At 41.5% G+C, this 72,089-nt stretch overlaps 2 protein-coding genes and 1 long non-coding RNA gene across 3 annotated transcripts; 1 reads left to right on the top strand and 2 right to left on the bottom strand.

Annotated features, from left to right (window-relative positions):
- Positions 1-28,574: 28,574 nt before the first annotated feature.
- Positions 28,575-45,768, bottom strand: LOC147304446 (uncharacterized). The gene is made up of 3 exons (XM_086280978.1): positions 44,878-45,768; positions 39,090-39,162; positions 28,575-28,934 (listed from the first exon to the last, which is right to left on the bottom strand). Exons 1-3 carry the CDS (start codon positions 44,961-44,963, stop codon positions 28,617-28,619), a joined length of 477 nt encoding a protein of 158 aa, XP_086137104.1. The 5' UTR covers positions 44,964-45,768; the 3' UTR covers positions 28,575-28,616.
- Positions 33,477-34,809, bottom strand: LOC147304447 (uncharacterized). The gene is made up of 3 exons (XR_015126976.1): positions 34,611-34,809; positions 33,846-33,927; positions 33,477-33,673 (listed from the first exon to the last, which is right to left on the bottom strand). It is a non-coding gene; the product is annotated as an uncharacterized LOC147304447 (long non-coding RNA).
- A 3,964-nt stretch (positions 45,769-49,732) lies between the features above and the next one.
- LOC147304445 (CMP-N-acetylneuraminate-beta-galactosamide-alpha-2,3-sialyltransferase 1-like) lies at positions 49,733-64,997 on the top strand. Its single transcript, XM_086279826.1, has 6 exons — positions 49,733-50,011; positions 50,215-50,411; positions 50,594-50,761; positions 62,074-62,119; positions 62,231-62,350; positions 64,434-64,997. The coding sequence occupies exons 1-6, from the start codon at positions 49,763-49,765 to the stop codon at positions 64,599-64,601; spliced, it is 948 nt and encodes a 315-aa protein (XP_086135952.1). The 5' UTR covers positions 49,733-49,762; the 3' UTR covers positions 64,602-64,997.
- Positions 64,998-72,089: the final 7,092 nt, after the last annotated feature.

Genomic DNA, 72,089 nt, shown 5'->3' with positions numbered 1-72,089 from the left:
CCAAGTGCGCAACGACGTAATGGGTAATTCACAGAGAAACTCGCGGATTCTTCCACTGACCGCTGCGGCACACCTAGACCAGGGCACACCTCTGCCTACCCTATTCCTGCTTTACAGGTGAAAATAGAGCAAAAGGACCGCTAGTCTTTGACTTTATGTATTTTCTGCTGTGTTTTACTTGCATCTATTTGAAAGACTGAGTGTAAACACAAAAAATATTTTATTTTATGTGCTGGAATGTGCAGAAAATAGGTTTCAATGTTAAACTAATTTCTTCAAGTCAGAGAATGGTGCATATAATTTAATTTTTACTTGATGCATAAAGTTAAAAGATTAAAACTGATAAAACAAGTTAAAAAAAAGAGACTTTTCCATTTGATTACATTTTGTATAATGGATTATGCAGAAAAAGTAGAATTGGGCTGAAAGCTCTATCGCTTTATTACCTATTCAGGTTGTAAATCGTGTTTTTAAAAAGTAACTAAGTAACTAAGTAATTAATTACTTTTGAAAATAAGTAATCAGTAAAGTAACGGGATTACTTTTTTGGGGTAGTAATCACTAATTAGTTACTGATTACTTTTTTCAAGTAACTTGACCAACACTGGTGACATGCTAGTGGTGTAGTAGAATGTTATGTAGAAAGTTCTGTATGAAAGCAAGATGCCCAAGGGCTTAGCATGGTTTTCTTTTGCGTTTGAGTGTGCGTGCTTACAGCAACACCTCAGAGGAGAGAACTTTTTAAATTAGTTAACTGACTTGCAACTTAACTTGTATCACTAGTGATCATTTTGGTGTCATATTTTGACTACAGTAAGAGATCATTTAAATGTTTAGGTTCTTCTTTTCAGTGTATTAGCAACTCGTAAAAAAATTAAAATGCAAAGCCTGTTGCTGTGATGTTCCACCCTGATCTTCATCTGCTGACAGTGCTAGTGTTGGTCTCAGAAACACAGCTAGAACACAGTGTTCTAGTTTGTCAAATGTAATAAGATGAGTAACTATAGTACAAATGCCCATCCGTGCATTTTTCTGGTCTTTGCTGTTTGTTTGGGGGGTTTTTTGTTGTTCTCTCTCTGGTGAGTTAGAAATACTACCTCACCAGGCTTTCACTATGCCTACAGGTTGTCAAGGTACTGAGGAGGACTAATCGCTGAAAAGAGGGATTGAGGTTATGTGCTACAGAGCTGGTTGAGGTGTTTACAGACGTTTTTAATTTGTCCCTCACCCAGTCAGCTGTACCCACATGCTTCAGGTCCACCACCATAGTGCCCCTCCCAAAGATAACTGGTTTGAATGACTATTACCCCATCGCACTCACTCCAACTTTAATGAAGTGTTTTGAGAGCATAGTCATAGTTGTTTTGAGAGCATAGTCATGTCCATGTCCAAATGTGATAATTGCAAATACCTACTGTGTAATTTTCCGAGTCTTTCCAGTTTGGGCATGGTTTCTTTTGTTTTTGTCTTGCTTTGGTACACCTACTCATTTCCGCATTTCAGCTGCAGCATGAAATGCTGTTTCATTCAAAGTATGTTTCAATGTGTTATCATTCTGAGTCAGTGCTTCTCATTACTTAAACCTTTTGACGTCATTCAACAGATCAAAAATATGTAATTCTTGTAGAAGAAGTAAGCACAGAGGTAAGAGGTAAAAAGGGGTGAATCCATTTAAGGTCTTTCAACAAAGCAACACAGGAAATAATGTAACTGTAGTTTTAAAAAATGTATAAACCAGTTCTTCTCTGGATGAAACCTGCATGCTCAACAAGCCCTAACACAGTCCTTATCAGCTTTTGTTTTGTTTTTTACAGTAGTTTTCACTCCCAAAATGTACTGCTGCATGTCTGCCTCTCAGACATTTTTAGATGTGTTCCTTTGATAGTAGAAACTCCCTCATCAAGCTGATTAATTTCGAACCATTAATTTTCATTGCTGCAAGTAGAATATATAGTCATTATTGAAATATTTTGGCAGCTCTTTAAAAAAATGCCTTTCATCAGAGTTTAAACTGTAAATGTCAAAGTTAGAACACAGTGTTCTAGTTTGCCAAATGTAATAACACGAGTGACTATATTACAAATACCCATTCGTGCATTTTCTGGTCTTTCCTGTTTTGTTTTATTTTTTTTGTTGTTCTCTCTCTCTCTCTTTTTTCCATGTGCATGTTCTCACAAAGACTGCTGAACCCTGCCCTTAACTACAACCTTTAAAATCCTCTTTCGGTGTGTGATCTTGAATCAATATGTGTCCTTATTAAAACTGAGGAATTCTGAGATGATGGCTGTCAACTCACAGCCAAAAAAGGTGTGCTACTACTTTGTGGGGGATGAAGCACACAGGTGAATCATGCAAGGACATTTGTTTGCAGCTAAACTCCATGCCAGCTACAGAGCTAACTTGGCAGGGCATTTTAAAGGAGATTGTGCACTTGTAAATGTAACCATGGATACTGACCCTATTATATTACAGGGAGTGCAGAATTATTAGGCAAGTTGTATTTTTGAGGAATAATTTTATTATTGAACAACAACCATGTTCTCAATGAACCCAAAAAACTCATTAATATCAAAGCTGAATGTTTTTGGAAGTAGTTTTTAGTTTGTTTTTAGTTTTAGCTATTTTAGGGGGATATCTGTGTGTGCAGCTGACTATTACTGTGCATAATTATTAGGCAACTTAACAAAAAACAAATATATACCCATTTCAATTATTTATTTTTACCAGTGAAACCAATATAACATCTCCACATTCACAAATATACATTTCTGACATTCAAAAACAAAACAAAAACAAATCAGCGACCAATATAGCCACCTTTCTTTGCAAGGACACTCAAAAGCCTGCCATCCATGGATTCTGTCAGTGTTTTGATCTGTTCACCATCAACATTGCGTGCAGCACCAACCACAGCGTCCCAGACACTGTTCAGAGAGGTGTACTGTTTTCCCTCCTTGTAAATCTCACATTTGATGATGGACCACAGGTTCTCAATGGGGTTCAGATCAGGTGAACAAGGTGGCCATGTCATTAGTTTTTCTTCTTTTATACCCTTTCTTGCCAGCCACGCTGTGGAGTACTTGGACGCGTGTGATGGAGCATTGTCCTGCATGAAAATCATGTTTTTCTTGAAGGATGCAGACTTCTTCCTGTACCACTGCTTGAAGAAGGTGTCTTCCAGAAGCTGGCAGTAGGACTGGGAGTTGAGCTTGACTCCATCCTCAACCCGAAAAGGCCCCACAAGCTCAGCTTTGATGATACCAGCCCAAACCAGTACTCCACCTCCACCTTGCTGGTGTCTGAGTCGCACTGGAGCTCTCTGCCCTTTACCAATCCAGCCACGGGCCCATCCATCTGGCCCATCAAGACTCACTCTCATTTCATCAGTCCATAAAACCTTAGAAAAATCAGTCTTGAGATATTTCTTGGCCCAGTCTTGACGTTTCAGCTTGTGTGTCTTGTTCAGTGGTGGTCGTCTTTCAGGCATGCATGAAGACGATGATGTGGACAAAATACTAATTTGCCTAATAATTCTGCACTCCCTGTATCTTCTAGGTTACTTGGGGGATTCTGTTGGTGTCCTGTAGTGTGATGAGAATATTAGGTAATACATTATACACAGCTGTAACTAAGTGTATTTTCAATGTCGTTTATATCGAATTTACATTGTGATTGTATTTAAAAGTATATTCACTAGAAAAAGTGGTTGGCAAGTCAGGATTTTACAGGAAAAAATAAATAATACCTCACCAGGCCTTCACTATACCTACAGGTTGTCAAAGTACAACAGTGGTGTAAAAGAGCTGCAAACCAAGTATGATACATTCTTGGTCCATCAAATATAGCTGAACAGCACAACAGCAACTGTGCTTTACTTATGGTTAACTTCTGCCACCTGCAGTTTTTATGAGCATTGCATGTGCATTTGGAGCAATGTAAATGTATTTACGTCAAAGAACGTAACTTAGAACTGCAGAAATTCAAAAGCCTTTGTGGACTGGACAGAAGAGAGGCAAATGGGACACCTGAGGGGGGGTTGAACCATATAAGAGAGTGAGTATTAGTGATCAACAATACAGTATCACACCCATTAAGTTTGCTCTTTAGCTAGACTTTAAGTCTAGCTGTAACAGGTCTAAAATTAAGATTTCGACTCACTTTCTATCCTCAGCCTTTGGATGTCAATATCTGTTGATCTGTTGTCGCTATGTTTGAAATCTGCCAATATTTACATTATACCTTGCACTATTTGAACATGTTGTGTTTAAAACTACTCATATAGTAACATATTTAATATACTGTGGTAACCAGGAAAAGGAAACAGCCAAGTTATCATTATCGTCACCAGTGAGTTGTAGAATTAGACTGCTGATTGAATATAAGCACAAACATGACATCTAGTGGTGAACACAGTTACAGTGCATGACGCCATGTACTAAAAGGTCAATTGTCATTAGATCCCTCATGTTGTTTTCCTTACAAACACGCTGATCATTTTTATTCTCTTGTACATGTATGAAATGCTGCAGCAGTGGTCTCAAAAGTAATTCTTTATTTTGATTTTTTTTTTTTAAACAGCAATGTAAATTTTTATGTGAGGAAAAAAAAGGGAGTCTTAAATGTCTTGATGCATGCTCAAGTCTTAAATGTTTTACTGCTCTCTAACATGACAGATAATGAAGTTTTGCCAGAAAAGCACATATACAGTACTAAAATATTGTCCAACACAAGGATGGTGTGACAGAGCAACAATAAGCTGTATGAAAAACTCATGTTTTACAAATCACTGTACCCAATTCATCAGCTGATTTAACTGAGATATAGATATCTATATAGATAGATATCTATATATCTTGTTTGGTTGGTTTTATTAAACCCTGATTCTTTTGTCCCCATGAACAGAACAGAGAAAACCGACTAATAGTGTGTTAAAACATTTATATTTCTTTTTATTCAATCATCTTCCGGAAGAGAGAGACCCCTGTACAGCCCAAACGCCTGTTGCAGGATTTCTAACATTAGAATTATAAACTGTGCCTCATATAGGTTTTATTTTGGTACTCTACACGTCACACAGTTTCAAACATTGCTTATATGGCAAAGCTCCTCTTTTCTGTGTCTTATCTATTAATATGCCTGTGCACTAAAACTTACTGTTTTTCAGTCTGGCTGAGCACTTAGTTTGTGAGTCAAACGTGGCCTTGCTCTACAAGCCTTCATTATTAAAGTACATAAAACAATATAATAAGAAAATAAGGATACTAATGATATTAATTTCATGACAGTTTCAGTTTTTTTGTTTTTTGAGTAGAGATGGTCACTGCCCTCCAAAGTCCTTTTAAGATTGGAGAACAGAAGGTGGACAGATCCATTTTGACTTCTAACAGCATCCTTTCAAAATACAGAGCCAATCAAATCAAATTAAAACAATGATCAAAATGTGTTCTGAAGTGAAATACTGAGCGGTTAGTATTATTGTACTACTAAATCATCCAGTTTCCCCTTTACCTGAAAGAAAGGGCAAATCATAACATACCACTGTGCCACAATAAGCAAAAAAGGTAATGAGTGTGTTTGTGTGTGATTAAGACTAGTTGTGTGTGATACAGCCATTTATCCAGGACCAATTAATACAGGAATAGTATTGCTGATACCAATACCAGTACAAATACTGATACTTTCAACTTATAAAGGCACCTTATGTAGGAGATCGATGTGTCACTTTGTCAAATCTGAACACAATTTAATGACACCTAAATCATTTTGATTTTGACTTTCCAGGTTAATTAGTTAACACAATAAAACACACATGTCAGCTATCTTGCGTTTTGAAACTGTCTTTTTTGAATACCTGTAATATAAATGTGTCTTTGTAGCACTTTGGAACCGTTTCTGTTCATGTTCATGTTTGAGGTATATATATTTTCATCTCCAATAAAATAATGAATTCATTTATTTAACAGAATTCAGTGGGCTGAATATATTATTTGAAGACCTGAATATAGTTTTTAGGTTGTCAGTCTGCTAAAGTAGCAACAATAACACTAACATTGAGTAATACTGAAGAACCGAACATGGGTCAAGACTGAGAAATTACGTTCATCCCTACGTGAGCTACATATTTAATATTCTCATCTCTGAAAGAACTGAGAGACTTGAGTCCCTCTCTGAGCTCTGTCTTGGCCATTTGTGTCTGTCTGACAGATTTCCTTCCTCCCCTCTTCCCCCTTTTTCATAATTTCATGTCTTTATACAAGTTGATGGTGTTGCCACAATAGAAAATGTCCTTTCAGTACACATGACTGGTTGCAGTGTTTTCATTTACAGCTACAAATTTAACATGGAAGCATATATATATATATATATATAACTAATCCTGTCTAATATTGACTGTTTGTGTGCTGACACATCCACACCTTCTCTGTCAACATTCATTTCAACAGAAATTTGACTTGAAGTTCCATCACAGCACATGTGTTACCAATACCCTGACACTGACATGTCAGTCATTATATCTCTCTTCAGTCTCTAAGTTCAAAATGAAAACTCTCACTAGAGGTAATTAATAATTTCAGCTTTCAATGCAAATACTGCACCCTGGTAAAGTCTCCATTATAATGTCAAAGGTAGGCTTTACACTCACCATAGAAAAACTATGCAACCTACCTAAGAATTATCTGTCCTATGCAGCAATCTGATTTCACGTAATAAGAAATCTTGAAATAAGACTTTTTAATCCAGAAAAAAAAATGATTACATTTGAGAATTCAAGAGGGTTAAACAACATTTAAAAAGCTCAATTTTAGATAAAATTACTTAAAATGAATCTATTAAGCCCCCAAAGTAAGGTAAATATACTAAATGTAAGTCCTTTTCTATGTTTTGAATTGTTAATTGTAGAAAATGAATGCACTGCAACAAGAAAATTAGTTCTAATACAATGAAAATCTACTCAAGGTTAGTGAAGTATCATTAAGTTGTTTCTTGATTGGAGTTGGCTATTTCTTGACTTCTACTGAAATCACAACCAGGACAAGAGTGATGGATGGCAACACTGATTACTCTCATGAGAAAAAAACTCTTTTTATCAACTATATAGGGCTGCTGCACAATCCCTAAAAATCTACATTTTCCCCTTAAAAAACACCAGACATTTTTGCCCTTTAACTTATGTTACAGTCATATAGTCACACAATGTTATAAATAATGGCATAAAACCAAAAAAGACTTAAACCTCTAAAGTGTCATTAAGGAACAAATTTGCTTTGTAAGGAGTTATTAGTAAATCACTTTCTCAGGACATTGTTAGGCTAATTAGGAACAAACGTTACACAAAGGTTTATAAGCTACACATGTCTAGCCTTTTTTTGTTGTGTATGTTGTGTATTATACAGATTGTAACCATGTTAATTTCACCACGTTTTTACGGAGTAATTGAAAATGAACACAATTTCATCCTAGATTTTAGACATACAATATTACTGTACATTGATGCAGTTAACTCAAACACATCATACAACACTACAAAAGAGTTTTTATAGAGAATTGGTAAGGTTTTGATGTCAAGATGTCTTGGTTAAATTCTAGGAAAGATCACAGCAAGAGTGATGATCTCAACACAGTGACAACAGTGGACAGAGGTTAAAAGAAATTATGTCAAAGAGGTTCCATGTCTATTACAATGTGATGCAAACAGGGTCCTGCCCAAGTATTAATCCAGTCACTTCATTCTTTTCATTCAACAATAGTTCATAATCTTGTAAGAAATGAAGAGACCAGTTGCTATAGTTTGAGGGGATTTATGTCCAATTCTTGTTTGGATTTTAGCTGCTCTACAGTCATGGGTTTTTGTTGAATTTTTTTGGGAATGTTACGAACAGCTTATTGTTAATTTGGATCTATGAAAACAAAAGGAATTAAAAGAAGAATTCCAAGCAACACTTCTCTGTGACATTTGCAGTGTTTCACTTGAGAGAAAAATAAACATTAAACATAATATGCCTGCTGAACTCCACTGAGTAACATGAGCCAACAGCAAACATTATAATGTGTCTTCATGCAAAAGTATCACATAACATTACGTTTATAACAGTGGTTGTCATTTTCCAAAAAAACAACAAAAATAAATAAATAAATAAAAAGAGCAGAGACCTAACTACTATTTTGTTTAAAATAAATTAATTAATAAATTAAATGTATTTTTCTGAATAGGACAAACCCCTTATGAACCATATAAGTGAAAAAGAAGATTAAGTCTTGAAAGAAGCATTTAATAACAGACAAACAAAAAATATATGACAGATTCCTAAGTATGAATGAGGATATCCAGTTGTTGTTGTTCTGGCAGCATGTAGTGGCTTTAATTAAGCAATTTATGTTTTCCTTTACTTTGTTACATGTTTTATTAGCACATTGCCACACTCATATGCTGCATGCTAACTGTGTTAGCTAGAATTAGCATTTTAACACAGCGCCATATATACAGTAGCTTGATAGTTACATCATGCAAGTTTTTTTGACTCATCTGCCTGTTGTTATTGTTTTGTTTTCATTTTACTGATAATGCACACTGAATTTACATGTTTTTGAATTTATCAAGCAAGAGTATTTGCATGTAGGTAATTTTTTCATTCATTAACTTAAAAAGTATTTTAATCTGCCTCAAGTAGACAGTCCTTTGTGGAATTTCAATACATGTCATTTTGAGGTTGGGTTCTTTTTTTTTTTCATTTTGCAAAAAAAAAATCATCCTTTTTTTCCTTTTTATGTTACTTAATTTTTGGTTACCTAAGACCAGCATCACAATGAAAGTTTAACTGAAGAGCAGTTTTTCAGTTCAAGTATCATAATACAAGACAACACTAACCCCTCTTTTGTACTTATGTGATGTTTGTCCACTCTACTGCATTGGTATGGAGCAAACAATCAATACTTTTTAAAAAATAAATATAATTTTGTTATTGTTTTCCTTTGGGCTTACTCTTAGTTTCCATATTTGCACATTTGGTTCTCATTTGAATAGTACACCACCAGAGGTGGGTAGTAACGAGTTACATTTACTCCGTTACATTTACTTGAGTAACTTTTTGAAAAAAATGTACTTTTAAAGTACCTTTTTTGTACGATACTTTTTACTGTTACTTGAGTACATTTTTGAAGAAGAAACGGTACTTTTACTCCGCTACATTTGCAAAATTCGACTCATTACTTTTTAAAAAATAATTAGTTTAACACATTAGATATCATGCTGCCAGTGAAGTTTCTGATAACGTTTTTACCAATCAGATGTGGCCATGCAGTCACATGACCAGTTTGAAACTGGCGGGCAGAGCCGCCCAAGCCTTTCAAAGTAGTGGACACATGTAAAGAAGAAACACATGAAAACATGACAGAGCCTATTGTCTACGCTAGAGCTGAAGAGGATGAACACCCTTGGCCTCATATACAAAGAATGTTTTGCATAAAAGCAGTACAAAAGAACAGCTATGTCTTCAGTGTCAGTGTCTTCAGTGAGAGCCAAAACAAACCAACTTTTCCGCGTGAAAAAACGTGTAACCTGAGGAAACGGTAAGTTTTCTCTAAATATCTTTTTAGCTGTGGTTAGCTGGATGTCAGTCTCATGTTACAGTAGACTTGCAGCTCAAGCTGTTAAAGGGACGAGCCAAGGGCGTAGATTTGGCATGGACGGAAGGGACACGTCCCCACCAATATCCAGCGGTTATTGAATTGTCCCCACCAATAATTTGATCTCTTCGACTAAAGAAAAACAATCTTTATAGCACCCAGCGGTGGAGAAAGAGTTAAATTACGTCCTCTACTGGAGTCCTACATCATGTGACAAATATGGCCAATGTGATTGGCTGAGCCTTTCAGTGAGCTCTGTTTAGTTTTAGCAGCGGCAAACATGCGCTGCGAGGCCCTGCAAGGAAGAGAGGAGGACGGCAGCAAAGAGGAAGAACCTGGATATAAGAAAGTGTTTTTCAAAGAAACCTGTCAGTCACTTAAAGCCAAGTTCACTCGTGAAATGTGTCCGTCATAATAACGTTACAGGCTATGCTAGGCTTTGGCCCACATCAGTCTAAGTATGTAACCATGAATAACGTGTTTTGGAAACTAACTGCACAACAGGCGGCACTATTAGTTCTCTCAGTCTCAGAGCAGCATTTCTAATTTTGATTGAAACTGTCAGAGAAAACAGCAGCCTTGAGCAGGCCAGGATATTAGTTTACAGAGGCTGTTAAAATTATATGTCTAAGGTTAAATGTTGGTGACACAATAATTTCATCCTAATGGCACTGACATATTCATAGGGTTAATTTTTGAGACAAAATATCATGAGGTAGTCAGATTTTGCAAATATTCCACCTTGTAGTGCAGTTTGCACAGTTTTAAAATGCACTCACGCTACAAACATTACTGATGAGTCAAGATCTGCCCAATTTGACAGAAACACTGAAGCGGCTCCACATTTTATTCTTATTGTCATGTATGTCCTATTTGTCAGGTGACAGAAGAACCAACACAAAGCTCAGAGAGTAATGGTGACACAAGATCACAGGTGAAATTGGAGGATGACTTGTTGGTTCATGACTGTATTTGAAGCACATGTGTGACTGCATGTATGTGGAATGTCTCACTGGTATTTATCAGGTGACAGAGGCAGCTCTGCCATGTTGTAGCTCAGACGGGAGAAGAGGCGAGCTCACAGGTCACTGACTGATGATTTGGTGCTGTAGATTAACGAGAGAAAAAAGCATGTGTTTGGCTCCTTCACATAGTGGATATTGAGTTGCTGTGTGGGACACCAGTAGTTCATGTCTGTTGCTGTAACAGTAGTTCATGTTTAGAATAAACAAAATCCCAGCTCGGGGCAATAGTGCCTAAAATGTTGCATAATTTTGCTGAGAGATCTTTTACTTTGTGGTCATCTTAGATGAGTAGTTTTATGGACAAAACCCACCAGGTCATTCAGTGTTCCCTTAGTGCCAAAATATAACAGATGTTGGTGCACTATAACTGAACTAATGTTGTTAAGTCCTTAAAGTCATATTCTTTTATTGTCATGACTGTATTTGAAGCTGTTTTTATTTTTATATGATACCTGATTTATATGGAATATGGCTGAAGTAAACTAAAGCCTAAAATACTTAGTCAGTCATTTGTTTAATAGTAATTTAACATTATATAATTAACATGTAAAACTATGAATTGTGATTTTAAATGGTTTAAAAGCAGGTAGAATAGCATAAGTAGGCAAGTATATTTACTTCTTTTTTTTTTTTATGAAGAAGCAAAGACAAAAAGGAAAAAAAAGAAACAGGGCAGGGTTCGGTGGCTGAATCATCCGTCCCCACCAACGGCAAAACCAAATCTACGCCCTTGGGACAAGCTGTCGAGCTTGAGCTGCGAGTCATATTTTCGGTGCTACGTTGTAGTAAGTTTGTGGATGCTTTGTGCAGCTTCGCTGTCCTTTTAACTGCTCGCTGGTTAACTAGCGTGAGCTATAAGCTAACAGCTAGCCTGGTTAATGACGCTAGAGCTCCACGCACATGCAAACAGCTCATCTCTACTGCTTTAACTGTTAAAACAGAAGGCAATACTGAGGGTAACAGGGTTTATTATGTGAAACAGCAGCTTGTTTAGTTTAAACAGTCTGCATTAAGCTGGACAAATACTGTGCGATTTTTTTTTTTCCAGTCGCATTATTCAGCTCCTGCTCAAACTGTACAATTGAATCGCAGGGGTTAGAAGTTCATAGGTGACGATGCAGGGTCTCACAATATACGGCCCGATGCTCTGATGCAACTTGAGTGTTCAAACTGTGTGTCCATAACATGAAGCTTATCATACAAAATCTGTCTCTCGCTCTCCCTCTCTCTGTCTTTCACTCACACAGACACACGCACCACCACCATGAACTTTGCTAAATTACTTATGAAAAACATTGGCCAGGCAGCTGCAATTGAGCAGCAGTGTCCATCCAGCTCTTTTCATGGTTGTTGCAGTCGTGATAATTTTGTGAGGCCACACTGAAAAAAGACTCGGATACGGAAGCGTAGAGCTGCCACCCAGGCAAAAGAAAAATAGAAAAGTGAAAAGTATATTGTTCTAACAATATACTTTTCATGTTTGTACAATATACTATCATGTTAGTACAATATACCTTTCACGTTTGCACAATATAATATCACGTTATTACAATATGCATAATTATCACGTTCGTACAATATAAATATTAAATAGGCTACATCGCAGCTCCAGTCACGGCTTCCATCACTGTCTTTCTCATCTTTTCCCAGAGTAACAGCCAAACAGTAGGATATATTGGCTATCACTGCTTAGCCTTGCACGCGTTCTTATTTTAAACTTAATCTGGAATTCATTGCAAACTGTTTGTGCAGGATATGAATGACAAGATTTTGTTTTTCTACAAGAGTTAGTAAAAAACATCTCCAGTGTCATCAAATCTTCTTGCCAAACATCCGGAGCTTGGCAGTGTATACAGCACTATAATGACCAGACCTAATTCTTTTGAAAACCATACATCAGACAAGACTTAGGCTACGTTGACACTGCAGGTCTTAATGCTCAATTCCGATTTTTTGATCAAATCCGATTTTTTTGTCTGCTTGTTCACACTACAAATCAAATGCGACAGCAAACGCTCTCTAGTGTGAACGCTCAAAGCGGCCCGCATGCGCAAAAGAAGATGTCACACACAACGCGCTCTGTTTAGACCGAGAGCAAACAATATTGTTTGACTGATGGCCCATAACCCTTTAAGACCTACCATAGAACAAAGTCCGCCAGATCTTATATTATATTTTTACATGCTGTAGTGCCATTTTTGGGAGCATTTCAAGTTGCTATACATCAATATAACCATTATAACCCAAATTTTAATAATATGTATGCATTAATTGCATAGTAACTACAAAAAGTGCAATAAACTACAAAAAAAATTGAAAATCGTTTTTATTTTTTTAACATATATTTCTAGTTAAAGAAATTTAAGAGGCTTATCCCTCAAAACTGTAAATACAAAAAAGTTGCACAATTTAGTTGCAGGAAATTTAGTTTGAGTGTCTTCATAGCTTTATTTTTGAAATACACCAAATTTTATATACTGCAGGAAAAACAAAAATAAATATTGTAATGCAAATTTGCAAAAACAGCATATGCATCAAAATTTTGAGTTCTAAGCATCCCAGAAATGATACAGAAAGTCATAAAGTCAGATAACTTTTAAAAACACCAGTATAGGCTTATGAGGCCCTGAAGTAAAAAAAAAAAACTACACTTCCGCGAAAATGAGGTCACTTCCGGTTTTGGGCAGGTAATGGCGGACATGCGATAGTTCGCGCTGACGTCTATTCCTACGTAGGAAGTGTTCTGAACAGCTGATAATATTCCAGAAAGCCTGTTTGTGGAATATTATGTTTTTGTTGCTGTAAGCGCTTTTTATGCAATTTTTGCAAAGCTATATGTGGAAGGAAAAGCTGATGGCATAAGATGTAAGTACAATTCCTCCGGTTTCATATGCAAAAAAAATTATTGCGCTAGCTTACGTGGTTCCAGTTCTACCGGGATTTAAAAATAGTTACGCAAAACAGAGTGTGCCTGCTCTGACCGGCTTTAAAGGGTTAAAATAAAGACTTCGGACTTTACGTTTTTTTGCTTTAAGTTATTTTGTTATTTACATAATAATGTAGATAACCTAATAATTATCCTTATTGCTGTTTCAGAGGAGCGGTGCTTCAAATAATAGTTGCACATTTCTGTCAGAATCTGCAGATTATGCAGTCCAAATAAAATGTTAACGTTTCACTAACAAATACAGTGGATGGTCAGGAACCGTTCGCGATGTCTTCTCGGGCGCTTCTGCGGCGCTGATAATTGGCGTCTGTCTTGTGTCAGTGACATAAAGGACGGATTTAATGCGACATGACCGTTCAAACAGCAGTCGCTTTCTAAAACATCGGATATACATCGGATTCAGTACCACATACGAAAGTGACCCAGATCGGATTTGAAAATATCGCATTTGTGCCGTTCACACTGTCATACCATGATCGGCTATGGGTCGCATAGTGTCAGAAAAATCAGATTTGATGCGCTTTTGCCTGCAGTGTGAACGTAGCCTTAGACTCAGAGCTGGATGAGGCCAGCGGAAATAGCAGCCTAACCAACTAAGATGATGGATCCATGGGGTCAGGAAAGCCAGAAGCAGGGAGCTGGAGAGCTACCTTTCATGTCCATTCACTGGAGGTGTGGATCTATTGCATGGCTTTCCTCACATCAAGAAGCTCTCAAGAAGCTGTCGATCTCAAGAAGCTGTGACAAAACAAATTTCCCACGTGTGGGACTAATAAAGGTTATCTTATCTTATCTTATCTTATCAAATGCAATCAATGCAGCTCTTCATGCATCTGGAGCTTGTGAAGGACTTCTTAGTCAGGCAGGACTCCTGTTCACTGCTAAACAGTTACAGCTTCACAGATAGAGAGCAAACTGCTACTGAAGCTTAACCATCACTTCACTGAGTGAAGAATTGGCACATTTTTGCTAAATATGCAGAAATAGATGCACACCCATACAATTTATGGTAAACTGAGCTGCCTTGTATGTACATTTGTTGAAGTTGCCTCATTCTAATGTTTTCTCTGAGGCTGCTGTGCCATTTGGAGCAAAAATGTATATAAAGTTTACAGCATATCCTGTCACTGGAAATTGTTTGCATTTTTTATACATTTATATTATTTACTGTAGGTATTGGTGAAAAAAAGCTTTATGTTTTGAAAAACTGAAATGTGGAAATTTGAATTGTTGTGCCTTATTTTGTTGATCTTTTTACAACTGTTTACAACTTGCATAGTTCCCATTTCTGTATAGCTGTATTTCTCAGATTTCTGTAAAGTTATTTATTTCATATTCTGTATAGTTTTTCATATTTATATCCTGTTCATATCCTGTACATAGCTTGTACTCACTACAGCCTGTACATACTTATAGTTATAGAATATTCACAACATACTTCATACTGTGTACATTATAACATACCATAATAGACCCATTTCTGTAATATACTCACATATCTATATTATTGCTAATATATATTGTAATATATCTATATCACTAAAGCACTTCTGGATGGATGCAAACTGCATTTCGTTGCCCTGTACCTGTGCATGTCAATGACAATTTTGTTTTGTTTTTGTGCTGTTTGCACTGAAGCACCGCAGCAATTTCCTAATGTTGTAAACCTGCTCAACATTTGGCAATAAACCCCTTTCTGATTCTATTCTACATATATTCCTTTTGAAAATACTAAAATTTGTATATTTTTTTAGTTTTGTTTGTCTGATAGCATTTATTTAAAAAATAAATCAGACATTTCAAAAACTTACTCGCTACTTGAGTAGTCTTTTCACCAAGTCCTTTTTTCTCTTACTTGAGTAACTTTTTTGAAGACTACTTTTCACTTTTACTTGAGTAATAATATTTTAAAGTAATGCTACTCTTACTTGAGTACAATTTTTGGATACTCGACCCACCTCTGTCCACCACACATTGCATCCACAGATTGCATCTTTGCCAAGATGTTTTTCACTGCAATTTCTTTGGTCTCCACCCTTTTATGGAACTGATCTAAATATTCCTTTTTTCATCAAGACTTGAGCACCTGTCACAAATGTCCTAAAGTCATCATCCTTAAAACTCCACCCTTTAGAACAGTGTTCTCAAACTCACGGCCCACATCACCCCTACTTGTGGTCAATACATTTACGTGAAGAAATGTAATCCAACTTGGCCCTTGAAGTTACGATTTTATGTTAGGGAGGATTTGTTTGTTCTTATGTGCAAAATAAAATAATTTCTTTAAAAAGCAAAAAATAATTTCATATGAAAACAATTTGACCAGAGAACACAAACATCTTGAGGGATTGGATGTGTTAGTTCAGTGAGAGAATTATTTGTAAAGAAAACAGTTTTCACTAGCAGTCAAAAACTAATGTGTACACTTACGTCTGCATTTTTATTTTGTTATATAAAAACAAAATTATAGCAGAAGTGCTGCCACGTGTCTGGCCAGAAAGTGAGTACCAATTTGATTATTTGGTAGTTGAATGAAAGGCTTCAGGTAGTTTAAAAAAAAGTTTAAGCTAAAAAAATATGTCAGTGAGATGATAGTGCCATCAGTGGCCCACAGCTCATTTACGATTGAGACCCCTGCTTTAGAACGACACACACACTATATATATATATATCAGTGATTCAGTGAATCGATGTCTCGTTCACTCTTGGCATACAGCTTGATGTCATCCATGTACAGGAGGTGGCTGACAACTGCTCCGTTCCGTAGTCGGTATCCGTAGCCAGTCTTGTTAATGATCTCACTGAGGGGGTTCAGGCCTATGCAGAACAGCAGTGGGGACAGAGCATCTCCTTGGTAGATCCCGCACTTGATGGTGACTTGTGCTATGGGCTTGGAGTTGGCCTCTAGTGTTGTACGCCACATCCCCATTGAGTTCCTGATGAAGGCTCTTAGGGTCCCATTGATCTTGTACAATTCTAGGCATTCCAGTATCCAGCTAGGTGCTGAATCAGAGAGCGAGCGAACAAATCACTCAGGACTCACTAACCCCCTCCCTCCTGTGCTGAATCAAAGAGCGAGCGAACGAATCACTCACTCACCCCCTCCCTCCTGGCTCACAGCTTCTTCTTCTTCTTGGTTGGCCACCAATGTTAAGGCACATTACCGCTCCCTGGCTCACAGCGCAGTGGACATTTAGATGAGAAAATATATATTCGACACACTTAAGGAAAATACTAATAAAATACAAATAAACAAAATAAATGTTTATTAAGCAATTTTGATGGGAAGTTGCTTAATTAGGGCCCGAGCACCGAGAGTGCGAAGGCCCTATTGTATCTGCTCCGTTTCTTATTATTATTATTATTATTATTATTATTATTAGGGCCCGAGCACCGAGAGTGCGAAGGCCCTATTGTATCTGCTCCGTTTCTTATTATTAGGGCCCGAGCACCGAGAGTGCGAAGGCCCTATTGTATCTGCTCCGTTTCTTCTTATTATTATTATTATTATTATTATTATTCAGGCGAAACAAGGGCCTTTTTGAGGGCCTAAACATGCTCAAAAACTCATGAAATTTTGCACACATGCCAGGTCTGGTGAAAAATTTTGTATTTTAATGGTTTTACATATGAGCACTGGGAAATGGCTCTAGAGCGCCACCTATGCCTTGTTAAATGCAGCCCTACGACCACATCGTTTGAGCTACATGTATGAAATTTGGCACACATATGTATCATGCCAAGACGAACAAAAAAGTCTGTGGGCCCATTGACGCAAACCCAACAGGAAGTCCGCCATTTGGAAGAGAAGGTGACATTTTGGCTCTAATTTTGCCATTTCCATGCCTCGAACTTTTGCGAACTCCTCCTTGGGGTTTGATTTCATAACCTTCATATTTGGTCAGTGTCAACTACACCCTTGTGCCATGTTAAATTGCGGAGCTTTTGAGTTTTCACAATACTATGAGGCCGTGGCGCCATGGCGAATTTCGATGACTCGCCATGAAAATCTTATTGCCTCTCATTTTGTCATACATTTTCTGACCTTGACCAAAGTGAACACATATGATAAGGCTCCACCCCTGAACATATTTCAACTGCCATATTTGACACCAGGTACAGCGCCACCTAGTGGGAACAGGAAATGTCATGTTTTACACTTTGGGGTACAGTATTGTGATGGGTGACATCTGCAGCCTCAAATTTCTCCAGGAAAGCCTTAAGGAGTTGGTCTTGGGTTACAGTGAAAACTGTGAGTTTTCACGAAAGGGTGTGACCCCAGCAGCATGGCGAACTTTGATGTCACGCCATGAAGAAACAAATTAGTATAACTCAATGAAATCCAGTCTGATCAGTACCAGACTTTACAGGCATGATGTCAGACCCGCCCTGAACAGATTGATGTGCCCATTGTCGGAAATACGGACAGCGCCACCTAGTGGCAACAGGAAATGTCATGGCTTTAATTTTGTTGTACTGATTTTCACAGGTTCATCGTGGCCACCTCAAAAGCGGTGAATATCAACATCAGTCCCTCGTAATGCTTCAGTGCAAAAATTGTGACTTTAAACTGAACGGCGCACCCTGGTGGTAACGCGGTTCACCATGAAAGATGAAGTGGCTTTTGAGGGGCTTGGAAAGTTTATAGAGGCTTGAAATTTGGCACACACCTCCAAATGGATGAACGCTTTGTTGGCATGTGATCATTTTCATTGAATAGCGCGAAATGGCTCCACAGCGCCCCCTACAATATTTCAAAACATCAGCCCCTGCTCTGTGTTTCATCTATGAGTCTGACACTTGGTAAGCTTGTGTAAGATATCAAGATGTACAAAAAAGTCTCTTGGAGCAATATCCCAAATCCAACAGGAAGTCAGCCATTTTAAAATTAATGTGTAATTTTGATGACATTTTCCCCCCTTTTCAGGCCTCATACTTTGATGAACTCCTCCAAGGGATTTCATCATGTTGAAGCATTCTTCAGTGTGTAGAATCTAAAGACCTTTGTGATGTTAAATTGCGAAGCTTTTTCCGTTCAGGGAAACGGGGTGGTCATGGCGGCACGTAGAGTTTCAATCACTCGCAAAAAGCAGTAATCTGCTGTCACTAAAAAACACAATGTCCAATCTCTCCCAAAGGTCGCAGGTGTGATGAGACTCGAGCTTGGAAATGTTTGTTATGCTATTTGTCAATAATGGTTAGAGCGCCACCTAGTGGCATGACTATAATCCTGGTTGAATAAGATGAAATGTTAGCTGGTGATTAAAAGCATGAAATCCATCAATGTGACATCACATCGGACGTGCCGGTTTGAGGTGTTGGGCGTGGCTCGACGTGCCGGGGGTGCGAGGGCCCTCATAACGCTGCTTGCAGCTTTAATTATTATTATTATTATTATTCAGGCGAAACAAGGGCCTTTTTGAGGGCCTAAACATGCTCAAAAACTCATGAAATTTTGCACACATGCCAGGTCTGGTGAAAAATTTTGTATTTTAATGGTTTTACATATGAGCACTGGGAAATGGCTCTACAGCGCCACCTATGCCTTGTTAAATGCAGCCCTACGACCACATCGTTTGAGCTACATGTATGAAATTTGGCACACATGTGTATCATGCCAAGACGAACAAAAAAGTCTGTGGGCCCATTGACGCAAACCCAACAGGAAGTCCGCCATTTGGAAGAGAAGGTGACATTTTGGCTCTAATTTTGCCATTTCCATGCCTCGAACTTTTGCGAACTCCTCCTTGGGGTTTCATTTCATAACCTTCAAATTTGGACAGTGTCAACTACACCCTTGTGCCATGTTAAATTGCGGAGCTTTTGAGTTTTCACAATACTATGAGGCCGTGGCGCCATGGCGAATTTCGATGACTCGCCATGAAAATCTTATTGCCTCTCATTTTGTCATACATTTTCTGACCTTGACCAAAGTGAACACATATGATAAGGCTCCACCCCTGAACATATTTCAACTGCCATATTTGACACCAGGGACAGCGCCACCTAGTGGGAACAGGAAATGTCATGTTTTACACTTTGGGGTACAGTATAGTGATGGGTGACACCTGCAGCCTCAAATTTCTCCAGGAAAGCCTTAAGGAGTTGGTCTTGGGTTACCGTGAAAACTGTGACTTTTCGCAAAAGGGTGTGACCCCAGCAGCATGGCGAACTTTGATGTCACGCCATGAAGAAACAAATTAGTGTAACTCAATGAAATCCAGTCTGATCAGTACCAGACTTTACAGGCATGATGTCAGACCCGCCCTGAACAGATTGACGTGCCCATTGTCGGAAATACGGACAGCGCCACCTAGTGGCCACAGGAAATGTCATGGCTTTAATTTTGTTGTACTGATTTTCACAGGTTCATCGTGGCCACCTCAAAAGCGGTGAATATCACCATCAGTCCCTCGTGATGCTTCAGTGCAAAAATTGTGACTTTACACTGAACGGCGCACCCTGGTGGCAACGCAGTTCAACATGAAAGATGAAGTGGCTTTTGAGGGGCTTGGAAAGTATATAGAGGCTTTAAATTTAGCACACCCCTCCAAATGGATGAAGGCTTTGTTGTTATGTGATCATTTTTATTGAATAGCGCGAAATGGCTCCACAGCGCCCCCTACAAAATTTCAAAACCACAGCCCCAGCTCTGTGTTTTATGTATGAGTCTGAAACCTGGTAAGCTTATAGGAGATATCAAGATGTACAAAAAAGTCTCTTGGAGCAATATCCAAAATCCAACAGGAAGTCAGCCATTTTAAAATTAATGTGCAATTTTGGCGACATTTTCCCCTCTTTTCAGGCTTCATACTTTGACGAACTCCTCCAAGGGATTTCATCATATTGAACCATTCTCCAGTGTGTGGAATCTAAAGACCTTTGTGATGTTAAATTGCGAAGCTTTTTACGTTCAGCGAAACGGGGTGGTTATGGCGGCACTTAGAGTTTGAATCACTCGCCAAAAAGCAGTAATCTGCTGTCACTCAAAAACACAATGTCCAATCTCTCCCAAACGTCTCAGGTGTGATGAGACTGGAGCTCGGAAATGTTTGGTATGCCATTTGTCGGTAATAATTAGAGCGCCACTTAGTGGGACGACTATAATCATGGTTCAATGAGATGAAATGTTAACTGGTGGTTAAATGCATGAATTCCATCAATGTGACATCACATCGGACGTGCTGGTTTTAGGTGTTGGGCGTGGCTCGACGCGCCGGGGGTGCGAGGGCCCTCATAACGCTGCTTGCAGCTTTAATTATTATTATTATTATTCACCCCAAACAAGGGCCTTTTTGAGGGCCTAAACATGCTCAAAAACTCATGAAATTTTGCACACATGCCAGGTCTGGTGAAAAATTTTGTATTTTAATGGTTTTACATATGAGCACTGGGAAATGGCTGTACAGCGCCACCTATGCCTTGTTAAATGCAGCCCTACGACCACATCGTTTCAGCTACATGTATGAAATTTGGCACACATGTGTATCATGCCGAGTCGAACAAAAAAGTCTGTGGGCCCATTGATGCAAACCCAACAGGAAGTCCGCCATTTGGAAGAGAAGGTGACATTTTGGCTCTAATTTTGCCATTTCCATGCCTCGAACTTTTGCGAACTCCTCCTTGGGATTTGGTTGTATAAGCTTCATCTTTGGTCAGTGTCAACTACACACCTGGGCCATGTTAAATTGCGGAGCTTTTGAGTTTTCACAATACTATGAGGCCGTGGCGCCATGGCGAATTTCGATGACTCGCCATGAAAATCTTATTGCCTCTCATTTTGTCATACATTTTCTGACCTTGACCAAAGTGAACACATATGATAAGGCTCCACCCCTGAACATATTTCAACTGCCATATTTGACACCAGGGACAGCGCCACCTAGTGGCAACAGGAAATGTCATGTTTTACACTTTGGGGTACAGTATAGTGATGGGTGACACCTGCAGCCTCAAATTTCTCCAGGAAAGCCTTAAGGAGTTGGTCTTGGGTTACAGTGAAAACTGTGACTTTTCGCAAAAGGGTGTGACCCCAGCAGCATGGCGAACTTTGATGTCACGCCATGAAGAAACAAATTAGTATAACTCAATGAAATCCAGTCTGTTCAGTACCAGACTTTACAGGCATGATGTCAGACCCGCCCTGAACAGATTGATGTGCCCATTGTCGGGAATACGTACAGCGCCACCTAGTGGCAACAGGAAATGTCATGGCTTTAATTTTGTTGTACTGATTTTCACAGGTTCATCGTGGCCACCTCAAAAGCGGTGAATATCAACATCAGTCCCTCGTGATGCTTCAGTGCAAAAATTGTGACTTTAAACTGAACGGCGCACCCTGGTGGCAACGCTGTTCAACATGAAAGATGAAGTGGCTTTTGAGGGGCTTGCAAGTTTATAGAGGCTTGAAATTTGGCCCACACCTCCAAATGGTTGAAGGCTTTGTTGTCATGTGATCATTTTCATTGAATAGCGCGAAATTGCTCCACAGCGCCCCCTACAAAATTTCAAAACAACAGCCCCTGCTCTGTGTTTCATCTATGAGTCTGAAACCTGGTAAGCTTATGGAAAATATCAAGATGTACAAAAAAGTCTCTTGGAGCAATATCCCAAATCCAACAGGAAGTCAGCCATTTTAAAATGAATGTGCAATTTTGGCGACATTTTCCCCTCTTTTCAGGCTTCATACTTTGACGAACTCCTCCAAGGGATTTCATCATATTGAACCATTCTCCAGTGTGTGGAATCTAAAGACCTTTGTGATGTTAAATTGCGAAGCTTTTTACGTTCAAGGAAACGGGGTGGTTATGGCGGCACTTAGAGTTTGAATCACTCGCCAAAAAGCAGTAATCTGCTGTCACTCAAAAACACAATGTCCAATCTCTCCCAAAGGTCGCAGGTGTGATGAGACTTGAGCTTGGAAGTGTTTGTTATGCCATTTGTACATAATGGTTAGAGCGCCACCTAGTGGAACGACTAACTAATCATGAATGAATGAGTTGAAATGTTAGCTGGTGGTTAAATGCATGAATTCCATCAATGTGACATCAGATCGGACGTGCTGGTTTTAGGTGTTGGGCGTGGCTCGACGCGCCGGGGGTGCGAGGGCCCTCATAACGCTGCTTGCAGCTTTAATTATTATTATTATTATTATTATTATTATTATTCACCCCAAACAAGGGCCTTTTTGAGGGCCTAAACATGCTCAAAAACTCATGAAATTTTGCACACATGCCAGGTCTGGTGAAAAATTTTGTATTTTAATGGTTTTACATATGAGCACTGGGAAATGGCTCTACAGCGCCACCTATGCCTTGTTAAATGCAGCCCTACGACCACATGGTTTGAGCTACATGTATGAAATTTGGCACACATGTGTATCATGCCAAGACGAACAAAAAAGTCTGTGGGCCCATTGACGCAAACCCAACAGGAAGTCCGCCATTTGGAAGAGAAGGTGACATTTTGGCTCTAATTTTGCCATTTCCATGCCTCGAACTTTTGCGAACTCCTCCTTGGGGTTTCATTTCATAACCTTCAAATTTGGACAGTGTCAACTACACCCTTGTGCCATGTTAAATTGCGGAGCTTTTGAGTTTTCACAATACTATGAGGCCGTGGCGCCATGGCGAATTTCGATGACTCGCCATGAAAATCTTATTGCCTCTCATTTTGTCATACATTTTCTGACCTTGACCAAAGTGAACACATATGATAAGGCTCCACCCCTGAACATATTTCAACTACCATATTTGACATCAAGGACAGCGCCACCTAGTGGGAACAGGAAATGTCATGTTTTACACTTTGGGGTACAGTATAGTGATGGGTGACATCTGCAGCCTCAAATTTCTCCAGAAAAGCCTTAAGGAGTTGGTCTTGGGTTACAGTGAAAACTGTGACTTTTCGCAAAAGGGTGTGACCCCAGCAGCATGGCGAACTTTGATGTCACGCCATGAAGAAACAAATTAGTATAACTCAATGAAATCCAGTCTGATCAGTACCAGACTTTAAAGGCATGATGTCAGACCCACCCTGAACAGATTGATGTGCCCATTGTCAGGAATATGAAGAGCGCCACCTAGTGGGAACAGGAAATGTCATGTCTTACACTTTGTTGTACTGATTTTCACAGGTTCATAGTGGCCACCTCAAAAGCGGTGAATATCACCATCAGTCCTTGATGATGCTTTAGTGCAAAAATTGTGACTTTAAACTGAACGGCGCACCCTGGTGGCAACGCTGTTCACCATGAAAAATGAAGTGGCTTTTGAGGGGCTTGGAAAGTTTATAGAGGCTTGAAATTTGGCGCACACCTCCATTGTGCTTAAGGCTTTGTTGTTATGTGATCATTTTCATTGAATAGCGCAAAATGGCTCCACAGCGCCCCCTACAAAATTTCAAAACATCAGCCCCAGCTCTGTGTTTTATGTATGAGTCTGAAACCTGGTAAGCTTATAGGAGATATCAAGATGTACAAAAAAGTCTCTTGGAGCAATATCCCAAATCTAACAGGAAGTCAGCCATTTTAAAATTAATGTGTAATTTTTGTGACATTTTCCCCTCTTTCCAGGCACCGTTCTTTGACGAACTCCTCCAAGGGATTTCATCATATTGAACCAATCTCCAGTGTGAGGAATCTAAAGACCTTTGTGATGTTAAATTGCGAAGGTTTTTACGTTCAGGAAACGGGGTGGTCATGGCGGCATGTGGAGTTTCAGTCACTCGCCAAAAAGCAGTAATCTGCTGTCACTCAAAATCAAAATGTCCAATATGTCCCAAAGGTCGCAGGCGTGATGAGACTCGAGCTCGGAAATGTTTGTTATGCCATTTGTCAGTAATGGTTAGAGCGCCACCTAGTGGGACGACTATAATCATGATTGAATGAGATGAAATGTTAGCTGGTGGTTGAATGCATGAATTCCATCAATGTGACATCAGATCGGACATGCTGGTTTTAGGTGTTGGGCGTGGCTCGACGCGCCGGGGGTGCGAGGGCCCTCATAACGCTGCTTGCAGCTTTAATTTTAGAAATGTTTTTGCTCTTTTTTCTCTATAAAATAGTTTTTTGTTTTTTTTAATCATTCATCTTAGCAGTGGGATTTACATGAAAAGGGAAACAAATTAAGTTTGAGTGAAAATCTAAAATTTTTGCACTCTCTGGTCAACTGACTCAGTGAATCAAATGACTCAAAAAATCCGATTCACTTTGGTGAGTGACTCATTAACACTCGATTCAGTAAAAAGAATCAAATTTACCATCACTACTGTAGATAATTACAGGGCTTCACCACAAGGAGGAAGCAGTTCTGAGTATGGCAGGATACTGCAAGTCTTTACCACAAGGTAAAGTTTGTCAGACAAGAAAGAGACTGCAGACTGATCACATCTACAACTACTCTCTCCACTTTCTTTGTGTAAAACAGGTTAGTGTGTTATTATCTCAACACCTTTATAACGACACATAACTCTTTTCTATGTTATTATAATGAAGTTTTTATTTTATCATTATTTCTATTTTATTTTTTCTCAAATGTAGCTCCTAGACACACTTTTTCTGTCCTAATTTGTATCAAAAGTCTTGAATAGATTGACAGATCTAATTTCAATATGATAGAATGATCACTTATATGATTCACTACTATAAATGGGGTGTCGTGTACTCTCATTTTGGGAGATGGCTCAATGTGTTTTTGTTTATTTCTGTTAGTTCTTTTTACATATAATAAGATTAAACAGATGGTTTTAAAAAGATTACAAATTAGGTAATCCCAGTGTTAGCGTTGCTGCACAGATATATTGGTTAAACTGGACCCGAGTTCAGCTGCGAGTTGCAGCATGTTTCAGATGCGACAGATACTTTGAAATCAGACAGATAACATTAACCTCCTAGGACCTGGCGTCCACATATGTGGACATCACATTTTGGGTTGTCTCGACCAGTGCTTCCCAAACTTTTTCCAGCCATGTACCCCTTGAGATCTGTCACCCTCAGCCGCATACCCCCTGCTATGAACGACTCTTAATTAGTGTCTATAAATGCATTGCAATACCGCATGCATAAAAATAAATACTGCAGTCTATTATTTCTCACCACCAAATGAATTTATTAATATATTTTAGTTATGACAAAATTTTAATAACGAACTTTACTACTTAATACTAGCAGTGTATCAAAAGATTTATTAGAATTCACCGTTTTGTCGAGAGCTTAAAGGCCATATATGAACTTTCATTAAACAGAACTTTATTTAATGTGATGGATGTGCTTGAGCAGAGGCACATAGCTCTTCGATGTTTGGCTCAATTTGGGAAAGGCTGAGTCTTGTTTTCCACACAAAGTCTTGCTCTGTGTTTTGTTTTCATGTTTGTTAAAGCAGAAAATTCCCTTTCGCATAAGTATGTGGTGGCGAAAGGCATCAGAGTCTTGGCAGAGCGCTTAGCCAGCGCGGGCTGTTCAGTACGCAGTCCTATCCAGAAATCCGCCAGGGTCTTTTGAGCGTGTTCAACTTTTAGAGATCCATCTGTGGCGATCTCAATTAGGCTCTCCTGATCAGACGGTGATAACGAAGTAGGCACGGCGGTGAACGGGTGACCTATCCAATCATTTGAGCCATTCGTCTCTGGGAAGTATCGGCGTAACTGCACCGCCAGCTCTTGAAGGTGCACGTTACATTCGCGCTTTACACTTTTTAATAGTGTGAGATTATTAGAGCGCAGAAAATCATGCAGCACGGGAAAGACTTCAGTGTTGTTTGTATCGATGCAGTTCTTCCAAAGGTTTAACTTCTTTATCATGGCCTCAACTTTATCTTGAACATTGAATATAGTTGCAGAAACGCCTTGTAATCCGAGATTGAGCTCGTTCAGACGCGAAAATATATCCCACAGATAAGCCAGGCATGTAAGGTACTCTTCATCATGCAAATGTTCAGACAGCTCAAAGGGATGGTTACTGAAGAAAACTTTAAGTTCATCCCTCAGCTCAAAGAAACGGGTCAGCACTTTCCCTCTAGATAGCCAGTGAACCTCTGTGTGAAGTAATAATGTCTCATGCTCGCTGCCCATCTCATTGCACAACGCAGCAAATAAGCGGGAGTCCAGCGGCCTGGCTTTCACAAAGTTAACCATTTTTACGCTCGTGTCCAAAACATGTTTCAAACGGACAGGTATTCCCTTTGCAGCAAGAGCCTCTCGGTGGATGCTGCAGTGTACCCAAGAAGCATTTGGCGTGACTGCTTGCACACGCGAAACCACACCTCCGTGTCTCCCAGTCATGACCCGTGCGCCATCAGTACAGATGCCAACACATCTGTCCCACACGAGTCCATGTGTGTTCATGAATGTGTCCAGCTTTTTAAAAAAAAAAAAATAATAATAATAATCTGCGGCAGTTGTCCTTTTTTCCAGCGGTTTACAGAACAGCATGTCCTCCTTGATGGTTCCTCTATGAATGTAGCGCACATATACAAGGAGATGCGCCAGGCCAGCCACATCCATGGATTCATCTAGCTATATTGCATAAAATTCACTGTGGCGTATGCGCAGAAGTAGCTGCTGTAAAACATTTTCTGACATTGCATTGATGCGCCGTGAGTGAGACAGTATTGTTTGATGATGGAATGTAGTGGTGTGCGATATTCACTCAAAAAAATAAAACATTAGATTTACTTAAAAAAGTTATGTCAAGTGGTTCCACACAACTGCTTTAAGTAAGTTTTAAGAAATGTTGTTACTTAGTTTGAACTCAATACTGTTAAGTTAGATTTACGTAAGTGTATTGGCTAAATGTAACTTAATTGCAATGCTTAGCTGATACTTATCTTTGTTGCTTTAAGCCTACATAACTTGTTTAGGCAATATCTTTGTAATACTGTTACTTAGCTGGTACATAACTTTTCTGCTTTAGAAGGACATAACCTGGTTAGGTAGTATCTTTGTAAAACTGTTATGTAGCTGCTACATAACTTTGTTGCTTTTGAATTATATAAAATTGTTAAGTAATTTCTATTCAATACAATTACAAATAAATCATTTACACTGGTTACTTCCATACAAAATAGCAAAGTTTCTTAAAAGTTACTTAAAGCAGTTATGTGGAACCACTTGACATAACATTTTTAAGTAAATCTTAGGGAGATCTTTTAGGAAGAAATGAAGACAGCACCCAAATTATCAAACACAATCCTGCCTTTAATAAGCACATTCAGTGCATATAAAATACTTTTTTCCAAGCACAACAGCTTAACACAAAGTGCAATCAATGCAACTTGTTACAAATTCCAAGTGAATATTTTGTGCAGAAAATGTAGATCATTATAAAGTGCTAACCAACTTGTCGTCAAACTAAAATGATTAAAAAAATGATCCAACAAAGTCCTGTCTTTACTAAGCACATTCAGTGCATATTAAATACTTGTTGACAGACCGAAAAGACTGTAGAGCCGTAGCTTAACACAAAGTGCAATCAATGCAGACAACTTGTTACAACTTTAACTAAATACTTTGTGCATAAAACAATATTTTACTTCAAAGATCAGTGAAGTGAAAAAATCCTACATTTTACAAGACGTTTCAGGAATTATTTTCAAACACTGATAAGCATGAAAGAGCAAACTAAACTCATTTAAAACAGTGAAAATTGGCTGTTTTGTTCAAAAACTGTACTGTAAAACAGTGCTACTCAGTTTTTCAAGTTATGGTTACATCCCAAGTTGCAGACAGCTGCCAAATGTCACATTCTTTGAAATATCAAATCACAGTGGCCTAACCGCTAAAACATTTTAAAATGTCTGTCATTTTCTGTATGTTGTCAAGTAGTAGAAGAAGTGCAACACCAATTTTTAAAGTAACAGTATTTTGCTAAAATGCAAATGAACATTATTGTTCTCTAAAACTGGTGAATGTTCCCAAGAAACCGTACTGACAATGAAAAAAAGTGTTTATGAACAACTTAACTATACCTGAACATAAAGCATTCAAACTAAGTTAAGCAATAAGGGCCTCCCGCTTCCTCCTCTTTATTCAAGGAGTTTGTTTCTGAGCACTTGAACTTTGTTTGATAGCTTCTTAGCATCAAGTCCCATCAGTACTTTCTGAAAAAACTCAAAAGTGTACCTGAGGTTGGATGGGTAGCTCATGTTTAAAGTGTAGATCAGGCCGAACAACAACACAACAGCAGTGGCAACATCAGGAAGATCTCTGAGCACAGCGACACCCTCAATTATGATACCAATGTCTTCTGCCGGGTCAAGGTCACGCTCTCCTTCTGGTTTGATGACGTAGATGCCAATGAGCGTCTTCTCCATTTCACTTTCGGCCTCATGGAAGTCCACATCCTAAAAAAATAAATAAACATAATAATACAAGTTGCAGGGTTTCTTATCAATTAAAGGGATATTCCACCCAAAGTGGAAATTTGTCTATTACCATATTGCCAAGAGTTGTGAGAAAGTGAGAAGTGAGAAAAAAGCATTTTGTAACCAGCACAGTACATTTCTGATCTTATACCCATTGTTCCTGGTGAGCTCAATAATCATGTCGACTGCAAATGAAAAGTAAAAAGTAACACGACGGATTTGCAGGAGGAGGCGATTTAGACTTGGGCCTACATTACGGTTACGCCAAAGCACCCTGTAACCCGCCATGGCATAGCACTTGGATACAACAACAGTGGTTGAAAAAGCCTCTGGTTTCCATAAATAAACACATATTCGAATATCCATGCACCATGCAGCGGCGGCTTACAGTGTTGTATGTGGTAACCATAATGTATTCCCAAGTCTAAATCTACTCCTCCAAATCCTTCAAGTTACTTATTACTTTTCATTTAAAGACGACATGATTATTGAGCTCACCAGGAATAATTCGTACCATTAAAGAGTCATTTGCAACCAAAATGCTTATAGTTCCCATTCACTCCATTTTTTAAATGCTAGGCAAAAGCAAATAGTGTCATGGTCCTGGGTCATTTTGACCCAGTGTTCTTAGTTTTTCTGTAGTTTTGTATTTTGTTTCTTATGTCCATTGGATTGTTTGGTTTGGTATTTGGATTCCCTCTGTGTCCATGTTTTTATTGTGGTGTTTGCTCTGGTACAGTGTTCCCATCCTATGTGTTCTGTGTTCTCCTCATCCCCTCGTATTCATCCTTCTTCTCTGCCTCTCTCTCTGCCTCTCTCTCTCCGTGCTCATCTCTGTGTACTGTGTTGTGTTTAAGGTCCACATCTTGGTGTCAGTATCGTCAGTTTCGTGTCCTCCCTGCTCGGCCATGAGTAATTGTCTTCAGCTGTGTTCCCCGTGTGTTCCCACTTCCCTCGTTACCTTCTGTGTATTTATGTCAGAGTGTCCCTTTGTTCTGTGTTGCGTCGTCCCTCTAGGTTGTGTGCATTTTCCGTGTCTTCCCAGCGCCTCAGCTTTTAGTTGCTCCCAGTATAGTTTTATATGACTTCTTATGTTCCTGTTAATAAAGACCGGCCTTTGAGTTCATCCCCGTGTGTCTAGAGCCGTGCATTTGGGTCCTCTCTTGCCTTCACACAGCCGCCGCATGACAAATAGACTGCTGCCGGATCAGGAGAATTATTGCACTGGTTACAAAATTATTTTTTCTCACTTATCTTACTCTGGGTAATATGGTAATAGACCAATTTTCACTTTGGGGTGGAATATCCCTTTAAGCTGCAAAACAGTAGACAGCTCAGAGCGAGATGAGAGGTGTTGGTCCATCATCTAGATTACACGGCAGAACAACAAAGCAGAAAGACAGTACACTCAGCCCACATTACACCCCAACTGTAATGGCAAGGGTCACTCCCGCATAAGCTTGTGCTTTTATATCTCCAATAATGTTCTAATTTTAACTTTTTGTTATAATCTAGTGAATGTGTGTGAGGAAAAATTACCGTCAGTTAAATTTTTATTACTGGAAATTGTTTCTATTTGATTACTTGCCTGATATTCTTTGATCAAGCTGTTCGGATCTTCATTGAGGTAGACTGCAAGTCCTTTCAGCGTACACACTCTTCTCATTGCAACTGTGTCGTTCTGTAAAACATAAAAGCAAATTTGACTTAGCTAAACTTTAAAGACATTTTCAGTTAACTTCAGCAAAATAAATGTATATAATGCTTTGAGAAAAAAAAGTCCATGACACACTACAGAAGCACAACAAAATTTAAAATAAAAAAAATTAAGGAAAGAAGGAACATTATCATTTGAAAAAATGTGACGAGCAAAAAAAGGTAACCACAGGATCCCAAAAAAAACAGAAACCCGACCAAAAACAGCAGCATGAAGAATCCAGTGAGGAAGAGGATGAACAAGAGGTCACACCAAAGCCAGCCTGAACAGAGGATTTTTTTTTTTTAAAGTAAACCACTGAGTCCACTGATCTAAGGCTTAGGAGGAGAATTCCAGAGTTTGGGGGCCACAGCAGCAATGATCTGTCACTTTTGGTCTTTGGACTGTTGTGCACTACCAGGCTTTGATCACTGGACCTCAGGGACCTGCTGGGGGTGTTGGGACTGAGAAGATCTCCATTGTATGATGGTGCTTGTCCATGTAAGGCCCTAAGGACCAGAACCAGGATCTTGAAATGAACCTTGAAGTTGACCAGCAGCCAGTGACGCTGGAAGAGAAGCGGGGTGATGTGGGTATGTTTGGAGGACTTGAACAGGAGGTTTTGCAAGGACAAATGAAAAAACAGTTGTAGTATTAAGCCAGGGTTTCCCATAACCCTGGTCCTCAGGGCCCACTGTTCTGCATGTTTTCCATATCTCTGCTTGAGTTTGGGTCACTGAACTCGTGTGTTGCACAGTGTGTCACGTCTCTAGAGTCCTAACGGTGTGTTCACACCGAACGCGATGGGCGCGTGAAAAAAGCCCCAAACGCCCCTAACTTGACGCGTGCACATTCGCACCTCTACGCGTGTCCAAGAAAAATCCATCGCGCCCCAAAATATCATATTTTAACGCGCGTGAACCGGAAATGTGGGAGGGATGTGGGAGGAAGTTTTGCAAGACCGGTATCTTTGCAAGATGGCAGCTGTCGAGCTAGCGCTTGAAGAGAGAGTCTCCCTTCTCTATTTACTGTGGAGAGCAGAGTAGCGGCGTAAAGGACATCCTTGCCGTACCTGGGTCCATCAGGTCCTCCAGAGGCGTGAGCAGTTTGGTGAGTTTCACCACTTGCTCCAGGAGCTGCGCCTGGATGACGGCCGATTCCAGCGCTATCACCGTCATTCACTCGGCCAGTTTGAGGACCTGCTGTCCCGCGTCGGTCCCAGCATCGCCCGCCTAGACACCAATTACAGGCGCTCAATCCCACCTGCAGAGCGCCTGTCCGTCTGCCTGAGGTTAGTAAAAGTGTTTAATACGGTAGTCCTTTATTGATACCTGTGCTAATATGCTAAACCATCCATTTATACACTGCTAACATGGATGTGCTATGCTAACAGTGAATGCTGTCGGTGTTTACTGAAAGCAAACTGTGGTACAAAGACGACTGTTTATAATATTTCTAGTGATACTCAGAAGGTCTCATCAAGCCCCGATTTAATTCGATTTATGCTGTTATCAGTGTTTGCGATGATAGCATGGCTGTGGTGTCACATCAATGTATGCGCTCGGTGTTTGCTGATATCAAACTGTAGCATTAGCACCACTGAGTTAACCTTTGTAGTGATACTCACTCCTTTTTATTTAGACCTGGTTTAATTCTGGGATAGTTGAATATTTGTATATAATCCCTGCAGCTGTCAGACTCTATAGCAGGGGTCACCAGCCTTTATTAAAACAGAGTTAGATAAAACTGTGAACAGTTTGGTTCATCTCTAGTTACATGGTTCTATCTTGATAAGCTGTCTTATCACAGATTAATTTTTCAAAAATATTAATGATTTAAGCAAGGAAAGGGCTACATGTCAACACACAACTCTTTATTTCTATTAATGTCTCACTTCATTCCTACCTGATTGACATGTTTAGGAATTATGAGTGATTGGCTCACTGTAGTTGTGAAAGTTGCTACCAATCAAATTATGATATGTTAAAGTTAAAATAAAACACAACTGTTTTAGATATTATCTAATATACATTTTGTAATTATCCTTATAATTACAAAATGTTTTATGTAAGATTCATGTTTTGTAATTTAAATCTGACATCACAAAAGTATTTTGGAATTTGAATAATGTATTTTGTAACTGCAGTACACATAATACTGATTTTGAACAATTTTGTCCAGGTTCCTTGTCACCGCGGACTCCTTCAGCACCAAGCGTTCAGTTACAGAGTCGGTGTGTCAGATCACCCCCCAGGCAGCGACGGCCATCTGGGACTGTCTAGTGGACGACTTCATGGCTGTGCCTTCACCTGGAGACTGGCGGTCCATCACAGAGGGACTCCAGGAGCGCTGGAATTTCCCTCTGTGCTGTGCAGCTCTGGATGGGAAGCACGTCCAGACAAAGGCACCCCATATATCATATAGGAGACACACACATTGATATACACTAAATATTTATTTCATTTCTTTTTTGTGGTGCCCAAATTTATGCACCTGCTTGATTTTGTTTAAATAATTATTGCACACTTTTTGTAAATCCAGTAAACTTCTTTTCACTTCTCAAATATCACTGTGTGTGTCTCCTATATGATATATTTAACTGACATTTTTTATTGTAACAACCAACGATTTATACAGGAAAATGATGTCTATTAACAAGGTTGCCCAAACTTCTGCATCCCACTGTATCAGTATATTTTGTCATTAGTATAATATGAAATAAATTCTACATGTGTCAAGTCATGTGCCAACATTTGCTGTGTAGTAGAACTGAGACAGTCATTATAAAAATTTATTTGAAATAATATTAAAATTCTCACACAGAAATACATTAAACATAAATATATAAAATATAAGTATTTACAGAGAGACAGGAATAAAAAGGACCAGCTGCTCTCCAGAGCAGGAACCAGGCTGAGGAGGAAATGCTCCATTGGAGACTGGTGTGGCTCCAGCTCCACCACCGATGGACCGTCCTGGGACCCGTCCCTCATCTGCCTCGGAGCCGTCCTCCCCTGTGGGCCTGTAAAACAGCACAAAACACAAAGAAATGAGAAGGCTGCTACTAGATTTTAATTTCAACATTGAGAAAAAAACAAAAACAGGATATAATCAGATTGGTTGTAGATCTTTAGTAAAGGTGATCACAAGGCAATCCCACCGACTAAAAAGGTATCAGTGCTTGCTGTACATACCTGTGGGTGCAGCAGCAGGAGCTCAGGGACTGGGAAGCCAGGAGAATCAACAGGGGATGCTCTGCTTCAGAATCAGTTGGTTCTATCAATACAGTATTAAATGTTAACAGGTTGAATATAATAATCATAGAGAAAGTATATACAGGGGTCCCTCATTTATTGCAGCAGGGGTTCTCAGAATAACTAGCCCCTGGCCACGCACTTTATACACTGTTTTCCACACACACACATGAACATTGGTCACAGTTCTCACAATTGATTCTCAAAGTGCAAGCCTTTGTAGATTGCAAAACGTAAAAGTATTAATATGCCGCGGTTTGTCTTCATCTGCCTGCCACTTTCGTGCGCCTTTTTCCCTCGCGGTGCAGGTGTCTATTTCCGAATGAGGCTCATAGTTATGGGTGTTTTTGTGCTGTTTTTCTATTGGACGTGATGGTTATCAAAACCAAACATGATAAATTTGGCAAGCGCAGGAGACACGACACGGAGCAGATTTGTCAATCAGGCTGCAGAATGCAATGCTGTACGGTGCAAAAAAAAAGAAAAAGAAAATTTAAAAAAAGAGGCAGTGACGGATGAACAGCGGGACCACTGTGTGCTGTTTATTAATAAACAATAAAATATATTCCTAAATGACAACATGCCTAAAAGCAGAACGGTATTTGTACGTCAGTGGGAAAATAGCGGTGGCTTGCTAGCTTTTGTGCGGCTTCCCCGGGTCAGTGAAAACTTTAGAGAAAACTTAAGGAAAATGAATGAACTTACCAGGTTGCCCGATCTCTTTACATATCTTCCTCCAAGCTCGTCCTTTATATTCCTGTCTCGGTCCAGAAAGCAGCTGGTGTCGTACGGCTCCGGGTTGTTTGCTACGGCATTGATTAGCCTTCCTTCTATTGAAGAATAAAGGGCTTTGGCTGGATCTGCCCCTTTGAACTAGGTAACAGCCACGTCACCAGGCTCCTGATTGGTTGTCGCGGCGCGATTTGACGCTGAAGTTCAGATTTTTCCAACTCGAGCGGGGGACGCGAAACGCGTGTATGCACAAAATGCAACACATAAACTCACGCGCGTGGTTTTTTTCGCGAGTCAAACGCCTGAAACGCGCTACACTCACGTTTTCGCGACGCAAATCTGCTTCCGAATTTTCGCGGGAGCCGCAATCGCGGGTCAGCGCGCCTTTCCATCTTTACATGTAAGCCTGACGCTCTGCCTGCCTCTATCGCGTTCGGTGTGAACACACCGTAAGAGAGTTGCATGGGCAGCCGTGTGCGACGGCCGAAAAAACGCACGGTGTGATCCCGGCACAAAACAACCAACAGCAGAGGACATCCAGGACCACAATCTGAATATTACAGACAACACCAACAAGTACCAGATTCAAAACTGTTTGTAAGGTAAAGCATGTTGGTGCAATAGCTTTACTTTTGAGCTGATTTTATAAGACAGACCATCGCATCATTACAAAGTGATAAATCCGAATCTGTGAGCCGCGTAAATGCGGCAAGGCGCAAAGGTGAAAAGTGATAAAACTCGATTCTGATACGTTTTGCCTCGTAGTAATATTGCCGCTTGAGTCCCTCACCTTTGTTCGCTGAACGCACATCAAGCGTTCTTGTCACAGAGGGAAGTCCCCCGTAGTGGAGCCAGAGCAGCGCGCTGCCTCGGTTGACAGCAGAAGTAAATAACACAGGCAGACCATGGGCTGCTCAGCTTGTTTATGATCAACTGGACGGACGCAGTGATACTACGTTCTTTTGGCCGTTAAGAAGACAGATCGCTCGTCTGTTTACCATGGTCGCTGAAGGGTAAGCTTTGTACTTCAGAATTTCTGAAGACAAGCTCTCTAAAATGTCAGACTTGAGCTTTGGTTTTAGGGTTAAAAGTGTTCCATTGGCTTGGAATTCCTGGTTGCCTTTTGTCAATTGCAGCTCTACATCGAAGCTAAACTCAGGTATGCGAAAGTCCAGTGGCCAGGCTTCTGATCGCAGCGTGGAGTTTGCTGAGCTCGAGGAGCTTGATGACCTGGATTCTGGCGATGACAGTATATCTGTGTCATAATCAGGGTTGTGGCCAGAGCAGGGGCTACCCAAGTTAAATGAGGACACACTGCTTTCATTACTACCAGTGGATGTTTCTGGTACACCTGTTTTAATCACTTTTATTTTGTCCATGTCTTTTAGATCAAATGTGGATGTCATGTTAAGGAACTGATTAAAATCTGTGTCCATGTACTGCAATCTGAACTGTTCAGAAACTCCGCACTGATTTTCAATCTCCGCTTTGAGCTCGTTAACATTCTTTGGTATCCCCAAAGGAAGGGTTAACTTGAGTGCGTTGTTCTCCCCCAGGATTATCAGAAGCTTTGTTGGGGCTGTCATTTCTGATGTCCCAATCTCCAACTGTTACTCTAAAAAATAAGTGCAAGAACATGAGCAGGTGGTTCCCAAACTTCAGTACATGTTACAATGGTGAAGCAGGTATTTTTTTAGTGGTATTCAGAATTTTGCAGCACAATTTTTTTTCTAGTATTTTTACAAGGCTTGAAACATATCCGAGTAGATTTAAGTTCTGGTCCAACTATTTTTAAGAACCAAACTTTGAGAAGAACTGCTATACAGCACATAAATTAAATCGGCAACATGGACATTAAAATTACCTGAACAGTGTATGTATCTCTTTAATGTAACCATGCGAGAAGCTCCGACTTGGTAGTCACAAAGTGGATAACAATCCACCAGATCCTCATGTGCAACAAGAGAAATTTCCTTTGGAGATGGGTCAATTTTGAAGGATCCATAGTGTTCAGTGTACCACGAGCTCAGTTTTTTTACTATAAACACCAACGAATCTGCCAAAATACACATCTGCAGGATTTCAGCAAACTCTGGCAGACCCCCCAGTGATCCATGTACTATTAACATGCCCTTCCTGTAGTAGATGCCCGCAACAGACACACTCTGGGCAAGGCTAACTACAGCTGTGTCAGGGTACTTTTCAGCAAGACAATGTGCAATTTCACGTTTGAGAAGTTCTACTGGGACTGCCGAGACTCGTGAAACCTCAAAAGTGGCTTTGCTACAGCCTGATGAATGCATGTAATGGCCAATCATGAGCTGGTGTTTGGTTGACAAAGACAGGGTTATGTTTTTGAAGCAGTTTGTGTGTCTAGCAACGTTTTAAAAAAATGTGTGCTTTGCCTCGAATCTGATTGTCCATAATAAGGCAAGTGGACCAAAATGGCGAATTATTGAGGGATAATGAGCCAGAAAGTGATGTTTTGGCAATGGTCTTCTATCTGGGCATACTTCTTTGTACCTTTGATGGTGGTCTAAAATCTTACTCTCCAGGTATGCAACTGAGTCACTGTTATGAACAGGACACACAACAAGCTCAACAATATTCTTCAAATCTAGTAGAAGTTCCCAAGCTGGTTCATTTTCAGGTATGTGTTGTCCAATAATAAGTGGCAGAAGTCTTAGTAAACACCAATTTTCATGTGCATTGCCACCAACAGTTTTTTTACTAAGAAAATTGTGAGGCAATTTCTGAGGGCGATTAGTCTGATCCCCTCCTTTGTAGGGAAATGACTGAACAAGTCTATTTAGATTTTCAAAAGTGATATACTTCTTGCCTATTAGTATTCGAAGGCACTCAGCTATCTCAAAAGGCACAATACCTTCAAAAAGGTCATGTGCAAGATCAGGGGGGAATCCTGCAGTGACCTTGAAGAAAGACAGACTGTCTGCCAAGACACACGAGCTTTTCACACCACAACAAGCTACCCCTGTCTCACGTGCAGTTGCTATGTGTACACGATGGAGCTCCTCACTTCTCAGAGAAAAGTCACTATTTGTAGCTTTTGATTCAATCTCTGAGCGTGTAGCAGTACAAAACCTGCAAAAGTAATCTCCAGAAAAACTTTCCACAAAACCGGCCAATCCATGAGCTCCGAGGCTGTCTGCCACTACATATTGGACAGTGCCTTTAAAGTTGATCCCTAAATTGTCAATGAACACTCCCTGCTGCTCTAAAATGACAAGGTCTTGCAAAAGTGGCTCAAATATTTTTGGATAGCCAAAGGTCCTAAGGTCCTCACTTTTGCACAAGAGAGCCAAATAAATAGAAGAGAGGGATGAATGACTACCTGGTGGCAAGTTACCTAAAATCCAGTAAACTGAGCAAAGTTTATGCTTTTTCCGTGATGTCCCCAATGGATTGCAAATTTCGAAATCATCAACATAAAGACAAATAGAGATTCTTAGTTCACCGCCTGAGAAAAACTCATTATTTTGAAAATGTAGACCATCTTTATATGATGTATACTTTTCCTTATTTACAAAAGGATTCTGATTGTGGCTAGTGACAAATTTGTTCAGTATGTTTTCTTGTTTAAATATCTGCTGTAATGATTTTAGAATAGGAATATACTGAAAGGTCCTCTTGCTTTGGGAGTCGAGAATGTATTCAATTGGATCAATAACTTCAAAATGTTTTCTGTAATACTGTCTGCGTTTGAAGGCAGTGGCAAGTGTGCCGTCCTTTTCTATGGCTTTTAACAAAGGGTTAAAAGAAACTGCCTTTGTCAGTTCTTCAATAACAGGCTGGTCTAGACAAAGGTTATGATTCTTGAGTATGTCTACAATTACTTGATTTGTCAAAGGCACTGATGCACAGCTTATCAGGTAGTGCAATTCTGAAAGCAACTCGTCAATTGCTATGCTGGGAACATGAAAATAGTTTTCCAACTTAAATAAAAGAGATGCAAAATTAAGTTCTATTACATTTGCCAAATCTTCAGTCTCACTTGTAGTTGTATCGTGATCAATATTTGCACTTATGTCCTCTTTTACAATAGTGTCTGTACTGTCATCAGCTGATTTTTGGCCTACAATAGTGTTAGCAATACCGATTTTAAAGTCTTTTAAGGTATAAGGATTGTGTTTCCTATTTCGATGAGACTTGAATGTACCATAGATATTTGTTTTGAAAGAACAACCCTCAAACATGCAATGCACAGTCTCGTTACATTTTAGATGGTTGTTAATGTGAGAAAAATACTCCTGCTCTGAAGCTATGTTGCAGCAGGAACACAAATGGCAGTTAAATGTTGCCAAACTCACAGACTTGTCTAGAGTTCTTTGGGTATGTGATCTGCTTAAGTGGCTATGTAGAGCATTCCATGTTTTGAAAACACAGACACAATCAGAATAGGCACATGGATACTGCTGTCTACTATGAACTAACCTGTAGTGTTTTAATAACAGAGCTCGTGATGACACCACTTTTTTGCACAATTTGCACTGCCACATCAACGTATCTGGGGGAGAAGCACAAAAGACATTTTCATTACACTGTCCCTGAAAAAACTAAATAATTTGCACATTCAATCAATCAATCAATCAATCTTTATTTATAAAGCACTTTTCATACAGAAAAAATGTAGCACAAAGTGCTTTACATAGTTAAAAGCAGCCCACCCCACCCTCCAACTCACTCCCCACACTCTCAATACACATATATCCCCCCACCCCCACACACACATACACACACGCGCACACTTAAAGAGTAAAAATTGGGCTGGGCTCGCATGAGCCAAGTGAGGAAACATTATAACAGAGAGCCGTCTGCACCGGGAGCCGGTCACAGACCGCAGCCTCCGGGCTGGGCACACAGCAGGAGGGAGGCCAAGGAGCCCCCCAACCAGGCTGAGAGGACCCCAGAGACCAGCAGCCACGGTCAATAACAGCCCCGGTGCAGAGAGCGCCCTCCGAGGAAACACTGGAGATATGACGCAATACGATATATACAGGGTAAAATGATAAAATAAATAAGAACAGGATACAATATAAATATAAATATAAATAGAGTAAGAAGATTAAAAAATGAATAAGAATAAAATCAAAAAATATTAGGTAAATCCTAAATTAATAATAGAATAACAGGATAGAATAAATAAGCATAAAAAATAAATAAACGCTAAGTAAAAGCTAAATTAAAAAGGTGGGTCTTGAGCCTGTTCTTAAAAACATGTACGTTCTCTGCGGCCCTGAGCTCCTCCGGCAGGCTGTTCCACAGACGAGGACCATACCACTGAAAAGCTGCCTCTCCGTGAGTATGTGTCCTGACTTTAGGGACAATCAAAAGGCCAGCACCAGAGGACCTCAGGGTCCGCGAGGGTTCGTATGGTAAAAGCAGATCTGAGAGATAAGAAGGCCCAAGACCATTAAGACATTTAAAAACCAATAAAAGAACTTTAAAATCGATCCTGAAACACACGGGGAGCCAGTGCAGCGATTCTAAAACCGGTGTAATGTGGGCCCGCCCTCTGGTCTTCGTCAGCACACGAGCTGCCGAGTTTTGCAAGAGTTGTAAAGTTGAAATATTCTTCTTAGGAAGACCAGAGAGCAGGGCATTACAGTAATCAATGCGACTGGTAATAAAAGCATGCATCAGCATCTCCGTGTTGGCCCGAGAGAGAATAGGGCGGACTCTGGCTATATTTTTTAGATGATAGAATCCAATTTTGGTTACATGTTTAACATGTGGGATAAAACCAAGCTCAGAGTCAAAAATAACACCCAGGTTTTTCACTTGTAGCGAAGGACATAGTGAAAATGCCTCTAATTTAGACAAGAGTTTCTCTCTCTGAGCCTCAGGACCGACAATTAAAACTTCAGTTTTGTCCTGGTTAAGCTGTAAAAAGTTTTCTGCCATCCAAGATCGTATATCCAAGATACAGTTAAAAAGGGCATCCATTGGTCTGGTGTCATCAGGAGACACGGAGATGTACAGCTGCGTGTCATCAGCGTAACTGTGGAAGTTCACTCCATGCCTCCTGATGACACTGCCGAGAGGCAACATATACAAATTAAAAAGTACAGGGCCTAGAACCGACCCTTGAGGCACACCACATGTCATTTCATGGATCTTAGAGGAGCATGTATCCATACTCACCATAAAAGATCTGTCAGAGAGATAGGAAGTGAACCAGTTGTGTACAGCACCAGAGAGGCCCACCATGTGTTTTAGTCTGTTTAAAAGAATAGCGTGGTCTACTGTATCAAAGGCTGCGCTTAGATCCAGTAGCACCAGGACTGAGAGCTTTTGGGCGTCCCAGTTACATCTAAGATCATTTAAAACCTTTAGGAGAGCAGTCTCTGTGCTGTGGTTCACCCTAAATCCAGACTGGAATATCTCCAGGATCTGTCTATCATTGACAAAATCAGTAATCTGAGTAAAAACAAGTTTTTCTAAGACTTTACTTAAAAATGGTAAGTTGGATACAGGTCTGTAGTTATTAAAATCATTACAATCCAAATTGCTCTTCTTCAGAAGGGGCCTCACCACCGCCGTTTTAAAGGCAGCAGGGAAGACACCCAACTGAAGAGAGCAATTCATCATGTATAAAAGCTCAGCCTCAAAAAATCCATAAAGTGTTTTAAAGAGTGAAGAGGGGATTGGATCTAAAAGACATGTGGTGGGTCTCACTGTGGAGAAAACCTTCTGAAAGTTCTCAGCATTAACCAGGACAAAGCTGTCCAGTGTCTCCTCAGGTACAATCGAGCCCTCAGATGTGTTTACAAACATATCACGATTAGATAAAATATCAGATCTGATGGCGCTGATCTTTCCCCTGAAGTGGTCTGCAAACTGCTCACAGAGTGAGTCTGTGGGGGTTCTTTTGGAGCTTTTAAAATCAGGGTTAAATAAATGATCTATGGTGGAAAAGAGGACCTTGGGATTATTTTTGTTAATACTGATTATTTTGGCGAAGTATGAATTTCTTGACTTCCTTAATGTATTATTGTACATTTTAAGTTGCTCGGAAAATATTTGATGGTTGATATTATTTTTATTTTTCCTCCATCTCCTTTCTGCTGCCCTGCAATTTCTTTTGAGTTTTTTGACTTCTTTGTTTCTCCAGGGTGATGCATGTTTTACGTTAATCTTTTTGGTGGTGAGTGGAGCAACGGAGTCAAGGCTTTTCTTCAGTTTGCTGTTAAAATAACTAAAAATCAAATCGCAGGGTGCAGGTAAAATCACAGGGGGGCATTTGACTAAAACCCTGGTAAAATTTGCAGTCACTTCAGAGGTTAGATAGCGCCTCCTCACAGTTCGCACTGAGGTCTTCCGCTGAATAAAACCGGTGATGTTAAAAAACACACAGTAGTGGTCAGAGACAGCCAAGTCAACAACAGAGGACACGCTGGTGGACAGCCCATGGGTGATGACCAGGTCCAGAGTGTGTCCTCTGTTGTGAGTCGGCTGCGTGACGTGCTGGATAAAATCCAAACAGTGAAGAATGTTTAAGAATTCTTTTGTTGCAGGGTCAGAAGGATTATCTATGTGCAGGTTAAAATCACCGGTTAAAATTATCATATTATATTTTGAATGTATGTTTGTTAAAAATTCTGAGAATTCCTTGATAAAAGCAGCGCTGTCTTTAGGTGGTCTATAAATTGTGACAGATAAAACTGGAGGGCTGCTGAAAACAATAGCATGGAATTCAAAAGTGGTAAAATGATCAAATAAAATTTGTTTGGTGGTGAGTGTGTTGTTGGCTAAAGATGCAGTCCCACCACCTCTCTTACCACTTCTAATAGAAAAAGAGAAACTAAAATTTGGTGGGGAGGCCTCAGTGAGAACAACTGGTGCATCCGAGCCCAGCCATGTTTCAGTTAAAAATAAACAGTCAAGTTTATTATCTAAGATTAAATCATTAATAATAAAAGACTTGTTCGACAGAGAGCGTACATTTAAAAGTGCCATACTGATTGAGACTGGTGGATTATTGACAATAGAGTTGAATGGATGTTGATATTTTTGAAGAGGCCGGAGGTTATTAATGTTTTTGGAGTTACTGGATTTATGATAATTCTGTTGCTCTCTGTTTGTGATTATGACGGGTATTGTGTTGACTGTGGGAGAGAAAGGTCCTAGTCCAGAGTTTTGTGTATTACTGTTAAAAGTGGAACAAATATAGGAGCTGGGACCAGGGGAACATCAGTCAGTGGCAGACAGTGGCGATGTGCGGGAGTGCTGTACGCCAAATGCCAAATTGGCGGACAGCAAACGGCGTCCCCAGGCGTTGAGGTGGAGCCCGTCTGCCCCAAAAAGATGCCTCCTCTCCCAGAAGGCATCAAAGTTGTTAATAAAACCCATGCCGTGGGAGATACAGGCAGAGGAAAGCCAGGTGTTAAGGCTGAGCAGCCGGCTGAAATGGCCTATCCCTCTGCCACAGGTGGGGGTGGGCCCAGAGATAAAAGCACTCACCTGCAACTGACCAAGGAGGCTGAAGAGTTCGAGGAAGTCCAACTTCAGCAGCTCAGATTGCTGTTTGGGGATGTCATTGGTGCCGATGTGGATGATGAGCCGGTTAACCTGTGGGTGGGATGCCAGAATGTTGGGAATTCTGTCCACTATGTCAACAACAGTGGCTCCCGGGAACGACAGCGTGAGCTCATCCGCACGTTCCTGACGATGGAATCCCCGAGGACCAGCGTGGAGAGAGGAGGTGCCACCGAGGGCTGTTGGCCATCTGAGACGCCCGCGCCGCGACACCGGGGGTGTTCAGATTGAGATGCGCCAGCCGGACTGCGTGAGTGACTCCCAGGTAGCAGCGCTGTGGGTCCTCTTCTCCGAGGAGCCGGGGTAAAGCACAGCTCTCCGCGGTGAGTTTGCACCACAGCGTCGGGTTGCCCGCCGCGGCTCCGGGGGCGTAGTGGTGGAGATGGCGCAGACCTCAGCGACACAGCGGGATGGCGAGGGCTAGCGGTCAGAGGAGGAAAGTCCACAGGATCCAGGACATTGAATTTATTCTCCAATACTACCGCACCGGAGGGGTGAGGGTGCGAGAGACGGATCCTCCTGCCCCCTCTGCAGCCACCACGCGTCTCAACCATGGTCCATGGCGCTGGTTGGAGTGGAGTGGAGCTGACCAGAGCCTTGGGTCTGGCCCCTAGCTGAAACCAGGAGTTCTCGTCCTTGGCAGAAGCACCAGCGACGCAAGTTGAGAGCCTGTGTTGACTGTTGGCGGGATCTTGGGACACAGCAGCTGGATGGTGCACTGTGTCGGCTAGCTCAGCGCTAGTAGCGGTGGTTTGAGCTTTGCCAAGGAGGATCGTGTCAAGTTCGCATTCAGCCCCCTGGATTTGGTATAGCGTGGATATCCTTTGTTCCAGCTCGATCACTTTTTGGCTCAGGTTGATGCAGCTTTCACAGCTGGATGTTGAGGTAAGTGGTGCCATTCCGGAATCTCGTACCGGCGACAGCGTCAAAAACAAAAACAGACACTGCCACTTTAGCTTACGTTAGCTAAAAAGTTAGTCGTGACGCAGCAAAAAAAAAAAAAAAAGAGTTTTCAGATCAATATCCAGCAAATATCCAGCAAATGCAAAACCAAGCTTTCGTCAGCCTTCGTCAGCCTTGATAACTTTTAGCCGAAGCAAACATTGTTAATGTTTCATATTAATCAGTTTTATTTTTAATATTGTATGCTACAACAATGAATTTATTGATCTACATCATCACCACTGCATATTGTGTAAATGTGTGTGTAATCTGACATTAAAAGTCGAGTGAGAAATCCCATGGACATTGTACAACATTAATGCAGTTCATCTTACACCAGCTTACTAAATGCTTTCTGCAAGCTACATCAAAACGTAAGCTGAAATATTAGACAGAAAATACACCCTAACCTGTCTGCTAGCGAGGAGCGCTTCTCCACTGTTGTTGGCTAAAGTGCAACGCAGTCAGGCGTCCGAGTATAAACTCAGCGCGAAAGTGCGTGCCGGACCGAATGCGCTGCCTGTACCGACGCATACCGACGCTAGCGCTGAAAACAGAGCTTTGCTATTGCAATGGAGTCCCCTCCAAAATCATTTGGAAACTCACGTGCAGCAAGTCCACGTTAGCAAACCTTTACCGGGCAAAACCCTGCCTGTACTCTTTTCTTAGTAGCACTTGCGACATTAACTGACGTGTGAACATATATATGTAGACGGGCTTTACAAGAAAAATGACTTCTTACCTGATTTTTGGACAAAAATGCGGCTGAACCAGTCCACATGGCGAAGAAAAAGCAAGCTTGAGAAAGAGGGTGGTGCGCATGCGCATTGGCCCTTACTTAGGCGGGCTCTGCACGTAGCAGTATGTGCAGAGGGACAAACCTGTGAATTTACTCAACAATGTTACGTTGACACAGTTCAAATTCAAAAATTCAAATTCAAATCAAATTCAAATTTTATTTGTCACGTACACAGTCATACACAGTACGATATGTAGTGAAATGCTTGGACAACTACTCGTGACCTAAAGAAAACAAAAAAGGAAAGGCTATGAATAAGATAGGAAATAAATATGAAAAATTAAAAAGGGTAAATTTAACTAGGAAGGAATAAAATATAAATTAAGGTTAAAAATGAAATAACTGTACAACACAAATTAGAATGAAGGGTAAATTTAACTGGGAAGAATAAGATAAAATATATAAATTAAAGTTGAAAATAAAATAACTGTACAACAAAATACACAATACACAATATAGAACTATATAAGAATGTATGAAGAAATCTAAATATAAATAAATATATACACAATAACAGCAGCTGTACAAGTATTAACCGGAAATGAAGAATATAGTGACCAGTGTTGTGCAAAAACAAAGTCCAGAAAGTCCAGTGTGTGTGTAAGAACCATATGTGTGGGTCAGTACTGTGTGGTGGTGTGATTGAGAGACCGTATCGCCTGCGGGAAGAAGCTCCTCCTCAGTCTCTCTGTGTTGGTCTTCAGGGAGCGGAATCGCTTTCCTGACCTCAGCAGAGAGAACAGTCTGTTGTTGGGATGGCTGAGGTCCTTCACGATCTTCCTGGCCTTGGTCCGGCACCGCCTGCTGTAGATTGAGTGCAGGTCAGGGAGCTCGGAGCGGTTCAATGACTTTGTGTAACAACAAAAAGTAACAACATTTCATTAAATTTGCACAAACACTTTAAGAATTTTTGCAAAATCGAGTTTATTAAGAACAAACAACAAAATCTACTTTAGTAAAAGCAGAGATAGGCTGAGTTCATTTTTTTGAGTGTATTTTGGTATGATCCGATACCAAGTAAATTCGGGCCAGTAACGCCGATACGATACTTTTGAATAAATAAGGTGGATGCCTCATTGAATTGGTAAATCGCAATTAATTAACAAGTGTTTTTTGTGATGTTTCCTTTGTTATTATTAATTAGTTAAAACCCAGGACATAATTAGGAGAAATAATTTATTTATAATTAAATAAAAAATTTTTTATTATTGTGGCGGCTTTTGGTCTGCGATGCCGCTGCAGGTGAGAAGGACTCACCTTCACTGCATCCACAATGATGCCTTGCCGGCTTAAAACCTGTGCGCTGCTTGTGCTGTTGTTGTTGTTGTTGTTGTTGTTGTTGTTGTTGTTGTTGTTGTTGTTGTTGTTGTTATTGTTTTTTTGGTGTTGATGTGTACTGCTGGCAGCAGGAGGGCTGCAGCGTTGAATGTAGGCTACTGTTACAGCAACCGTATGATCACTGTAAGGGTGGACAGCGCGCGGCTCTGGGTGAGCCGGAGGCTGGCGCGCCAACAGGACCTGCCAAGTTGGAGACGGAGGTCGAGGTGCATGGGGGTCCTGCCACGCCTGAAGGCGGCATGCTGTCCACTTCGGCACGCAGGCTGCATGGTCCTGGGCTAGCTGCCTGTGAGCCCCAGCTCACTTCCACGGCTGCTGCGCCGCCGCTGCTTGCCATATGGGTGGCCATCAGGCTAGCCCCGGGGCTTCCTCTGGAGGCGCGGGGAACCGCCAGAGTGGACACTTTCCCATCGCTGGGCTGGGGCATGGGGCGCCGATTCCCTCGCCTGCTCGCGGGGTGAGGTAAAACGGGCGAGGGGGGTATGTTGCAGGGCGTGTTCTGCGATGCCGCTGCAGGTTTGGTGGTGGTGATGTGTACGGCTGCCAGCGGGAGAGCTGAAGCTGAAGTTGAAGTTGAATGTACTGTTACAGCAACCGTGTGACTATTGTAAGAAATGATGCTGTGAAGCATGAAAATGCCATCGGGTCTGCCGTGGTGGCGATTTTTTTTCCCTTTTTTTTTTTTTTTTTTTTTTAATCTTAAGTGCAGGCAAACCAGTAAACTAATAAAAACAAATACTGTTGATAAACTATAATACAAAAAATCACAATTAAAATTCTCAACAACAAAAAAAAGGGTGTGTGTGTGTGTGTGTGTACAACAACAACCCCCAAAGTGTCTAAGTCACCTGACGGTGTCAGTGCAACATCGAAACATAAAAGTGGGGGAGAGGGAGCAAAGTGCTCTCTGCTGACACAGGAGCGGTGAGTCCAGCGACCTGTTTGTTTCGTTTTTGCCGAAAGCACAGCATAGCAAACAAGCAGAGCTCAAAGTAAAGAATCAATCTCACCAGGCTAGTATGATCCGATACCGATGTCGACTTGGGATCGATACTATCGATATTTGGATCGATCCGCCCACCACTAATGGAATGGACTGTATCGTCTTTTTTGCCTTTTCCCCCAAAAGTGTCCCTACCATATCTAAAGCAGCAGGGAGAATGATGTCCTCCACAATAGTGTGGGGTTTGTTGTTTTTAGCCACTCTGTAACTGACCATGTAAGATGCTTGTCTGTTTTTATTCATAAGTTCTGGCACTTGAATGCAGGTTTTACTTGTTGAAAGGTATTTTAGCTGTCGCTCAAAATATTCTCTTGGTTTATTTTTCAAATGGGGATGATTTGTCTCTAAATGTCTGCGCAAAAGTGAAGGTTTCATTGAGTTCTGAGAAAATACTCTTGCACAAATAACACATTGTGGCCGGGAAAATCCACCAATATTTATACACGTGAACCCCAGCGAAATATAATTGTCATCATATTTGCGTTTCTTTGAGGTTGTGTTACAGTCCGAGCTGTCATGCTTTCTCCCACTTTGACGCTCTGCATCACACACTTCATCACTTTCCACATGACTGGCTCCAGCTATGCTAGCCACTTGGCTAGTAACCACAGATACATCTTTTCTTTGCAAGCTCCTTTGACCACAGATACATCCATGCTAGCATCCAAATCTGACAACACATTGTTGATCACCTGTGCGGTCACTAGAAAATGCATCTTCAGATATGAGCTGATTGGTTGTTGTGGTCGGTGTCTCTGTGGTAGGGCCTTTTTTTTTTCTTTTCTTTTCTTTTCTTTTCTTTTCTTGTTAACCACTTGTCCATTTTCGTGCTGCACTGAATGCTTGGAGGAAACTTCAACTGTTGGGCGTGACTTGCCCAAATGACTGACACCTATGTATTTTGTCAGAGCTATTGTTTTGCTGAACACCAGAGGGTGGTGCTCTACAAGGGCCTGATATAACTTACAAGGACATGTATTTGATAGCTACATAAAACTTCGGCTTTTAAAATTTTTGATCCTCACTCCAACCCCGACCCGCATACCCCCTACAGCCACTTGCGTACCCCAAGGGTACGCAAGAAAGTTCTGGAAGCCGACCGCGGAGCCAGCAGTGGCAACGGAACACTTCTGGAGGTCGACCGCGGAACCAGCAGCAGCGACAAAGCAGTTCTGGAAGCCGGCTGTGAGGAAATTGGTGGAACTACAAACCACAGCCTTGGTCAGCACTGGTTCAGTAGCTACATTCAGTAGCTTTAAAAACACGAGAAACTGTTTTCAATTCTGAACTGGAAACAGCAGAATCTGTTCTTGTAGTTCCAGACTTAGCAAGAACTCGTGGAAAAGAGTCAATCTCACTCACTGAGATGGAAGAATCTAGAGTGGAACCGTACATCCTGGCACTGGGATTTCTTCAGCAGGTGGCGAATCCTCATTAACAGAGTTGGGCAGCTGCTGAGGAAGTCCAGGGTTCTGAGCATGGTGAAGAGAGCCGGTGCCACAGATGGTGCTTCTTCCTGAAAGCAGGAGAGGCGAAGGAAAATGAGTCTCGGAGCAGCAGTGACTGGCTCCTCATCCTCTGACCACATTCCTGCCAAGCATGAGGCAGGTGAGGGGTTGTCAGAACAGGACATGAAGGAAGAGGGATTAACAATTTGACTCCAACACATAGTGTACCCTGTTAAGTGCCAGGAGGATTTCCAGGATTTATATATCGGGGAAACCAAACAACCTCTGGCAAAGTGGATACCATAACACAGAAGAGCTACCTTGTCAGGCCAGGACTCCTCATTCTATTTACACCTACAGGCCAGTGGACACTCTTTCAATGATGAGGATGTACAGGGAGGAACGCTGGTTTGAGCGGGGAGTCAAGAATGCCATTTATGTAAAAAGGGAAAGACCATCTTTGAATTGAGGAGGGGGCCTAAGGGTGCATCTTTTGCCATCATACAATGCTGTGATTGCAGCCAATTCCCCAACTCTCTGTGAATGCTACTCATGGCCATTGATTAGTGGGCTTTGATCAGTGGTTATTAATCAATGGTCATGAGAATTTGCTTAATTATGATGAAGGAACTGACCTCCCAGCCCATTGTTCCTTCAGTGGCCCGGTTTCAGTCATGGTGCAAATGCACTTCTTATAAGAGTGGGGAAACCTGCAGTCAGCTGAGTCTGAAGAAGTCACTTGGATGAGTAACGAAATGTTTCTCCCACTGAAAACGCTATGTCCAGATGAACAGAATTAACTTTTGGAGATGTGGAAGTAACAATTAGTCCAAGCATGTTTGTAGACATTAGTTGCATCCTATCATTAAGGCTAAGGTCTTGTTTTGAGTATCATTGTGGTAATAAACAGTTTGGTCTTGTTTGCAGCGTGATGACGTGATTCTGTATGGTCATGTGTTATCACATTGTTAAATCTTGTGTTTTGTAATGTATCTACAGAACGGATCAGATCCTCTTTCAAGAATATCAAGGTGTGAAGATGCTTCAGAGGAAACCATTAGTTTTCTTTGTCTTGCTGTGTGCCACTGCCATTGGAGTCTTTTCTAGAGCTTCATGGATTTTAAATGTGTACCAGGATTTCTTCCTCCCTCAGAATGAAAGTGTTTGTTCCTGCAACAAATGTTTAATGGAATATGACCCATGGCTTAGTGAACTTATGAAAGAATCTCCTGAGCCCTTTCTATCACCCACAAACAATATCTCAGAGAATACATTTAACTGGTGGAAGGTAAATGTTAACTTTTGTATTTTAAACGTATGTATGTATGTATACTTTTTTACTGATTTCAAAGACAAGTCATTATCATCTTTTAAACCAAATTTCCAGTGCTAATAGGGATTCTTTTTAAAATACATACTCTCAGAATAATCAGTTAGTACAAAAAAAGCTAGTGAACTCAACAAATTAATTAATTACTTTTGTTATGTCAGGGCATACAGACAGACAGACGCAACTTCGCTTTGTACAATAAAACAGTGGACAAGGTTTTTCAGATCTTCCCACCCAAAGTCAATTTCACAAGATCCAGCCCTGACCTTTGTAGAACTTGTGCTGTGGTTGGGAATTCTGGTAATCTCAATGGATCGCATTATGGACCACTGATAGACTTTCATGATATTGTCATAAGGTAAGAGTAGAACATACTGTTTTGAAATCGTCATGCATGTGTTATCTTTAAATATCTGTAAGCACTGCTAAAACCTTAAACTCAGTTGAATAAGATATTTTCTTTCCCCAGTATGGATGTTCATTCTACATATATCATCCAATAGATGATAATATGAACAATATATCCTCTGTGCTTTTTAGAATAAACCGTGGGCCCACAAAAGGCTTTGAAAGAGATGTTGGAAACAAAACAACATACCATGTGATGTATCCAAGGAGTTTCAAAAATTTGGACAACACCACACATCTTGTGTTTTTTCCATTCAAAATTTACGATCTACAGTGGCTTATCCGGTCTTTTACTCAAAGGTATGTGTGTATTACAAAGGTGATATTTTTATTTGGTCCTGTATCTTGGTGATTTAACATTTATGATTTGAAAGTGTAGTCTGAATGCATAACTGCAAGACAAAACCCTTTGAATATATACTTTTGTATATTTAAAAAAGAAAAAAAAAACAGCGAAAAATTATGTTTTATATTTTCTAAAAGAAAAAGATGAATGAAAAAAGGAGAGCCCACAAGAAATAAAAGTAATGGGGAAAAAAATGATCAGAATCCGAATGCATTTATTAGCCAAGTATGCAGGCACAATGTGAATGAATATGGTTCCGGTCGCTGGTGTCTCTCAAGCACAACAATGTAAAATACACAATATATGAACGACACAATGAACAATATACATAAACCACAATATAAAAACATCTAAATCCTTATATACAGAAAATACAGGATTACAGAAATGAATACCACAGAGTGTACATAAACTGCAGTTGCAATGTGACAGTTCAACGGTTTAGGAGGGAAAGGGCAAGGGGAAAGAAACTGTTTCTGTGTTGGGTGGTCCTGGTCTGCAGGCTTCTATACCATCTGCCAGAAGGCAGCAGGTCAAAAGGTCTGTGTCCAGGGTGTGAGGAATCTGTGATGATTTCCCCTGCCTGTTTTCTGGTTCTTGAGAGGTACAGGTCCTGGATGGAGTGCAGGGGGCTCCATTGACCCTTTCTGCTGCCCGTAAAGTCCTCTGCAGTCTGCACCTGTCCTTTTTAGTGGCTGCTCCATACCAGACTGTGATGGAGGAGCACAGGACAGACTCAATGACTGCAGTGTAGAACTGGATCAGCAACTCCTGTGGAAGACTACACTTCCAGAGACAACTGGGGAAGTGTAATCTTCTGCTGGGTCTTTCTGAGGATGGAGGAGATGTTAGTCTCTCACTTCAGGTCCTGGGAGATTGTAATACCCAGGAACCTGAAGATCTTCACAGTAGACACTGGGTGGTCTGATATGGTGAGATGGAGCAGTGTTGAGGGATGTCTCCTGAAGTCCACTATTATCTCTACAGTCTTAAGCATGTTCAGCTCCAGATTGTTCTGACTGCACCAGAGTACCAGCGGCTCAACTTCCTGTCGATACTTACAGAAAGACATAAAAGAGAGAAATAGAAAAGTGACATGTATTGAGGTAGGTCGGAGGGGTGACAATGTAATTTCACATGAGATAAAGTGGCAGGAGTGAGCAGCAGTACAAATTTGAGCCGTGCAAGACTAAAAGTGGCAAGTAGTGCAATATTGTCTCAGGAAGGGTTTGTTCCCTTCGCCTCCGGGTCGGGGAATGGATCCTGACCGTCGTCTGTGCTTATGCGTTGAGTGGCAGTTCAGAGTACACAGCCTTCTTGGAGTCTTCTTGGAGTACTGGAGGGTGCTCCTCCTGGGGACTCTGTTGTCCTACTGGGAGATTTCAATGCTCACGTGGGCCATGACAGCAAGACCTGGAGGGGCGTGATTGGGTGGAACGGCCTCCTGGATCACCAGACCTGAGGCCACATGTTTGGACACTAAAAGTAAAGAGAGGGGCTGAGCTGTCAATTGATAGTTGGATCAGGTGGAGGGGGAGGACAATGGACACCCTGGTGCACCTAAATGCACAGTGGGGGTGTGCTGGGAATGCCTAGCAGAAGTCTGTGAGATCCTCAACAACATTGAGTCAGAATGGACCATGCGGCCGCAGCTCAGTGCAGCGGCTTCTGCAATGGAGATGCTGAACAAGGTAGTTGGTGCCTGTTGTGGTGGTAATCTCTGAATCAAATGGTGGACACCAGAGGTGAGGTGAGCCACCAAGCTGCAAAAGGAGTCCTACCGGGCTTGGTTAGCCTGTGGGACTCTGGAGGCAGCTGGTAGGTACTGGCAGGCCAAGCGGAACGCAACGCGGGCCTAAGGTGTGGGAGGAATTTGGAGAGGCCATGGAAAAAGACTTTTGGACTGCCTCAAAGAGATTCTGGCAAACCGTCAGGCGACTCGGGATGGGAAAGCGGTGATCTACCTGCACTGTGTATAGTGCGGGTGGAGTGCGGCTGACTTCGACTGAGAAAATTGTCGGGCAATGGAAGGAATACTTTGAGGACCTCCTTAATCCCACTGGCACGTCTTCCGTGTAGGAAGCAGAGTCTGGGGACAAAGGAGATAACCCGCCACTGGTGGCAGAGCCCCAGGGATGCATGAGGTCCGCATCGAGTTCCTGACCGGAGGGTTTGTTCCAACTACAGGCGAATCACACTCCTCAGCCTCCCTCGGAAAGTCTATGCCAGGGTGCTGGGGAGGAGAGTCCGTCCGTTAGTCAAACCTTGGATACAGGGGGAACAATGCGGTTTTCGTCCTGGTTGTGGAACACTGGATAAGCTCTTCATCATCTCTAGGATTTAGGGTGCATGTGTTTTGTGGACTTGGAGAAGGCATTTGACCGTGTCCCTCGAGGGGTCCTGTGGGGGGGTGCTCTGGGAGTATGGGGTGTATGGCCAATTGCTACGGGCCATTCAGTCCTTATACAACCATTGGAAGAGCTTGGTCCGCATAGCCAGCAATAAGTCGTACTCGTTCCTGGTGGATGATGGGCTCCGCCAGGGCTGCACTTTCTCACAGATTCTGTTCATAATTTTTATGGAAATAATTTCTAGGCGTAGTCAAGTGGCAGAAGGCTTTCACTTGGATGGTCTCAGGATCTCATCTCTGATTTTTGCAGATGATGTGGTTTTTTTGGCTTCCAGCTCACCTTGGAATGGTTCGCAGCAGAGTGTGAAGCGGTGGGAATGAGAATCAGCACCTCCAAATCTGAGTCCAGGGTCCTCAGCCGGAAAAGGGTGGAATACCCACTCCGGGTCAGGGACGAGATCCTGCCCCAAGTGGAGAAGTTTGAGTGTCTCGGGGTCTTTACGAGTGACAGGAGAAGGGAACGGGAGATCAACAGATGGATTGTACCAGACATCCAAGAAAGGGTCTCCAGTATAAAGAGTTGGACAGCACCAGTCCCCAACATGGTACACACCTACTGGCTGAAGAAACTGACTGCACTTCATGAATACCTGGCCGCACAAATGAACCAGCTGCTAGTTGACGAGAGACACCCGGAATGGCTTACCAGACAGTCCTGATCCTGAAGGACTCACAGAGGGGACCGGTCCCATCCAACAACCAACCAATAACCTGCCTCAGTACCACATGGAAGCTCCTATCAGGCAGATGAACAGGCACATGGCTCAATACATGAGTGGGACACAGACAGGGATTGGCAAGAATACCAGATGTGTAGACCGAGCATTTGCCCGAGACTGCAAGACCAGACTGACCAACCTGTGCACTTCCTGGATTGATTACAAGAAGGCCTATGACTCGATGCCCCACAGCTGGATACTGGACTGCCTAGACCTATACAAGATCAATAGGACCCTAAGAGCCTTCATCAGGAGCTCAATGGGGATGTGGTGGACAACACTCACCATCAAGTGCGGGATCTGTCCCCACTACTGTTCTGCATAGGCCTGAACCCCCTCAAGGACATCATGGACAAGACTGGCTACAGATACAGACTACGGAATGGAATAGTTGTCAGCCACCTCCTGTACATGGATAACATCAACCTGTATTCCAAGAGGGAATGAGACATCAATTCACTGAACCACACCACCTGGATATACAGCAATGACATCGGAATGTCTTGCGGACTAGAGAAATGTAGTCGGATGATAACAAAGAGAGGAAAAGTAGTCAGAACTGAGGGGATCGAACTACCAGAAGGCAACATCGCAAACATTGCGGACAGCTACAAGTACCTAGGGATCCCACAGGCAAGTGAGAACCATGAAGAGTCCGCTAGGAAAGCTGCAGCCACCAAGTGCCTACAGACGGTCAGCAAGTCCTGAGGCATCAGCTGAATGGTAAGAACAAGATTCGGGCTATCAACACCTATGCCAGGGGTGGCCAACTCGGGGCCTCGAGAGCCGGTGTCCTGCAGGTTTTAGATGTGTGCTTGATCCATCACAGCTGATGACTAAATTGCCTCCAACATATCTTGAAGTTCTCCAGAGCCCTGGTAATGAACTAATCACTTGATTCAGGTGTGTTGACCCAGGGTGATATCTAAAACCTGCAGGACACCGGCTCTCAAGGCCTGGAGTTGGCCACTCCTAACCTATGCCCTGCCCGTAATCAGGTACCTTGCTGGGATAATAAGCTCGTCAAAGGAGGAGAAAGAAGCATCAAGACAAGGAAACTCCTAACCATGCACGGAGGGTTTCACCCCAAGTCCAGCACCCTGAGGCTGTACGCTAAGCGGAAAGAAGGAGGCCGGGGACTGCTGAGTGTCAGCACCACGGTCCAAGATGAGACAAGGAACATCCACGAATACTTCAAGAAGACGGCCCCAACTGACCCCGTGCTGAGTGAATATCTCAGGCAGCAAAAACTGAAGAAAGAGGAGTAAGACGAGGAACCATCATGGAAGAGAGGCCCCTGCACGGTATGTACCACCGGCAGATAGAGGAGGTGGCTGATATCCAGAAATCCTACCAGTGGCTGGACAAAGCTGGACTGAAAGACAGCACAGAGACACTAATCATGGCAGCACAGGAAAAAGCTCTGAGCACAAGATCCATAGAGGCTGGGGTCTACCACCCCAGGTGCAGGCTGTGTAAAGATGCCCATGAGACAATCCACTACAAAACAGTAGGGTGGAAGATGTTAGCAGGCAGGGCATACATGGAACGCCATACCCAAGTGGCCGGCATAGTATACAGAAACATCTGTGCCGAATACTGCGTTTCAGAGAATTTGGCAGTACATCCTAGACTTGTAGTCAAGACTTCCTAAACCAAGTCCAAGATGAGACCAAGACCAAGAAAAAAAAAAGTCTTTAAACTGCAGCCAGATGCTGCTTTTGTCAGGCATATTTATGTAAATGGCCTATATTTGTATAGCGCTTTACTAGTCCCTAAGGACCCCAAAGCTGGCTGCAGTGTGGCTTAAAAGTTGTGGAAGTGGGTAGGGGTGAGCTGCCGTTTCTTTTGATCACCCGTTTTCTCCTGTTTTGACTTAGTTAAGGAGGTCAGACTCTTTATTTTTGACTTTTGTTTTGGTAAGGTCAGGGGTGCGGGATTTGTGTAGATTTGTTTTGTTTATTGTTTTGGCCTTGGCTCACCCTGAAGTGTTGACACTCCCGTTTTGTTGTTCCTTTTTTTCACATTGTAAATAAATCACATTGTAATGACCAGATTTGTTTCCTGTGGCTGCTTGGGGGGGAAGTGGTGGCGGGGAGTGAGTGCCTCACTCATGTTATTGCCTGGCCCTAGACGGGTCGTAACATGAATTGGGGGCTCGTCCTCTGCCTTCTTCTGTGGTTGTTTTCGTGTGTTTTGGTCTGTTTGGCAGTTTTCTTGGTGTGGGGATAGTAGGTGTGTGGGATTATGGAGTTTTCTTTGGATGATTTTGTTACTTCGCCTTCATGGGATAAAATGGTGAAGTGCAGGAAAGTGGATTTGCTCATTATTGCTAGTTTTTATGATGTTCAAGTGTCCTATAGTGCCCGTAAAGCAGAGGTTAAGGACGCTTTGTGTGCAGGGCTGGTGGAGCACCCTTTCTGCCCCAAAGGCAGCTGTAGAGCAGCTTGGCGGTGGGGTGTGAGGGTGGCGCCGGAGACTGAGCCGGAGCCGGATGCCAAAGGGCCTGTTAACATGCTCTCGGCTGAGGTTGAGTCTGATGCAGCTGAGGTGGACTCTGATGCTGCTGCGGCGGAGTCTGAAGCAGCTGAGTCTGGTACAGCCGGGGAACTCCTGGCGGGGCGGTCTACGGAGGATCTCCGTTTGACCCTCCGTATAAGGGAGGTGGAAACCCATGCTAAAGAGCTTGAGGTACAAGCAATGCACCTGCGTGTCAGAGCTTTGGAGCTGGAGCGAAAGCCCTCCACATCTGCCTCTAGTCATCCTAGTACATCCACCGCTGTCTCGACAGGTTTTGACATCACTAAGCACGTTAAACTGGTTCCCCCGTTTCGTGAGGCCGAAGTGGACTCCTATTTTAACGCTTTTGAGCGTATAGCGGCCGCGTTAAACTGGCCGAAGGAGTTTTGGCCACTGTTATTGCAATGCAAACTGGTTGGCAAAGTCCAGGAGGTGTGTACCAGTTTATCAATTGAAGATAGCCTAGATTATGACATCATGAAGAAGACTGTGTTGCAGGCATATGAGCTTGTCCCAGAAGCCTACCGTCAAAAATTTAGGAAGTGTGCAAAAACTGCCAATCAGACGTTTGTGGAGTTTGCCCGTGAAAAGAGTCGCTTGTTTGAACGATGGTTGCAGGCCAGTAAAGTAAAGGATCTTGATGGGCTGAAAGAGCTTCTTTTGTTAGAGGAATTCAAAAAATGTCATTTATCTGAATGAGCAAAAGGTGACGTCACTTGCTAAAGCGGCAGTGATGGCTGATGAGTTTACTCTCACTCACAAAACTATATTTTCAGCCGCTGTTGTACAAAATATCAGGGTGGGACAGGAGAGGAAAATAAAATCGCCAAAGGTAGGATGGAAGGATAGACAGGAGGATGGTGGTAATCGCAACTGTTTTTATTGTCGCAAACCCGGACATCTGATCGCTGTCTGTCCCGCGCTCTGGAGGAAGGAGCAGCGCAAAGGCTCTAAAAATTCAGCCAGTGTAGGTCTTATTAAAGTTTCCCTTCGCCTAAAATGCATTCCACCCATGATTTGCACCATGCGGATGCTGAAATAGAGCCACGTTTTAAACCATTTATCACCAAAGGCTTCGTTTCTGTGATGGGAGAAGAGAGGGATAAAGTGCCTGTTACTATTCTTCGGGACACAGGTGCGCATCAGTCATTTATGTTGGACAGTGTACTGCCATTGTCAGATAAAACTGCTTGTGATTCAGATGTGTTAGTTTGGGGAATTAGGATAAGCGTTCTTTGGGCGCCGCTACACAAGGTGCATTTGCATTCGCCCGTAATAACGGGACATGTTAAAGTTGCCGTGAGTTCCCAGTTGCCTATTAAAGGGGTTTCATTTATTCTGGGAAATGACTTGGCTGGTGGGATAGTTTTTCCACCGCCTGAAGTGGTGGAAACGCCTGTTGTCTCTGTCACTGATGCTGCCACCCCTATATCAAGTGTGTTTCCTGTTAGTGCTATTACTCGTGCGCAATCGCGCAAATTTGACGATATTATGGATGTCGCTGACACATTTATGGCGACGCTAGATGAAAGAAAGTCTCCCAGCTGTGAGAGTGGCAGAATAGGAAGCGGCAATGATGTGACAAAACTGATGCCAGAGTTGGATGAAAAGTTAAGTAAGGATGCACTGATAACCGCTCAGCAGAATGACTCGTCACTGGCTCCCTGTTTTATATCCGCAGCCGCGAGTGCAGAAAGTAAATCCCCCACTTCTTTTTTTGTGCAAGATGGAGTTCTTATGAGGAGGTGGTCCCCCTGAGTGGTTTGCGTGGTGCTATGCAGGTGGTGGTGCCGAAGCCACACAGAGGGCAGGTGCTTAGCTTAGCGCATGACGCCAGCATGGCAACTTGTTCTGTCAAACCTGCAGCTTGAAGTCTTCTCTTTACAGTTGAAACTGAGACTTGCTTACTATGAACACTATTAAGCTGTGCTTGAAGCTGTTGTCCTGTGAACTACCTGTCATGCAAGCTGTTAACTCTCAGAAACCTGTCCTCTGATTAAGTTGTTGCTTTTGGCCTACCAGACTTCTTCCTGTCACAGTTTGCCCCAGTTTGTTAATGGTGACGCAAACTGCATTCACTTACACCGTGACTTTCTTTGCAATTTCTCTGTAGGAAAGACCTACATTTTTAAGTGTAATGATGGTCTGTCTTTCTTCCATTGTTAATTTCCTTTTTCTTATCATTTTTGTATCAACACACTACTTTCTGCAATACAATACTGTTCAACTGATGCTCACAAGAGTATAGTACCACAGTGTGTTCCAACACTGCTATTATGCAGAAAGACAGGGTTGAGTATCTTGCCCAAGTACAGCTGTTGCAGTGAAGGTGTTGAGTCCGAGAGCAGCTGACCTGATAGATGGGATCATTGTGAAGATAGAAACCTGGACCCTATGTAGCCGGTTACCAAGGTTACGTGAAGTACCCTCTGAGGGTCTATGAGAATGACTGCAACCATAACCGAAACCAACTCACTGATCTGTACCACAGCAACAGCGAACACGGAGAATGCGCTGCTACATAATAAACAGCCAAAGGAGCAATGCCCTCCATGGAGAAAGACACTAGAGGCCAAGATCAAGGTAGCACAGAGGAAAGCCATCTATCGAAGCTGCAGAAAGGGATGTTGTAGAAAGGGATGTCTACGAAGTTAGCAAGCTGCCCATAACTGAGGCCTTGGAAAATGCCAGGTAAAGACTCACAGCCTCGGCCAACCAAAAAGGTATACCAGACATATAGAAAGCAGGAGAATCAGCCATCTGTACTCCACAGAACCAAACATATACGCTCACTGGTGAGAGAGTGATAAGAAAACATCCTCACCAAGGCTGGAGATGGAGCAGTACTGGAAGAGCATATGGGAGAAATATGCAACCCATAACGGCAATGCTCAATGGCTCGTGGATTTAGGGTGGCTGTGTCTCAGGTGGTAGAGCAGATCAGCTACTGACTGGAAGGTTGGTGGTTCGATCCTTGGCTTCCCCAGTCTGCATGCCAAGTATCCTTGGGCAAGATACTAACCCCAAGTTGCTCTCCGATACTGTATGTCCATTGGAGTCTAAATGTGTGTGTGAATGCTTAGATTGCACTTAAGTATAGAAGGAAGTGCTTGTATGAGTGGGTGTGAATGGGAGAATGATGCATGTTGTATACAGCGCTTTGAGTACTCGGGGAGAGTAGAAAGCGCTATATAAGAATCAGTGCCTTTACCATTTAAGAGCAGACTGCAGAAACCTCCCTGAACAGGATCCAGTATGCATCACAGTGGCAGACTTTCTTGTGGACCAAGAAAGGGTCTCAAGTATAAAGAGTTGGACAGCACCAAGCCCTGACATGAATCATGCCTAGTGGTTACTGAAGCTATTTAGGGCAAAAGATGCATCCGCCTCGTCCGAGGGCCAAATACCTGCAGAGATTAAGGCAAGCCTGAGAAGGCAGCAGAATGGGGAAAAACAAGATGTGGGCTAGTGGTGTGCGATACCACTGATTTCCTTTCCAATCCGATACAAAGTAAAATTCAAGGTGGTATCGACGATACTGTTCCGATACGATACTTTGTACAAAAACTTATTTTTTTTACTGTATCTTTTATTGTATCTCAAATTATAGCTTCATAATGATTACAGGACATCAGATTACTTGTTCTTATGACTTAATAATGCAGTCCCTTGGCCCAGAAAAATATTACCCTGACTTCTATTAGTTATGATGTGTAAAAATGTTTGCAAATTCCTCTGGAGCTCAACATGTCAGTCTCAATATATAATTCAATTATAACTCTGAATTGATGTTTTTCAACCATTACCTCCGGTTGCAAAACAGCCCCAGAGCATAATTTTATTACCACCATGCTTGTTAGTTGGCATAGTGTTCTTAGATTTAAAAGTCTCACCACTGCTTTTCTAAACACATCACTTATCTTTATGGCCTAATAGCTCAATCTTTATTTTGTCTGACCATAAAGGTTTTTCCAGGAGTTTTTTGTTCATGTGCCCAGCTGCAAATTTTAGTCAAGCATGAAAGTGTGTATTTTAAACTAAATGTGAAATTGTAGTTCACTGTAGACAATGGTGCTTTGTGTCCCAGCAGTTTCCAGTTCATGACAGGCTTGAACCTTGGTGGGTTTTTTTTTTTTTAACTGAACATCCTAACCAATATCCTCTGACATCATTCAGATCTTAGCAAAGTTGTGACATATTGAGACAAATAAAGTTCCTTCCCACAGCCCCAACAGATTGAAAATCTGTTGACAGTTCTGTGCCAGGAAGCCAGCTAATTAAAATTACCTATACTACCACCAAGAAGAGTGGTCAAATATCTCATCAGATTTATATCAGGAGCTTGTTTACGGCTTCCAAAAGCATGTAATCAAGCAAAAAACTGGCTATAATATAATACTAATGGGGGTATGTAAGTTATATTTTTAACCCTACACAGTTGTATGAAAAAGTGTTTCCATCCTGAATTCCTATTTTTTTTATATCTTTGTCAGAAATGTTTCAGCACTGCACTGATGCCTTTACCAAACAGTCTTAAATTTGGATAGAGATTCACAAAAACATATCTCAGGGTTAGTTAGGCTTAAGCCCGATGAGAAGTATTGAACTGCCATCTTAAGTAGTGTTCACGAAATCAGGTAGATCAGCGGGAGGTTTGGTAATCAGGGCAGGTGCATGGGTCAGAGGCGGGAGCCTAAGATGAGCTCCACCCAGACAGAGGAGAGGGGGAGAGAGAGAGCACACAACAACAATAAAACTGTCATGCACCACAGTGCGCGCACACAAACGGGATCCAAAAGCAGACTCAATAAATCAAATGCGAGCAAGAAAACAGTTTATTGCTTTAACAAAAGGTGACCTGGAACAACCAAAGAAACAAAACGAGGAACTGAAGAAAAAACGGGAAGATAAATGACACAGGGAAGCCATAATCAGGACCATGGGAGGCTGCAACAGAAAGGGGAGAAAATTACTAATGAGCTGGGAAATAGGGAGACACAACAAGACAGGGCTTTAGTAATTGGCTTACGATCAGAGCGGGACAGTGGGACTCAGAAGGGGGGGGAAGTGTGTCTGTGCGAAGCGAATCCGAGGAGGCAGGGATGAGGACAGATGATGCACTGCTCGCAAGCAGGAGGACAGGCAGGTAGCAGACACAAACACCGGATCGTACCCTAGGCACGTGAAGGCAGAATTAACGCAGTTCAAATGACACATATGTACAACGCTTTTGCGGGAAGCCTAGTTACCCCCTGAGGGGTGATTAACGGACTGGCGGGGAGCATCCGTCAGCGTGGGTTAAATAGTCCTCCAGGTAATTGCCCAGAATGGAAAACAGGTGTGCAGGTGATGGCCCAGCCCGGGGGTGTGGCCACCAGGGCAGCCCACACACTCCTCAGACATAGGGCCACAGACCATGACAAAAACATGTGGCATGACAGAGAGTAATATATACACACACAGTTGTGTCATGGTCTCGGTGCCTCCCTGGCAGTGTAGAATTAAAAAACAAACAAACAAACCATTACAAAAGCACAAAGGTAAACTGCACCATATTTTAAAATGCAGTTGCATTTTTGAGCTTGGACTTATTTCATGTTATTGTTATATCCAACAGGCAAAAAGAAACTGCTAAATCAGGTTTGAAAACTAACACGGATATGGTGAGTAGAATGACTTATTCTTCAAACATCCAGAATATGATATGTCATAATAAAGGTAATTCTATTATTTACTAAAGTGTCATTGAAGTCTATAATTGTAATCTTTAATAGGTGATGATCCTCAGCCCTGCTTTCATGAAATATGTCCATTATGTTTGGCTAAAAAAGCATGGGAGGTATCCATCCACTGGCTTTCTGACTTTAGTTCTCAGCTTGTACTTGTGTGATGAGGTAGGTTCAAGAAACAGATATGATAATTCATTTCTACACCATTCATTATTGGCCCATTGGTTGTACATGAGAGCATAGATATCATTTCCAGCTTAAGCATTACCACAAGGGATCTTTACCATCTGATTATTTCTAGAGCAGAATTACCTAAATATCATTAAACTAGCTGGGACAATATCCCTTATTTAGATTTGACAATCTGTGATTGTATTTGGAAGGCCTCATAGGGAACTGGCAGTTGGCCCTAGGCTGGATGACCCATGTACTAATGAGAAGTGAATGAATTAAAAAGGTGTGGAGGTTGGAGCATTAAAATGAGAATCAAATTTTACATTGCAGCTGTTAAGGAAATATACTCTAAAACACTTCTTCAGTAAAGACTCAGAGAAGAGAAACACACAGAACTTCTTGCTAGCAAGGGCAGCCTCCAGAACTGAGACTCACGCTAAGAAACTGCCCCGGTCTTTATTTATACTTCAGTGTGTGTGTGTGTGTGTGTGTGTGTGTGTGTGTGTGTGTGTGTGGGGGGGGTCCTGCTGATCAAAGGGTCATATAACATGAAGGCACAAGAGGTACATCCTTGGTCAGGAAGAGGGTAGTCTCCCCCTCACCCTAGATGGTTCACCCTAGATAACACGGTGAGGAAGTCCAGCAGTTCATCTAAACAAAAGGCACTTAGACTAAAACAGACATAGCTACGTTAAAACAATAAAACAAGGTACAAACTCTTCCCATGCTCCCAGGATGTGGGGGTGCATTCCTGGAGTGCACACCAAGCCTTTTGCGGCCTGCTAGAGATCACACATCCTGTCACTACACAATTGATTATACGCCTCTAAGCATACATGGTTAAATATTTCCTAATACAAATAACTACATGCAGTATTCTACCATATGCGAACTTATATCACTAAAAGATTATACTGACTAATAAGTACAATTTTCCATTGACAGCAGCCGTTCCCCAACTGTCTGTGAATGGTACTCATGGAGAATTGATCTATGATCATACAAATGTGTGTATTAATGATCATAAAACTGACCTCAAAGCCGATTGTTAGTGAGTGATACTATCTTCAGTCATTATGCAAATGTACTGTTAAGGCTTGGGAAACCTGTAGGACATTTTTACCAATGAAAATGCTATGTCCAGATGAATAGAATTAACTTACCAAGATTTCCATACACAGATGATTGAGGATACATCAAGACATAAGTTTTTGAGGCTTTTACTTTTAGAGTCCTTTCCTTCAAGGAAATTAGGGGACCAAGGGACTTGCCCCCCTGTCCTTAGTCCCCTAATAATACCTTTTTTAAGAGCAATGCAGAACACATTAGTGGGGGGATAAAGTCACTCTTTACACTGATGCATCAATCAGTTAATCAGTCAGGAACAGGTTAGTGATAGTGGTAATAGTGGTTAATAGTGGTAACTATTAACCTTGATTTCTTTCCTATTTCTCTTTATTCAGTTTATCTGTTTATTATTAATTGTGTGTATTTATTATAGTTTTATACTGTTACCGTATTTGCATGTTGAAGTGTTTGTTTCTTGGCCTTTCCTATTGCCTTGATAAGGCTCTTGGTATGAGAAAATTCCAGGGGATAGTGAGGGTGCTAGTAGTAGAATATATGACAAGTACAGACAATCCCAACTTATACAGACTGTATTTTTATTTTTGGTTTTTAATAAAATATACTTAAAAAAGAAAAAAAGAAAAATGGAATGGCAAATCGCCTGCACTGCATTAAGCTAAAGCACAGGTGTCGAACTCCAGGCCTCGAGGGCCGGTGTCCTGCAGGTTTTGGATGTGTCCTTAATCCAACACAGCTGATTTAAATGGCTAAATTACCTCCTTAACATGTCTTGGGGTTCTCCAGAAGCCTGTTAATGAATTAATCATTTGATTAGGGTGTGTTGACCCAGGGTGATATCTAAAACCTGCAGAACACCGGCCCTCGAGGCCTGGAGTTCAACACCCCTGAGCTAAAGCATGTTAATGAAATCTGTAGTGTCTATAATCTATAATTATTTTATGTTAATTTCATTTGTGATTAATAATCCACATTTTTGTGTCTTCAGGTTGATGTGTTTGGATTTGGAGCAGACAAGAATGGAAACTGGAATCATTACTATGAGCAAATCAAAAACAAACGTCTGAAAACTGGACAACATCCTGGAAGGGTGGAATATCAATATATCGAGAAACTTCATAAGCAACGGAAAATTCATTTTTTCAGAGGATGGTAATCTGGCTTTTGGTGTCTCTCAGGGGCATTAAGATAAGCAGCCCTCAGAACTGTAGAATTAAAATACTTAAGAATAGTAGATCTAAAAAGAAAAAACATGTGTAGTTTTGTTAATTAGTTGCGTGTTGGGTATCAGAGATTACTTATTTTTGGAAGTGTTTACATACAATAAAGTCCTTTCAGTATACCACCATACAAAATAGGTTGTCCATTTTGTTCATAAAACGGTTTTCCTCCACTTCGGCAACTTATTCTTCAGCATATTTTGTCCAGTATATCCACTATCTGTCCTCTGCACATGTTGAAACCATTTTAGTCTTGTCTCTCTAGCTACCCTATCTGAGCTGTTCCACTGATATATTAACCCTTTAAAACCGGTCAGAGCGGGCACGCTCCGTTTTGCGTAACTATTTTTAAATCCCGGTAGCTCTGCAACCACATGAGCTAGCGCAATAATTTTTTTTGCATATGAAACCGGAGGAGTTGTACTTACATCTTATGCCATCAGCTTGTCCTAGGTCACAGTTTCCTTCCACATATAGCTTTGCAAAAACTACATAAAAAGCACTTGCAGCAACAAAAACATAATATTCCAGAAACACGCTTTGCCGATCCGATCAGCTGTTTGTAACACTTCCTACGTCCATCAGCGTGAACTATCGCATGTCCGCCATGACCTGCCCGAAACCGGAAGTGACGTCATTTTCGCGGAAATGTAGTTTTTTTTACCATCAAGGCCTCATGAGCCGATACTGGTGTTTTTAAAAGTTATGTTTGACTTTATGACTTTCTGTGTCATTTCTGGGATGCTTAGGACTCATATTACACTGCTGGAAATAGTTTATTTTGATGCATATGCTGCTTTTTTGCAGATGACCACACCTTACTGCCGTGTGCAGGAGAGAAGTGACTATTGCGTTACTTTAAAAAGAAAAGTTTAACATTTTTCCAGGGTATAATTGACCATTTTTAACTACTTTTGATTTTACCTTTACAGTTCAACTTTAAAAACTATTTACTTTGCTTGTTTGGTATCATTCTTTCTTCTTCTTTCTCCTCTCTGTATGCAGATAGATATATATATATATATATATATATATATATATATATATATATATATAGAGAGAGAGAGAGAGAGAGAGAGAGAGAGAGAGAGAGAGAGAGAGAGAAAGAGAGCTAGATAGATAGATAGATAGATAGATAGATAGATAGATAGATAGATAGAGATACAGTGGGGCAAAAAAGTATTTAGTCAGGGTTAGGGTTAGTATGACTGTTTGAGGCTGTGGACAGGTGTCTTTTATACAGATGATGAGTTCAAACAGGTGCCATTCATACAGGTAACGAGTGGGGGACAGAAAAGCTTCTTACAGGAGACGTTACAGGTCTGTGAGAGCCAGAGATTTTCCTTGTTTGAGGTGACCAAATACTTATTTTCCACCCTGATTTACGAATAAATTCTTTACAAATCCTACCATGTGGATTCATGGATTTTTTTTCACATTCTGTCTCTCACAGTTGAAGTGTACCTCTGGTACAAATTACTGACTTCTGTCATCATTTTAGGTGGGGGAACTTGCACAATCGGTGGCTGACTAAATACTTTTTTGGCCCACTGTAGCTCGTCATATTGCAGCCACAGAAATTATTTTGTCCATGAAACCATAAAGCTGCACTTTATTTTTTCTAGAGATGGCACGATACCACTTTTTTATGTCCGATACCGATACCGATATCATAAATTTGGATATCTGCCGATACCGATATGAATCCGATATAGTGTGTTTTAATCAATAAAACTGTTTTTTTTTTAAATATCTTGCTGCATTTTGTATAAGTTCATACTCAAGTTTAAAACAACAACTACACTAAAGCTATTCTGTTATACCTATATGCAAAAAAAAAATATTTATAGTTCAGCAATACTGATCAATCTAATAAACTTAAACCTACACCATCCTCCCTATTCTGGTATTTTAAAGAGTACTTAGCGTAAATATTAAGCAACCTAACTAATAGGGTTCCAACTCCCAGCAACAACAAAAATAAATAAATAAAAAATAGGGAACCACCCCTCACGCTCCACCTCATGATGCTTAATCAACGTAATCAACCTTAATTTGATGCAGTGTGAAAAAAAAATGCACAGAAATCAATTATTTTTCAAGAAATATTAAATAGATTCAACATCTTTCTTCAACAAAATTGCAGACTGTACAGATGGTACCTTCCCAAAGGAAAAAGTACTATAGCTTACTAGGGTATATATATTAGACTTAATAGTCACTATATACAGTAATTGACTTCTATTCATTTTACATCAAATTAAAACTTTCGGTGTAAGATTCGGATAATTATTTATTAAAAGCTAGACATTTTAAATGAGAATAAGAAAGAAAAGTATGTCCTTGTGCCCCCTTTTCCCTGTTAATGCCCTATCGGCCCCCCTGGCTAAACTTTGCTAGATCCGCCCCTGCACAGTTACCAGCGTCAGCTACGTAGAAAAAGATCCTCGAGTAGAAAGTAATATTAAATAAATTCTAACAACAGCTGATCAAGCTTAAACGTGCTGCTGTTGTTTAGCCGCTGGTTTCCTCTTTCTGGTGCAAAGTGGGCCAAAAACAAACCAGAGAGATGGACTCGCGACAGAAAAGCCGATCAGCTGATCATTAAGCAGTTTCATGATTGAAGTAGCAGCAAGAAGAGGCAGTCGCTCCATATATCGCTTGTTAAGCTTAACGCAGGAATGCTTTACAAACATTCAGAGATGGACTTACACACTTGCTTTACTTCTCTCGGGGATAACTTTGTCGGAGATGAAATGCCGGGTTGCTAGCGAAGCTCCAAATGCTATCCAGACCACCGACAGGTCCCGCATGCCACAGCCGCTCTATCACGTGATGCCTACTGCTCCGACGTGCTAACTTTCTGAGGTGAGTTACGGCGTGTTGCAAGTTTTGTGAGGTGCTTTCGTGATATTTAATGGATCGGATTACATTTTTTATTTTTCTCCGATATCCGATCCAGTAATTTAGGTCAGTATCGGACCGATACCGATACGTAATATCGGATCGGTCCATCTCTAATTTTTTCCTTACAGTCTGATTTGACATAACTTTTCCATTTTGTGGTAAGCTTTTCTTTGGCTGTCACTCCTTCACCCTGACCTGTCTTATTTGGCTCAGCAGAACTAAAATATCCTGCTGCTTTTACACACGCACTCACATAAGCTCAGCGATTCTCTGTGCGATCAACCTCTCATATGTTTAAGCTTGCTGCGGGAGATTTCACTTGTCATGTTTGCATAGTAAGCTAACGATTGATAAGACGATGTCAGAGGAATTGGTGCGCAAATTATCATCACTCACAGATCAGTGCTGTCGCTCTCTATACACAGTTCACGCGATTGCAAAGTGAAAGCAAAAAACAAGCGCAAATTCAAACGCGATTTCAATATGTCACATATTGACAGTGGCTCACCGATGCCAATGACATAATTACCCAGCTACATTTCCGAAAGAATGCAAAAGCATTGACATAAATTTTTGCTTCCTACAATTGCCCGACGGGCAGGGCAGAGATAGATTTTGGTAGCCCGACTGGAAAAATCGCTAGCCCCAGGACGTCGGGCTAGCGATTTTGCAAGCCCTGTATCTGATTGAGGAATCACTCATCTTTGGAAAAGAGAGTTTATTACAGAGAAATGGCTATTTCTAAAATAAAAGCTATACTATACGCTTCTTCGGGGCTATATTCTCAGCAGCATATTGTAGCGGGTCAGGGCTTTTCGGGGTTCTGTTTGTACAGTTATGTTTTGTTTATGTTGCCATAGTGATGGGTGACGCCCTCTCGCTGCGACGGTGTGTCCTTCCGGGGTCAGAGGGCGCCCTGTGTGTTGTTGTTGTTGTTGTTGCTGTGCGGTTGCCGCGCTGAGCAATTAGCTAGCGGCAGTGATCTTCTGCAGATGTCAATAAACGGCTGTGCTCCCTGGCCAGCTCACGGGAAGCAAGACACCTCCGTCTCCTCCTTGTCTGAGCTCGCCACATTGGTGTCAGAAGTGGGATGATGGTGGCACCCCATGTTCTGACCCGAGTGACTTTTCCCCCGCCGGTCGTGACCGGCCGGTGCACCAAAAGAAGGCACCTGGACATTTGCAGGACTTTGTGTGGGGTAATGGGGTCGTCGGGGACGACTGACCCCTTAGGTGGGGGCTATGTAGCGGGTCAGAGGGCTGTTCAGGGTTCTGTTTGTACAGTTATGTTTTGTTTATGTTGCCATAGTGACGGGTGACGCCCTCTCGCTGCGACGGTGTGTCCTTCCGGGATCAGAGGGCACCCTGTGTGTTGTTGTTGTTGTTGTTGTTGCTGTGCGGTTGCCGCGCTGAGCAGTTAGCTAGCGGCAGTGTTCTTCTGCAGATGTCAATAAACGGCTGTGCTCCCTGGCTAGCTCACGGGAAGCAAGACCAAACGACACCTCCGTCTCCTCCTTGTCTGAGCTCGCCACAATATTAAACATACAGTGGGGCAAAAAAGTATTTAGTCAGCCACTGATTGTGCAAGTTCCCCCACTTAAAATGATAACAGAGGTCAGTAATTTGCACCAGAGGTACACTTCAACTGTGAGAGACAGAATGTGAAAAAAAAATCCATGAATCCACATGGTAGGATTTGTAAAGACTTTATTCGTAAATCAGGGTGGAAAATAAATATTTGGTCAATAACAAAAATACAACTCAATACTTTGTAACATAACCTTTGTTGGCAATAACAGAGGTCAAACGTTTACTATAGGTCTTTACCAGGTTTGCACACACAGTAGCTGGTATTTTGGCCCATTCCTCCATGCAGATCTTCTCGAGAGCAGTGATGTTTTGGGGCTGTCGCCGAGCAACACGGACTTTCAACTCCCGCCACAGATTTTCTATGGGGTTGAGGTCTGGAGACTGGCGAGGCCACTCCAGGACTTTCAAATGCTTCTTACGGAGCCACTCCTTTGTTGCCCGGGCGGTGTGTTTTGGATCATTGTCATGTTGGAAGACCCAGCCTCGTTTCATCTTCAAAGTTCTCACTGATGGAAGGAGGTTTTGGCTCAAAATCTCACGATACATGGCCCCATTCATTCTGTCCTTAACACGGATCAGTCGTCCTGTCCCCTTGGCAGAAAAACAGCCCCATAGCATGATGTTTCCACCCCCATGCTTCACAGTAGGTATGGTGTTCTTGGGATGCAACTCAGTATTCTTCTTCCTCCAAACACGACAAGTTGAGTTTATACCAAAAAGTTCTACTTTGGTTTCATCTGACCACATGACATTCTCCCAATCCTCTGCTGTATCATCCATGTGCTCTCTGGCAAACTTCAGACGGGCCTGGACATGCACTGGCTTCAGCAGCGGAACACGTCTGGCACTGCGGGATTTGATTCCCTGCTGTTGTAGTGTGTTACTGATGGTGACCTTTGCTACTTTGGTCCCAGCTCTCTGCAGGTCATTCACCAGGTCCCCCCGTGTGGTTCTGGGATCTTTGCTCACCGTTCTCATGATCATTTTGACCCCACGGGATGAGATCTTGCGTGGAACCCCAGATCGAGGGAGATTATCAGTGGTCTTGTATGTCTTCCATTTTCTGATCATTGCTCCCACAGTTGATTTTTTCACACCAAGCTGCTTGCCTATTGTAGATTCACTCTTCCCAGTCTGGTGCAGGTCTACAATACTTTTCCTGGTGTCCTTCGAAAGCTCTTTGGTCTTGGCCATGGCGGAGTTTGGAGTCTGACTGTTTGAGGCTGTGGACAGGTGTCTTTTATACAGATGATGAGTTCAAACAGGTGCCATTCATACAGGTAACGAGTGGGGGACAGAAAAGCTTCTTACAGAAGACGTTACAGGTCTGTGAGAGCCAGAGATTTTCCATGTTTGAGGTGACCAAATACTTATTTTCCACCATAATTTACGAATAAATTCTTTACAAATCCTACCATGTGAATTCATGGATTTTTTTTCCACATTCTGTCTCTCACAGTTGAAGTGTACCTCTGGTGCAAATTACTGACCTCTGTCATCATTTTAAGTGGGGGAACTTGCACAATCGGTGGCTGACTAAATACTTTTTTGCCCCACTGTATCATGTCCCCATAAGGAGAATCATGTGCTAACAACATGTGCTTGTTGTTTTTGTCTGCTTCCACTTGTCTTTGCACTAGGATGATGTCGGCGTAAACGTGCAGTCATATTCGTTGTGTTCCCACTAGTGCTGTCAGCGTTAATCTCGTTGAAATGACGTTAACGCCACAACACGGCAAATATCCGTTAATGAGCTACCCCTGATCACCTTGTGCGTGGGGCTAGACGGCCAATACGTTAACGAGCTAACTGCGCTAACACACTAGTTGCCACCCATGTAATTGAGCATTGCGTGGCACATCCAACATACTGTTTTACTTTAGTCCATAACGCGCTTACCTTCAGGGTCATACGTCACATGAAAACCAAAATAATTCCAAACGCCAGATCTGAATGAGGGTGGGGGAGGTTCAATTTGCCATGTTGCAAGGAGAGCTTAACTTCTGTCTGCTAGCTTGCCCTGCGCTCTTCCTTCTGACGATGCTGTCTGTGTTGAACGCTCAGTGGATCTGCGCTCGACAGTGCAGCCTAGGCGGAGTATCGTTGCACCCCTATATATTATATATATGTTAAAACACACTTTTTTTGCTTAAGAGCATTTTATTTACCCTTGTTATTCTGTTTGAGTAGATTTGCATGGGTGATCCTTTTCACACTGATGAGTGGTTAATGAGTTCTTAAGGCCACTAAAACATGAATCCTATATTGCCCTTTACTGAACACAAGAGACATATTGGTGGGTCATAATAAAACTTTGAGATTATTCCTGTAAAAGTTGTAATATTTAAATATTTGGTGACTAAACAAATATATGGAACATATTGGTGGGTCATCAATTTGACAAGTGGTCTACAGATCATTAAAAAAGTTGGGTAATCTTTGTTACATTGCAAATAATTATATACTTAAATGCGAGCATGCTGCTGCTCACTGTAAAGTACATTGCCAAATTCAGTGATCCCACACCAAACTGATAAAATGACCATTTGCTGTGTGTGCTTCTAAAATACATAAAATACAAAGCCAAAAGTCTTAATACTTTATACAATCCGTATATACTGTATATACTGTATATATATATATATATATATATATATATATATATATATCTATTAGGGGTGCAACGATATTCGTATCGATATTGAACTGTTCGATACAGTGCTTTCGGTTCGGTACGCATATGTATCGAACAATACAACATTTGTAATTTATTTTATCAACTTTCCTTCTGACGATGCTGTCTGTGTTGAGCGCTCAGTGAATCTGCGTTCGACTACTCCGCCTAGGCTGCACTGTCGAGCGCAGGGCAAGCTAGCAAGACAGAAGTTAAGCTCTCCTTGCAACATTCAGATCTGGCGTTTGGAATTA

The sequence above is a fragment of the Aulonocara sp. 'chitande type north' Nkhata Bay genome, linkage group LG22, assembly GCF_057382095.1.
Source record: "Aulonocara sp. 'chitande type north' Nkhata Bay isolate Kocher_YH1m ecotype deep benthic linkage group LG22, A_spYH_male_GT1.1, whole genome shotgun sequence".
Classification (NCBI taxonomy): domain Eukaryota; kingdom Metazoa; phylum Chordata; class Actinopteri; order Cichliformes; family Cichlidae; genus Aulonocara; species Aulonocara sp. 'chitande type north' Nkhata Bay.
This window is presented reverse-complemented; position numbering and strand designations above follow the sequence as displayed.

Bases quoted from the DNA above. Each gene is read 5' to 3' on its own strand.
- LOC147304445 (XM_086279826.1), top strand. From the start codon at position 49,763: ATGCTTCAGAGGAAACCATTAGTTTTCTTTGTCTTGCTGTGTGCCACT. The intron at 50,012-50,214 runs GTAAATGTTAAC...TTGTTATGTCAG, and splicing joins ATACATTTAACTGGTGGAAG to GGCATACAGACAGACAGACG. The intron at 62,120-62,230 runs GTGAGTAGAATG...AATCTTTAATAG, and splicing joins TGAAAACTAACACGGATATG to GTGATGATCCTCAGCCCTGC.
- LOC147304446 (XM_086280978.1), bottom strand. From the start codon at position 44,963: ATGCGCATGCGCACCACCCTCTTTCTCAAGCTTGCTTTTTCTTCGCCA. The intron at 39,163-44,877 runs GTAAGAAGTCAT...CTTCTCCCCCAG, and splicing joins CATTTTTGTCCAAAAATCAG to ATACGTTGATGTGGCAGTGC. The intron at 28,935-39,089 runs GTTAGTTCATAG...TTATTTTTTTAG, and splicing joins CTGTTATTAAAACACTACAG to GATGTGGACTTCCATGAGGC.